Source organism: Rhea americana, unplaced genomic scaffold, assembly GCF_003343005.1.
Source record: "Rhea americana isolate MKP2758 unplaced genomic scaffold, rheAme1 scaffold_325, whole genome shotgun sequence".
NCBI classification, from domain to species: Eukaryota; Metazoa; Chordata; class Aves; order Rheiformes; family Rheidae; genus Rhea; species Rhea americana.
The window spans coordinates 249840-321928 of record NW_028186452.1 but is presented as its reverse complement, the minus strand read 5'-3'; the positions used below and the strand labels follow the sequence as shown (position 1 = coordinate 321928).

General features: G+C 41.3%; 2 protein-coding genes across 11 annotated transcripts in view; one reads left to right on the top strand and one right to left on the bottom strand.

The window, feature by feature from the left end:
• The window catches only part of NOS2 (nitric oxide synthase 2), a 41354-nt gene extending 32243 nt beyond the window's left edge, over positions 1–9111 (top strand). For all 10 annotated transcript variants that reach the window (XM_085310732.1, XM_085310731.1, XM_085310730.1 and 7 more), the window contains 10 exons: positions 622–754; positions 1191–1269; positions 2249–2427; positions 3136–3299; positions 4123–4333; positions 4676–4763; positions 5845–5966; positions 6568–6716; positions 7469–7663; positions 8283–9111. In XM_085310732.1, coding sequence (XP_085166858.1) covers positions 622–754; positions 1191–1269; positions 2249–2427; positions 3136–3299; positions 4123–4333; positions 4676–4763; positions 5845–5966; positions 6568–6716; positions 7469–7663; positions 8283–8399 — 1437 coding nt within the window. In that variant the 3' untranslated portion in view covers positions 8400–9111. The remainder of the gene's footprint in view (positions 1–621; positions 755–1190; positions 1270–2248; positions 2428–3135; positions 3300–4122; positions 4334–4675; positions 4764–5844; positions 5967–6567; positions 6717–7468; positions 7664–8282) is intronic.
• Positions 9112–22024: 12913 nt separating this feature from the next.
• Positions 22025–59723, bottom strand: KSR1 (kinase suppressor of ras 1). Its single transcript, XM_085310768.1, has 20 exons — positions 59679–59723; positions 58195–58335; positions 45741–45888; positions 43065–43536; positions 41632–41636; positions 39498–39558; positions 38326–38409; positions 37698–37759; positions 37488–37594; positions 37006–37174; positions 35845–35886; positions 34685–34739; positions 33899–33944; positions 32488–32867; positions 30375–30471; positions 29437–29570; positions 28894–29025; positions 28460–28595; positions 27974–28107; positions 22025–22444 (listed from the first exon to the last, which is right to left on the bottom strand). The coding sequence occupies exons 1-20, from the start codon at positions 59721–59723 to the stop codon at positions 22366–22368; spliced, it is 2529 nt and encodes an 842-aa protein (XP_085166894.1). The 3' UTR covers positions 22025–22365.
• Between the last annotated feature and the right edge of the window lie 12366 nt (positions 59724–72089).

The window sequence follows — 72089 nt, the reverse complement described above, 5'->3', positions numbered from 1 at the left end:
CATATATTCATTCATTCATTCATTCATTTAAATCTTAACTAGCATCCCATAAAAATGGAAAAAAATAGTTTTAAACACCTCACAAAACTGGACATACTAATTTTATTTCAGAGAAGAAAAACATTGGCAAAATTAACATATGGAATCAGATATGAATTTTGAATGCCTCTCTCTTCTATTGCTTCCCTAAGTTCAAGAGTGAACTGGGCCGCTTTTCTATTCATAAAGGTCCATGGAACCTCTTAGATAGTAAGAGCAAGGACAACAATATCAGACATCAGAATTTTTCTAAGTAGTTCAGTTTTCTAGATAAACTGGGTATAAAAGTAGAACTTTACTGAACCCCTCTAGCATCACTGATCTCAACTGAATCAGCAAATAATAGCAATTATTGAAATTGAAATCTCTCCATTAATATTAAATGAGAGCATAATTAGCTCTAACCAGGTGTCATTACTATTTTTATTGAAATAAGCATAGCATTAATAAATATCAGCAAAGTGACAAAAGACAATACTGGGAATATATATATRTATATATATATRYAYAYAYAYACACACACACACACATATATACATATATATTTTACCATTAATAGCCTGAAATGTTGTTTCTTTCTAGACTGCCTGTGATATTTTCAACATCCGTGGGAAAAACAGTATTCAGTTGCCTGGGATATATACTTCAGATGAAAGCTGGGATCCTACGAATTACAGAGTAGTACATGACTCTCAAACCATGGACTTGACTAAAGGTATTACCACCCACCTCCCTCTTCCTCTATCTGTTTACTTCAGATAGGTCCAAATTGTAAAGGTTGTCCAAGAGTGATACAGGCCCTGCTACAGTACTGTATGATAGAATTCATATAATAATGTAATACGGTGGTAGAAGAAAAAAACGACATAGATTTACATGGAATAACTTATTATCTCTTCCAGTGCGGTAACATCAAAGCACCAGAACTGGCAGATATTTTGGCAGCCTCAGAAGAAAAGCCATGACTGGAATGAACTATATTTAGTCAGGGAAAGTGTGCAAATCATTAAAACATATTTATTTTCTATCTAGGACRCATAACTATTGTATATTCTAGGGCAAACATAGTTCAACTGTTTTCTGTGTATACATGAAGATATTTTAAACACAATCACAAAATTGCCATGAGTCTTGTCCTCATTTCTCAACAGCACTTACAGACATTCATGCAAAGGATGTAATTCCCATGAGGCTGAAATTCCGGCAGAATCTGCAGAGTTTAAAATCCAGGTATTGTATCTCATTCTTCTGAATATTACAATACTACATTTTACTAGAATCTTAAAATAACTGAAATACCTGGATATAAACATCTCTCTGTAGTTATTGAGAAATATATTTGAATTTGGTACCATCATTAGAAGTAAATCATTATCACAAGCAGACAAGAATAAATAGAATCCTAGCTCCTAGGTAGATGCTATACTTCACAGTGGAGTTTCTGGGACTATAGGGAGCTAACTACCTTTGTGATTATTGTCCTTTAATAGCAACCAAGTGTGGAAGGTCAGTGTATGGTCCCTCTCTCTTGCTTGGTTCGCTACATGCTAAGCAAATGTTTGCTTCATTTTGAAATCAAAAAGAAAGGAAGAGAGAGTGCAAGAAGCTGCTGTATTGCTTGCAGTCATACTGCAAAGCAAACTGAGACAAGACAGTACGCAATAGGATAATCAGTTACAACATTCACCTTAGAAATAGCATTTATGAATGGCTCTCTAACATTCTCCAGTAAGTCTCTTCATCCCTGTTCTAAATACTATATAAAAGTGTGTGTGTGTGTGTGTGTGTATTTATATATAAACACACACACATACTTCTATATACTATATATATACTTCTATATAAATACAAGGAGACTTCCTTACAGGAAGTCCTGTGAACTTGTTTACAGTATGAGCTATTTTGTCTTCAGCAGAGCTACACTTCCTTTCACTGGCTGATTACAGGCAGATTTATTCTATACTGGAAAGATCAAGCAGCACTTCAGCATCTTGTTTTGATGCAAGTATTTCACATATTTAGACTATTATTCAATTAAATTTCCATGAATTACTAAGCTGGTCTGATAATTTGGTAATGAACACAAATAAACCCTTGCCAATTGTCATTTCAGATTTATTCCTGTTCTGCACAGTTTAAGGGAAATCTTGTTGATGTAACCAAGACCRGTCTTATTTTTTTATTATTATTATATTTTTTTTCAATCTAGTCGTGTTACCATCCTGGTTAAGCTTTCCTGTGAGACTAATCAGGAAGTGCGCTACCTGCCTGGAGAACATATTGGGATTTTCCCAGGCAACCAGCCAGAATTAGTCTGTGGCCTCATTGCACATGTCAAGGATGCCCCACCAGCTGATCAGACTATCAGACTTGAAACGTGCACTGATGGTGAGTTGGCTTTCTTCAGAGAAAATAACAGACAGATAATTGACAGATTTTTTCCAAAACTCCAAATTCTTCTGGACAGAAGTTGATCCTATTATCCTCCCTTTCTGTTTTAATAGGATTTTTATTGATGCTTTTAGTTGCTCTTCTAATTCTGCATTCTGATTTTACACATTCTGGCGGTCCCTGGTAACTTCCTCAGTGCTGGTGRAGTTATCCTGGATTGACAATGTCTGTAATGCAATTGCTAGCTTGGCTATTGACTGCAATTAAATTAATTAGTAGAATTTACTTATTGAAAACAATCAAATTCCTAAAATAGWTTTCCAGGTTATGACCTTCTAACTCATTTTAGTAACAGCAATCTGCTAAATCATAGTCTCCTGTCATACAGAAAGGATGATTTCCAACATTCTTTTTGTTTAAAAGTGTTATTTTGTTGTTATGTAATTCTCTGCATCAGATACTCCACTTAAAAAAAAAAAATTGAAATCTCACATTAATCATTTTAACAGTCAAATTCCTCTTTCAGGTTTAAGGAGAATGCACAGTCTGATCACCAAGGTTTTAGATTAATTTTCTTAGCAGATATTTTTTTCAGTAGGGCCCCATGGTCTACATCTGCATGCATATACTCTGAAGTTGTATTTTATAGCTCTACAGCTGTCAGTTGCCTTGGGAATTGCTATGTGTTATTTTCYTCATTTCCAGGTGGCTACTGGGCAAGTGACAAAAGACTTCCAGCCTGCACRCTCCCCCAGGCTTTGACATACTTGCTTGATATCACTACTCCACCCTCTCAACAACTGCTAAGAAAACTCTCCCAGCTGGTAACAGAGGAAGGAGACAAAGAGAGACTGGAAGTCTTATGTCGTGTAAGTGTTAGGGATAGATTTGTGCTAAGACATCTATGCTCTGGAAAAATCAAAGGCCATCTGATGCCCTTTTACTGTGTAGCAGAAGCTCTAAAAATTTTTGTAATGATGGTGCTTGATTCTTGTCCTTCTATTGCTTGTTCTGTGCCCTTTAAAACCAACCTCAGTGAGAGAAAGGGTAATGGTGTAGTTCAATTCAGGTGTGGGAATCAAGAGATTCTTATGAACTGCTATTTCCTATGTGGTTTTGGGTGGGTCAGTCTGCCCTGCCTGTTTCTCTTGCATGTCTCATGGTGGTTTCTGATGATAAACCACTAAAAGACCTTACTGTTTGCAAGTGGAGAGGTTGAAGGGAAGGTAGTAGATACATGTGGTAAATAATTTGGTACTACAAGAGTATGAGGGATGTAGGTTTAAGTAACCAAAGACTCATAGGTGTGGTAAGTGTTTGCTTCTCCTGCTGGGTTCAGTAAGTGCTCAGTTGTTATCAGGACCGGGGTCCATATGATTTTGTGGGTATCCCATAGCAGGGTGCTGAGAAACAGATTCTTCTTCAGTTTTAATATCCTTCCTGTAGCAATTACTGTCTGAGAGAAATTATAGAGGCTGTTCATACAGTTCTGTTTCCAAAAATTAAACGATTTCTGAGGAAATCCCAGTAGTGGTCTAGGCAATGTTTTGAGAATTCTATGTTGATCTGCAGTTTACTGCATGTTTAAATGTAAAGCAGGAGTCTTATTTTTTAAGAGACATTTCAAACATCCCTGCTCTCATGAACTCAGCGTGTCCTGATAACTTTTTAATGGTGGCCTTTGGCTTTTAGAACACAGAAGAATACAATAAATGGAAGTTTTACAACAGCCCTAACATCCTGGAGGTCCTGGAGGAGTTTCCTTCTGCAGAGATCTCAACATCTTTCTTACTGACTCAGCTGCCGCTTCTGAAACCCAGGTACTATTCTGTCAGTTCCTCCTGTGACATGACACCCAGAGAGATTCATCTGACAGTTGCAGTGGTCAACTACAAGACAAGAGGTAATGCATTGTTGCTTTCATGTATCTCCTGATTAAATGGTGTTTAGGCTGCATTGTAGTTCAGAAAAACTTCATCTGCCATATGCCATAAAGGATATCTGTAACGAAAAGTTTGTATTGTGATATTACTCTACATGCAGAATAGCATACAGCAGTGTAGCTGTTCATTCTGTATCAGGATTTTTTAAAATCCTGCAGCTTTATCAGTGTTGTTTTAGAAATCATTAGTACGTATCAACTAACTTAAACACTTCAATTTTAAGAATAAACTGTACTTTTTTTAAAAAGAAAGGAGAGCCAGCTTATCTATACTTATGAATGTGTCTCTTTTCCTCTAATTAGGTGGGCAAGGGCCTTTACACCATGGAGTTTGCAGTACATGGCTGAATACAGTACCTATCAATGAAGTAGTCCCATGCTTTGTACGCAGGTGAGTGTGTGCTAGCAAAAAAAAAAAAAAAAAAAGGCCAGCAGTTCTTAGTTCACTTTCTTCAGCATTTTTTGGTTGTTTGCATATGATTGCCAAGTGACTGATGATTGCAATTTGGAATATCTCAGCTTGAGAGGAGTAGGAATTCCCTGTCTTCCAGAGAGAAGATGCTTTACCATGTCTTATACTGAGTAAAATCATAAATCATTAGAAAATTCTGAAAGAATTTTGTCCATATGACAGTATCCTTACTCTTGACATATCTACTATAGAGCAACTAAAGCTAAGGGAGCAATTAAAAAAGTCRCCACATTAAGCCCTTTTACTATTTTCAAACTGATAACATAGGCTGCACTGTTCAAAATCATTCAGGCTGAAATGCTCAAAATCATTCAGGTAACTGGCACCAACAAGTCAGTCATAAACTCTTTGCTGTGATTATCTCTGAGTACTTTGGGCTTGCAGCTCTGCAGCGCAGCATATTATTTCTCTTCTCCTCCCATATAATTTCAAAGAAGCATGTGGTAAACTGAATAAAAATCTTTTTGCAAATACGTACTCTCTGTATAGCTTAATGGATTTTTTTTTACCCAACTGCTCCTGAAATTAATTCCTGTGAATATTTTCAGGGAAATAATTGAAATTTTATTGAATTCTAATGAAGGAATTTGTTCAGTACTCCTAAATCTGCTCAGAAATGTTTGCTCGTTTTTCTGTAAGCATTGCACCTATATCTACTGCAGTGCAACATGGTTTTCTAGATAGACTGGGAAAAAGGCAGGCAAAGGAAGGAGGCCATCATGTGCTTTTTTTCTGTCTTGTGACTTTGAGTAAGGGCTTGACATTACCAGTGTTTCTGCAAAATTATGGTGATAGATACTCTCCTGCATCATTGTGTAATTATCAGTGTTAGTCCTTAGTGTATACTTTAAAAATATCACGAGTCTGATTCTCCATTCCTTCAAACCAAATTTACCCTAATGTATTTTAGCATAACAGGAGAAGATTCAGSGCAGTAGAGACAATTGTCAGCTTTGTAGGAATAGATTTATTCTGAGTTTTATGTATTTTTGCATGTTAGTGCTACTGGGTTCCAGCTCCCAAGGGAGTCAACCAAGCCGTGTATTCTAGTTGGTCCAGGAACAGGAATTGCGCCATTCAGAAGTTTCTGGCAGCAGCGTCTCTATGACTTGGAAAAGAGAGGTACTATGGGGACTGGCACAGGGGGAATGCTGTATCTAACCGGGCAGCAGAAAACAAGATCTCTACAGAAAATGACACCCGGACATGTTAGCCAAGTAAACAGTGTAGAGATTTGTCATCCCAAGACTGATTAAGCACTGCACTCAAACAGCTAATACTTCCACCCCGCTTGAGACCATTCTGGTGGTCCTGAACCATTCTGTCACTTGGAAGAAGGTTGTGTGTGTCCTTTTAAATATTATACATTCACTGACTGCCAGAGTCTCAYACAAGGGCCACAGTATAGAGGTAGTGCTTTGGTCTCTTGGTGTCGGTTTGTTTGGGGATGTGCTCCAGCAGGAGAATTCCACATGGTTCTCTGAGGTTTCAGGCAAGTTCAGTCCTACTGCACGCCCTTAAATTGGAAGTTTTCAAACCACACTCAAACACATGCATGCACACACACACACTACTAAGGTGTTCAATGGGGAATACTAATTAGAAAACAACAGTTTTATTGCCCGAATAGTTGCTGAGACAATGGGGCCATGTAATGGGATAGAAATAAGGGATAATAGTCCTTATTAGGAAAGAACAAGCAACTTTTCAATGTTGGTTTCAGGAGTCAAAAGTGGTGACATGACATTGTTGTTTGGCTGCCGGCAGCCAGACATGGATCACATCTACAAAGAAGAAATGCAGGAAATGAAGAGGAAAGGAATCCTGAAAGAGGTCTATACAGCTTACTCCAGGCAACCTGGCCAAGCTAAAGTAAGGCTGGTTCCTCTGTTCTTCAGGAGTATGCTCCTTTGGGAATGGTCCTTCAAGTTAAGATTTGGATACTGTTTAAAATTTTTCTTAAAAAATTGTTAGMGTTTTGCTTCAGTGTTTTGTGAACAAGTGGCAGAAGACCCCATTCCTTCAAAGCAAAGGATAATCTCAGTGTGCACTTCAGTATGAGCAAGCTATATGTATAAAAAAAACCCTTACTGCTATATAGAGACGCATAATAGACATATAATTAAACCTTTAAGTGCAAACAGCCTTTGAAAGTAGGTTTAACATTTTCAGAAACCTTAAATTTCATGGGTTATGATTAGACTAGGAATTAGAAATGAGTTAACTGTGGCCATTTGTCACCATTTCAATGACACGCTGACTCTGGAAATTTTTTCTGCTAGGAGAAACCTTGATTGGAGAAAACAACAGTACTTAAGCTATCCTCTTTTTAGCTGTCCTCCTATCCTGACAAGACAGGAGTTTTTTTCAGTGGCAACTAATTCTAAAGAAGAATAGTCTTAGTTCTGTTCTGGTTTAACCAAGATACTGGCCCAGCCTGAAAATGGCAATGCTTCTAAATGTAGCATGAAAACATTTCTCCCCTTCTTTGCTGTGGTGCAAAGCACAGCTGGAATAGTTAGGGCATTTAGAGCCTATGTAGACTCCCATCATAGTTAGACTATCCGTAAGTCAAGGTAGCATTAAAGAGACCTTGTCTAATGATGCTTTTTTCTATTTCTAAGGTCTATGTTCAAGACATTCTTCAAAGCAAGTTGGAAGCTGAAGTATGCAGCCTCTTGCATAAGGAAGAAGGGCATCTGTATGTCTGTGGAGACGTACGCATGGCCAGGGATGTTGCTCGGACTTTAAAGGGGATGCTTGCGAATAAAMTGAACCTTACTGAGCAGCAGGCAGATGAATATATTTTCCAGCTAAAGGTATGCTGTGATGTGCAAGGTATTCTTTCCATTCAGACAGTGTTCCAGCCTGGGTTAGAGAAGACTTAAAAGTCATAATCAAGATCTTGTGGGCTATAATGAGCTTCTTTCCAGCAGCATGCTGAAGAAAAAAGCTTAAGTGACGAGCTTTGTCCACCCACCACGATTATTAAAATGCATAGTTTCTGTTTGATTAGGGTGTGTGAGTGACATGTCACGTTCCTCCCTCATACACCTACCATTTTACCCAGTGTCTCCTCTTGGATCCTGGGCATTAGCTTTGCAACATGAATGGAATATCAAGAATTTGAGACTTTTTAGAACCGAAGAAGGAGGAAAGTGAGTTTGAGAAATGAATGGTTACGTGACTGAAAACACAGCACTGGATTGGCTGGTGTTTTAGGACCTGAATTTATCAGAACTTGTCCTGGATCGTGTGAATCTGGGATTTTGATAGGTTTTGTTACTGACAGTAACAAAAGTCCACTCCTTTTGTATAGTAACAAAAGATCACTGTCACCAAATCAGTCATGCGAATATGAAAGACCTTTAGTTGCTTACTGTTATAAAAGGAGCAGCTGACAGGTTTTATTTCATCTCTTGGGTTTCTTTTCTGCAGAGCCAAAAGCGATACCATGAAGATATATTTGGGGCTGTTTTTCCACCTGAAGTCAAAAGAGATGTAAGAGCTTTGCAATCCACCAGTCCTCAAGCAGATCAACAAACGATGTTTTAGACAGTTCTTGCACATTTGTTATTATTTTCAAAAAGGAAGGGGCCAAATCCTCCTTCTGATTCATGGCAAGTCATACACATGTATCTAATGGTAGGATTTGGCCTTAATTAAGAAAAATAATAAATCTAACTTTTGTTGCTATTTATTTTTAGACTTCTTTTAATGGATTTTTATTATTATCTTTATAGTGAAGATGCAAATTATTTTTTTAATTCCATCTAGACTGGTATAAATTTGCAATTTTCTGTAAATACAAAATAAAACCTSCTCATAAGGAAAATTTAGAGTTTTTTACTATGTAATAGAATGCATATATTTTTGTGAAATGGACTGTTTATCTGTGTGGATTTATTTATATTGGATTGATTTAGTGTGCATATTATCTTCACTTTAAAGCAAGTGGTTACATTTCTTGGAAATGTGTAGTCACACCAGTTATTGAATTTGAAGTAATGTTTGTAAATGAGATAATAATACAATGGTTCCAAAGCAGAAATACCTGCTGCATGTACTTCAAATGCATACATATGAGGAGGTAGCAGTTATGAGTTCTGCTTTATGTGATTCAGCACTTGGACCTGAATTGTTGCTGTTACAAAGCCCATGGCAATGARGTTCAGAAAAATCATAAGCACTTTGTATGTTTGTATTCTGTTCTCTGACTTACATGATTTGTTTGTAATAAATGATGCCTTTATATTGAGACAAACAAGTCTGTATGGATTAAATGTATCTCTTTGGGTTATTGGCTTCATCCTACAGAAAGTGGGGGTAGGTAAGTTCTCAGGTTTCAGTACAGTGAGTTTGGGCTCTAGTGAACACTCCTTCCGTAAGCAAACACACCTTCCATCTCCAGGAGTTACACAGTCCACCTAAGATTAGTTATGCATAATTGTTATTGGCAGGGAAGTATGAGTCTGGGGAATGGCTTACAAACTACTTGAATATAAAATGGTAATAATAGCAATACATTTTGCCCTAGTGCCTTTTGTCTTTGGCTCTTTTTATACCTTCCAGTTATGTCACAACTTCTAATTCTTTCTGTAAAACTGTCAGGATTATATACTCAAATTAAAAAAGCTAAATGTGAGATTTTCATGTCACTTCTTGTCTCCAGGAGCTGGAATCTTGTGAAGAAAGAGTTGAGACTCAAAAGTCAACAATATGTATATACAGTGTGTTTCATGTTACCTCAGGACAACCTTCAGCATAAGACCAAAAATACAGCATAGTTAAAAGAATTTGAATGGTGATGTCAGAGAACAGGAAGTTTCAGACAACAGACACAAAGATAGTAATGGAAAGAGGAGGTCCTTAGCACATATGGAGTCCTGATGGTCATCTAATATACACTGTGAGTGTTATTTTATACCATGTTCCACTGGTGTTCTCTGACACTAGTTTTTGGGTTGGGATGRAAATAGAACAAAGCAATTTCACTTTCCATTAAGAAGGCTCTCCTTTGGGAGCCAAGCTCTGTTTTCATTGAACTCTGAACTTCAAATAAGTCCTAAGAGTGCAGGAAACAGAAGTAATAAGTTCCAGACTTCAAAGTGCTAGTATGCTCCTTGCCCATTGAAAGAGTGCATCACAGCACATCCCACTTTCCATGCACATGACTTAGGTGATTTTCCAAGGTGGGATTCTTTCTTTGTATCTCAGGTAACTCTTCTCCAAAGTAACCATTTACTTTGAAGTATTACCATAATTCTTTATAAATGCTCACTTGTACTTTTATTAAGGAATCTCCTGATAGTGCCATATCCTGAAGACATGAGACACTGCTGAGAGCTACCAGCTAGGGAAGCAAAAATGTTGTTCATTCATAAGCSTTTGACAGGTTGGAGCAAGAGGCAAATGTATTTATGTATCAGCTCAGAAGCTACATGACTTTACACTGGATGCATTCTACGTTGATGAGGCAAGTTTTACTGGAACAACAAAATTCCACCATTGCAGGAATTTCTCCCGATGGAGAGGTAAAGAAGGCAGTTAAAGGATTAAAAAAGTAAAGATCTGTTCTAATTCATTGTGAATTTATTTAAACTGGTCCCAATCTTAAGTTAATTTCAAATGCAGCACTGAGCTGAAGCTATATATAATTGCTTTTTCTATAGAGATAAATAGGGAAGAAAGTACAGATGATAGTCAGTAGATAATTACTCTATTCCAAGATAAAAACTGAAACTTCATTTAGGAAACCGCATGCAGAATATCTCTTTTGAAACTGTAAAGATGATCAAACAGCCTACTGCACAGTTATTGAAGTGTTTGTTACAGCTCTGACTCAGTAAAGTGTTTTAAGCACTTAAGGAATTTCCTTAGAGACAGAGGAAAATACGTGCTAAAATTTGCAGAGATGATTATGCACCTTGTTGATTTGGAGACCTAATTCTAAATTACGGACAACACTTTCTGATGCAATTAATGAGTTGTTTCATTAATGTCCAACTTACATGGCTGACAGAATTCAGCATTCAGAAAAGGCTCCATATCAAGCCACTGAAAAGCAGGCCTTTTGCTTATTCCAGTTCTCTAGTCACTTTTGATCATTGATAGGATTCCCTGACCTCTCAGATGCACAGAGTAAATTGGTCCAGCTGAGTTACAAGTTGTCACAGAGAGTTAGCAGTCCCCATACTAGCTTGGTATGTCGCTGGATTTGCYGTATAGATATACTGATTGCTTCCCTATATCCCATAAAACTGTAGTGATCAGACATATGGATGTGTTTCTGAGATTTAACAAGTGGTCTAGCATTGATTGAGCACAGTAACAGAGTCTGTATGTACTTTTAATCTGTTGTTAGGTAATATCCATTAACTTAAGCCTCTTTCCTTGAGCTTTAAGTTAGTACATAACAAAGCTGGTTTGTTTTGGGTTAAGAGCATGGTTACATTACTATGGCCTATCAAATAGCTCATTCATGCACCTCAACTCTTGTTACTTGAGTTACAAGGTCTTTATGTCAGGGAATACTGCATTTGTGCAGTGTGTTCTGTACATTATGATAATACCAATAAAAAGTAATAGCAAGCAAATAGGCAGACAGGAAGCAGTATATATCCTGGCTGTAATCAGGACTTTGTAGAGATTTGTAGCTCCTCTGTAATGAATTAGCATTTAATCTTACAAACCTGATCAGAAAAGGGAGTGTGTAGATAAAACATGATAATTTTCATTGCAGTTTTTGTCAGTCTTTCTTTACTTTTGTATCAGTAGCAATATTCATATATTCTGTAAGTGCCACAAAATTTTATTGGGAGGAATTAAGCCATTGCTAGCTAGCAAAGGCAGTGATATATGGATATGCCACATTAGCTCTCAGCTATGCAGTAACATACTAACAACAGTTCAAGCTTTGCATGTGGTAACATCTAAGGTAACCTTAAGTGCCTTCAGCTGCAGTAGCTGCCCAGGCTGGCTGTGTTTCTCCCTTSCTGGCTGTGCAGCCTGCCTGGGAGGGAGGCCCAGCTTAGGGCAACTTTATCAGCCAGGTGTGCCTGATCAGCCACCGCCAGGCAGGGTGATGGGAAACAGCTGGGTGACAAAGAGGCCAGACTGTAGGGTGCAGTGGGGTTGCAAGACTAGTAGATGGAGGACCTCTGGGACAAGGATGGTGGTGTGCATGCAGGTAGGGGAGAGGCTTTTTTTTTTCTTTTTTTATTGTTGGTATGTTGTATTATAGCTGTGTAGACAATGTTTCCTTTCTGAATGTGTGCTCTGAAATGCAGAGAGGTCTGGGTTGGGCAGGCAGGTGTCCTGCCATGGTGATGGTGCTGGGTAGCCAGGGTTAGGCCTGGAGGCATGGGCCTGAACTGCTGCCTTTTGTGGGCAGGAGCAGGATGTGCTCTGGGAGGGTGGAAATGGGATGTGTTGTGTCGAGTGCTTCGCGGATCTCAGCTGAGCTGGCTGTTTGTGTTCTGATCTGTACATTGTGGGTTGCTGTCTGGTGCCTTCTTTAGGGATTTGGTCAATCTAGCTCCATGGTTGGACTGAAATGTTATGTCTGCACTGTGAGGAGTGTTGAACAGTTGGGATTGTCCAGCAAAGCTGGTAAGAATTGCCCCCTCGGGTTTTAAGGTTTCAAATGCAATTTAGTGTTACACTGCAGTTGTCTGGAGCTATGAACAATCTGTTTTTGTGCTTGGATTTGCCTCCGCTGAGATGAAAGTATTGGCTGTTTTGAAAAAGCTTTTTGTTCTTCTTCAGAAAAAGCAGAGTCTAGACTGTTCATTGTTGAAATATTGTAAAAGCTCTTAAAAATAGAAAGAATGTATGAAKGAAGATGTACACTGTATTGTACAAATCATAGGTTAAAAAGTATTTTAGGCTTTCAGTAAAGACAGGTATTTGATTTAAGTTTTCATAACAATATGGTTTGCCGAACTTCCTGGAGAGCCACCAACATTAAGTAATGTCTTACTGTGATATGTAATGAACTTGTTAAGCTGTGCACAGTATCTTATCTCTGAACTTGAACCTGGGTCAGAGTAAAATTTCTGCAAACCTCAAATGTATCAATCTACTGCAAATTAGGAATCTGATGCTTGTAATCAAATTGGTATTGTCCATTTATGGTCACCTTGAAGCACCAGGTATCACAGTAGATCTAGATTTAAAAAGAAAAAAAAAGGAAAACAAAAGGGGAGGGGGAGGTGCAGGGAGGAACAGTGGGAAATGCCACGGTAAGTCTTTCGGATGGGGGGACTGAGCTTTTAATAGACATCAGGAGATGGGCAGGAAACTCAAACCTTTGTATTAGTCAAGTATCTAAAGCTGCTCTTGTAAATCTACTGGTTGTTTTGCTAGGTTGTTTGTGTTGGAAGGCTACAGCTTTTGCAAGTAGCTCTCGCTGTTCCGTTGTGTAGCAGCAGTCCCCGAGCCTTTGCTTTCCAGCTCTATAAGATAAGTGATTTAGTATAGCTCATCTAATCTAGTGGGCCTGAGAAAGGCTTTAGCAGAGTGTGAGCCGCAGTGGTTAGCATGGCAATTACCAGCTGTTACTAGAGCAGTTGTAACTTCTGTTTGCTTTGCTGGCCTTGCCTCCTGCAGGGTTTGACATGAAAGAGCAAAACATTAATGTTTGCAAAGTGTTGGAGTCTCTTACCTCATCTCAGAGGCCCACCAGAGCTGCCTAGCTCTCTAAAGCTGACCTCCAGGTCCTTAGTAAAGTAGATGTCTTCTTAAAGCCTCAAAACAAGCTAGAATAGCTCTTTCCTAATGGATCTTCATGACAGACTATGCCAGGAACTTGCCTGGGTCAGCYGGTACAAAAAGCAATAATGGCTTTGCTTACTGTGAAGTTCTACCCTTGAGAGAGCGGCATTTTGCTGGGGGGGGGGGCTCCTCCTTCCCCTACAAGCAGATCAGAAAGGTGTTGCAGGCCATGACTTGCTCTGTAAACCTTGAGTATACATGAAGCATAATGTCTTCACCTCCTTCATGTTGATATGAAATCTAAACCCAGAAAGACACACAATCCTCATATCAAAGTGAGTTAGACCAGTGTGTGCTGTAATACCTTGATATGAATAATAGTAATAAGAGGATGCGAAAAGTGAAAGGARTTATACAGCTGTTTTGGTGAGAATGAGAACTTATTTCTGATAAAGGGGAACCCATAAGGCTGCTGTTGTGCAGTACTACCATGTGCTGCATGTCTCTCTGCAGATTGACTCGAACCACTCTGCAAATTGCCTAGTATAAAAATGCCCTTTGATCTGAGAAATGAACTTGCAAARAGAACTTCTTTTCTACGGAGACCAGGGGAAAACAAGAAGCATTATCTGCTAGCTGGCTTAGTGCCAGCTTAGTTATGCTTCTTCATGAGAAGATGCATCTTGCTTCAGGTAGACAAGCTGTTGGTGCTTCAGACAAACAGATTACAATTACTTGGATGTAATGACAACCTGGCAAATACCAGGCTGTTCTGGTGAACAGCTGATAGAATGTAATGTTCATGCTTTAGGCTTGTGGTTTTCAACTTTAAAAAAAAAAAAAACAAAAAACCTTGCCCTTCAAGTTTAATTGAGAGTTAAATTCATTATTTCTTATTCTGTATAGAAAAACAACAAAGCTTAACTTATCTAAAGCTTTTCATTGTTCACACATAAAAGATAAAATTGATGAAATATATAATTGTGCTCTTTAAAATTCTCTGGCCTTCTCCCTGACAGATAGCACAATGCTGCTGTTATTTTAAGTATAAAGCTGTTTCCCAGAGGTATATAATATTCTGGGATTAATTAACACAGTATAGTGTCACTTCTACTAACAGCACCAAAGCAGCCTGTGTTTGCACTGGCAGGACTTCTCCCACCCAAACCATAGGTGAAAATGTTGCAGCTGGATCTGCTGTCAGGGAGACTCTAGATGCTCTCAGCAGCTCCAGCCAGGAGCCTTGGCAGATGCCCAGCTCCATGCAGATAGCTGTACTGAAGTTCACGGTGCAGGATGAGCGTACTGGGGTGCCTCCTGCACAGCTTGGAAGTGACCCAACTTGCCAAAGTGTAACGCAAGGTGCTGATATTGGAAGGGAGGCTATGGAGCTGCTGCATCCTTATGAAGTTAATGGAACAGTTTCCCTTGAAATAGGAGGAAGCTACCTCAGACCTGCCCACAGGCTGAGCTGATCCACATGCACTGGCCTAACTGCAGGAGTTAGTTGAGGGGAGAAGCAACAATGCGGGGAAGGTCTTTAAGTTCTAAGGAACATCAGGGCAAGTGAGCAGGAGGGGGTATGGAGGGAATGCAGAAATTAACCTTCATCAGCTTCTGCTTTTATGGTGGCGTGTTGATGGAAAAGGAGACTTTTGACAGCAATTTATTTCTTTTGCTAATCACTGGGGAGTCTGAATCCGATGGCAGTGTAGATGCAAAGGGTATTTYTGCTCCTTACTGCTCAGCACTGGGTGGAATTGTTCCTGGTACGATGTTTTTGTTGGATAAATTCCTCCAGAAACTGAAACAGAGTATGCTATAGTCTACAAAGAAGGAAAATGGGCTTTATATGTTATGAGCATGTTAACCGTTTATTTTCCCAAACAAAAGTCTAAGGTATTTAGTTAAATTCAAGTCAATTAAATGTTTAATACCACAAATGAGTTCAGACCTTTTAAAATATCTTGGACTCAGAAAAAATCTTGTAGTAACTTTTTTTTTTCCCCTCCTCATAATCCAGGAACAAAAGGAATTGTGTGATGTTTTGCCTGTGCTTCACAGAAAATGTTACATATGCTCTACAAAAAATGTTGTTACATRTAACATCCATATGCAGATTTAGATGTTAAGTATAAATGACAGCACTATACAGAGAATGGCGCTTCAGACACTTGCAGTTGAGATCTTTGTCTAGAAATAAGATAAACAATGAGGAGAGCTGACTTGAGACACCTGTTTTTCACTTCTTTATGCTTTTGGGAAATGCCAGGTAAATCGCAGTTCACACTGTAGTTTTGTATCTTAAAAAAACCTACTAAACRTATTTAGATACAATTGCTTCTAAAAGGGAAAGAAAAACATGCAGTCAGACTGTATTTATATAAGCAAAAATCTCTGCTTGCCTTTGACTATAGGGGAATCTGCTACCCAGGGAAGTCTACTGGTTCTCTGGAATCTGTGTGCTCTGATGTTCCTATTGAGCTGATCTTTCAGTGCTTCAGAGAGGTTTCCCTCCCAAAATAAATTGAGAAAGACTTGCATAATTGTGTGGAGACTGGAATGGTCCAGAGGTAAGATTTGGCTAGGAAGATAAGAAAAGTGATCTGACAACTAAAAAGGCAGCTGGGAGAAGCAGGAATAGCTTCAATAGAAATATATCTAAAAATTCTCTAAGTCATAGTTCATGTGCTTAAATGCAGTTCTAATAGCCTGTCTGAATGTTACTGTTTKGCTTCTTGATTTCTCTTTTTCTTTTTGAGGGGGGAGGAGGGGGCATGTAATGACTTGTGAACTGAGAAAGGGAAGAACCTCCAATAATGTAATTTTGAGATAATCTTTTTTGAAGTTTGTTAAAACTAAATGACCTTAAAAACTAAATGACAAATTCTGTTTTAGACATTCTCACRGAACACTCTTTTCAGAGGTTAGAGACTGGGTAATTTGAAAAACTTCCATCTTCTGGTTAAGTTTTCTGGATCAGTGTTTAAAAGAGCACTTGTCTATTTACTTAATTTTGCTACTTTCTATTTTCAACTTGAGCAGAAGATGCTGTGTTCTCGTGCTTGACCTGGAACTGTCACTTGTACCTACCCATAGGTGAAACCTGACCTTTCGGCCTTACTCTTATGCGATTAACTAAGTTGTTACTGTGTTTCAACTTTTTTTTTAAAGCAATCCTAAAATACTGAGCTAGACTGAACTTGCTCTCAACAAACTCTAATGCTTCAAGAAAACCAAATGCGGTTTTTAAATCACCAAATAACATGGCCCATCGTATTCAAGAGGGAGAACTTTCTTTGACAACTTCAGATAGATTCAACATCTCTTAAACTTATACATTGGCACAGGAGGAGGCTTGTAAGGACCTAGAAGGGAAAAAATATCTGTAGTTAACAAAAGTAACCACAAGGAGGCAAGAAAACGACAGGAAAGAAATTGTGCATGAGGCATCATAAACTTCTAGCAACTTGTGAAAATAAGGGAAGAAATGTGTTACTTAAATGAGCTTGCATGGATGAGCGTTACTGCTGGTATCTGATGACAAAAGTGCATCTGAGGTGCATTTTGAGGAACCTGCAGTGAGGACAGGCTGTTTGCAGGGACTAGTGAGTTGCCGTTGTCAATGGACACAGCACTGGCTCCTGTGGCTCCAGGCAGGACCAGGGTGCCTGTCCTCAGCTCCATCTGGTCTGCCTTCCTGGGGCAAGTCTCTCCARCAACCACATGCAAGAGGTGGCAGCAGGCTTCAGGTCATAGGATAACGTGGGTTGGGAGAGACCCCGGGAGCTTGGCCGGACCCACCTCCTGCTCAAAGCAGGGCCAGCCATGAGGTCAGACTGGGCAACCCGGGGCTTGGTCCAGCCCGGTCCTGAACCCTTGTGGGAGGAGGCTGCCGACCTCTCGATGCTGCTGCCCCTGCAACCTCCCTCATGGGGAAAGTGGCTCCTGCCCCCTGTCTGAGCAGGAGGCTGCCACTGGCTCCCCGGGCCCACCCAGCCTGGCCCCGCAGTGCTCGCGGACCCCAGGTAGTGCATCTCCACGGCGCACTGGGGAAGCCGGCTTGGGTCGGCGGGGTCCAGCTGCGCCCACAGATGGGSTGAGCCTGAGCCCGGTGGGAGCTGCCCTGGTTATTCACACCTCAAACACCAGCCCTTTGCCACCTTCATTGGGCTCTTGAATGTGGCAGGGGATAATCTCATGGGAAACTCGCTTCTGCTTCCCTGTCCAAGAAAAGGGAAGGGTAGGAAGGAAGGGATGAAGAACGATAGCAAAATGATGACAGAGGTAACAAGCTGTGCATCAGCTGACGCGCCATGATAGGACTGTGATTTCTGTCCATCTGCTTCTCCTTCATATGCTCTTCCTACATCCTCCAGTCTTTCAAATACACTGCCTTTAATTCCTAACTAAACCACAGTGACCATTTCTTCCTGCTTGGAGAAAGGATGTTTAACTGGGAGTCAGGTCATGCTTTTTTCTTTCCTTCGAGAGTTGAACACCAACTAGGTGACAGATGGTGTAGAAAACGCCTTTTTCTTCTTTGATTCTTGCTTGTAAGCTTTCTAGGACTGAACACTACAGTTAAGTCTTGTAGGGGGGAGTGGAGGGGGAAGACTTCCAAGCTTTACTTCAAATATAAGCTACTATATGAGGTATAACCCTTTGGGGAGCTGCAAATCCTTCAGGACAATGTTCTATAATGTGTGGAAATATTAGTGGGTCACTATGGAAATCTGCTTGTATTTTAATTTGGCTACAAGTAAGGGCTGGTAGGAGGATGTCAAACCACAATTCTGTAACATTTGCTTTATCCAGAGCAAAGATTTATTCACTGAAAAGATTCCTATACATCCAGAACTTCATTAGCATAGAGTGCACTTTTTTTTTTCCTTTTTTTTTATGTGCCAGTTGCATAAACTAATACAGAAACCTTTGTTAATACTAACAATTTTTAATTTAATAGCAATTCTGGAAGACAGTTGATAGAAAATATAAAAAAATTTACTGTACAAAGTTTACATCACATTTGAAAAGAAAACATGTCCATTTTCACCATATTACAGACTCCATTTACATTCACTACTGACATGTGRCTATTGTAGCAGCATTGTACAGCCAGCTTCACATTTACAAGTCTAAAAGGATACAGGCTTACCATGCTATTCCCTCCTTCACACCTCTGCAAGAGGAGATAGTGCAAGTGATCATAAAACAACGCAGTGTAATGACCCCTGCTGGGTTTGCAATGCCTTCAGGAGTAAGAGAGCTCGACTCTCTTCGCAGAAGTACAACTCCACCGGTTTCAGGCAATTTCTGTGTGTCTTACAGCAGCTGATTTGCACCAGAGAATGATCATGCCCAGAAACAGGCGTCAGTCCCTACTTTAAAATACTGGATCCAGGTGGTTGATTTTGCTTTTAAAAGAGCAGTTTTACAGAAATTAAACACAGGACCAAGATAAAGWTGAATTACAATCTCAAATCTCATGATTAAAGGCAGGTTTTGAACCCTTCCTGCAACCTGGACCAGAGCCGGGCGCTCCAGGCGCCGTGGCGTGCTCGGGGCAGCACAGCTGGGGCGCAGCGATCAGGGACTCCTGCTGCAGTTCAAYGCACTTTAAAGTGCCGCACGTAGGACATCAGGTTTTAAGCAAAAGGCCTTGCTGAAGCGGGTGGGSAAGCCCTGCCCAAAAGCAGAGGTGCCAGTACAGCCCAGTGCCTGGGGACAGGCAGTGTCCGAATCCCTCCTGAGGGGTGCTGGGAAGGACAAATGGGGCAGGACTCCCTAGCTCCCCCTTAGCTGGCCGTCCTCTAGCGCCAGCGCCCCTTCTCCTAGCCAGTCGTCTGACAGGAAAAGATTAAGAATATATTGCTTTCTCAGCGTCACTCTTGTCACAGTGATGTTAATGCTGAGGAAGAGGCAAGGAGAGGCTCTGTATTCACAAACTGGGGTGCCGGTTTCCACCCTGAGTGGTTCTGGGTGTCCCAGCTTTAGAGAACACAGATGGCAGACACAAACAGCGAGGAGCACACCAAGGCTGCTGCCGCCCTCGTGCGCTGCAAGGGCACAGGGCCCTTCAGAGCTGAAGGCTACAAAGCAACAATTTGCTTTCAGTAGCAGCCCTCCCCTGGCGCCCCCAAGCAAAGGGCATGGTGAGGCCAGTGGGGGTTCTGTCTACCGGGTTCATAACRTCACCATTGCTAGGAAGCATGTTTCTCCCCCCTTCAGGCTTCTGTTGTGCTATTGCTATTTAAGCAGCACTTGTGAGGAAAACAAGTTCTGCTTAAAACTGCTGACGCAACTTGAATCTTACTGTGAGAGAGCAAACGGTAGTAAGAAAGAGACAGATGGTGCTGGTTAAACACACAGTACAMTTAGAGGGGTCTTATTTGCTTAATAAAATAAAGTGGTGGGAGACAAAGATATCAAAAGAGTATTGCAATGCCACACTGGGCCACCACCAAACCGATTTTTTGTTTTACATTTGAGATGCATTTAAAATTTTATTCCAGCACAATACTTGTAAAAGAAGTAACTGTTGGCTTATATGTATAGTAGGAGTTAAGTTCTCTGCCCAACAGAACTTARGAATTTTTTTGTCACTTAAAGTTTTTCTCTGAAAGTTGGCCACTGCAAGCAGCCAAACTGAGTGCTTGTTGCTCTGCCTGCCTTAGAGGAGAACTTCAGAGCTCCTTTTTTTCTATGATCCTTGTTGCAAAGCCTTGTAAACCACACACTGTACAATTAGGGTCCCTCTGGTGCCCTGGCTTGCTGGGCCTGGGAGAGGAATGGGAAGCATGCAGGAGCCTTCGCCGTGCTGCGGTAAGCAGATGTAGCCCTTTAACCTGCAGATCAGGCTGACATGTGTTTGGTCTTAAAATTAACCTTTGAAACAAGTCTGAGTTGTTGGGGTAAGTCAAGTCACCACGATGCTACTTTCCTAGTTGCACGGTTTTGGTCATTCTTTGCTTTAAAAAAAAATAAGGCTGAAGCAGGGTTTGTTTTTTTTGGGGGGGGGGAAGGGGAGAACTAGCAGCTTGCAAAATTACTATAGGAGCTGGTAAGTGTGTGTGTGTGTGGAGGTGGCAGAAATGACTGAATCTCTTAACAAGCTCTGCAGGAGGACCCTATTTAATAGCAAACAGATTTGTTACGGGTGCCCCCCCCAACTTGTCTCTCCTCTCTCCCTGCAGCTCTGAAAAGATGTTTTCTCCATAAGTGAAACAGTGGTTGGGGCAGCAACAGTCTAGTTTTGTTGGTCTGTTTTTGTTTCTAGAAATGCTGCTAATCTAGGGGACTGGGATTTGATGTGCCCGAAACATCAAAAGAATTTGGCACCTGGGATCTAGTGTTCCTTCCTATGCACAGAACTGTAATGCAGGACACGTACAACAGCAGAGGCACGTACAACACGTACAACAGGCTCTCTTGCAAAAGCACAAACAGCAGACTGTCCCCTCTCTTGCTTCCTAGCCRGCTGCCTTGGGCTTCTGCTAAATCCAGCACCATTCCCAAACCAGCACAGAGTGCGCTGCCGTCCCTCCGTGGCTGAAGGGTCCCTTTGGCTTTCCGCCTCCCTAGTCGTTCTCACGCAAGGTGACTTCTTTCAGTTCCACCAGCTCCTATCTGGCAGATTTCCTCCCTAAACCTTCTTTATGCTCAAATCTGCCTGGAGTTGAGAAGAGTTTAAGGGGAGGCTGCTGTAGAAATGTAGGGACAGGGAGCTCATTACTTTCTGGCTTGACCTGGCATGGGGAACAAGTAATCCTCTGAGCCACCTGTACTGTTGGGTGTTACTCCCTCACTTGTGTGCTGAGGATTTAAGGAAACACCTAAGCTCTTCAGCAATCCTGTTTGGCCTAGCCAGAGCTGTCAGCAGGGCACAGAGCAGCATACACGAGCTCCCTAAGGAAGCAAAATGCATTTCTTCATCCAGAAGCATAAGAAGTCGTTGGCATGATTTGTCAGACTTAGCTGCAGCAAAGCCAACAGGAGCAGAAGGTGCCTTCAACTTACAAAGTAAAGCTGTAAGGCATAGCTACGGAGGTCCCACTCCCTCTTGAGGCCAGAAGAGAATTTAAGGTAATTCCTCATTCAAAAGCCTGTCATTATAGTCTTAATCCTGTTACTGGACTACAGGAGACAACATCTACAACAGCTTTTATTGTGATTTCTGTGCAGAAAAGGCCTTGACTCTGTCTTTTAACTGAAATCTAGCCTATGTGATAACAAACTCTCTTATCAGCAAATTTGCACTAGAGGAACTTAAACTGAGGCAAGCCAGAGCTTAGACCAACCCTTCTGAAGCAAACTACAGAGCTCAATGTTTGGTTTGGGCACAATGCAACAGATCACTTTTACCTTACTAAAAGAAAAATGCAGTTGGTAACTCCACCCCCTTACACTAGCACAGAGCCATTCGGAAACAAACTCGCTCTACTTATCTTACAGAAAACAAATGCTTTGGAGGCAGAAGATAGCTCCTATTTATACCATAGATACAACAAGAAATTAGAAAGTTCTTTTTTCAGTGCTGTTTGAATGGCTGCAGTTAAACTTGATTTGCCTTTTATTATGCTTAAAAAAATAGAGTTCACACAAGCATAATGTAAACATTTTTAAGTAGCTGCTGGTGCTCAGGCAGAATTCAGAGTTTGCAAACAACACAGGACTGAATTGATGGTTGTGTGGCTTTCAGGTGTGGCTGCACCAGTTTCATAGCTTGGAAGATTCTGTGAAGACTTCTGATGCTTTGTGGTCGTAGTAGGTAGACAACATTATCACAAGACATTTACACACCATGCTATATCTTTTGATTACTTGGTTCCAGGATTCCCAAGCCAAATCTTTCAAAACGCAGGACAACTTTGCTACTGTTAATGCTGAAACGAGTGAGGAGGGAGAGGAGAAGGGAGGGGGAAAGAATTATTTTTAATTCCTTTTACAAAGCTAGAGTCCTATAAAAGGAAATAAAATGGGTTAGATTCTGATCTTGAACAACTTCTGGTCATCTGGCAAAGAGGTTTAAGTAATCATACAGCAAACAACAAACTTATTCATGCTAACCTTTCATCACTGGAAATGCAGCACAAATCTGTTTTGCTTCAAATTGGAAAAGTACAGCCTGGAAAACCGGAGATTTCATTGCCTGTCAGATGCCTGACAACTATTTTCAATGGGCACTGGATTCCCTTGAGGTAGAAGGGAAGGGAAAAAACTTTACAGAATTTCTTTAAGGGAAAGGAACATTTTGACAAGATGCATTAATTGTTTAAAAAACAAAAAAGCTCCTCTTCAGACTGTAGCAAATGCATAGAGATGTCATTTTTCATCTTAAAAAAAAAAAAAAAATGCAGGGCTAGAGACATTTTCACTTGCGAACTGCCTTTCTACTACATGAACTCAGGTGCCAGCAAGGCAGACGGCCTGAGTACGAGCTCTTGCAGGAGACTCTTCTCATTGTTGCATGCAGGCACCTGATTTTCTGAGGGAGTGAGTACGGGTGTATTTGTCCTTGCTAAAGTCAGTTAAACCAAACCAAACTGCTTCTTGTTGCACTCTCCTCTGTCCCCATCCTTTTGCCTCTGAAAAAGTTTTTTTCAAAGTCATGAATCAATAAAAATGAAAAAAGGTCTTTCATAAAGGCACATGTTTGCTGTGCTAGGTACAATTCTGCAAAGCCCCTAGTGCTAAGTCAGACGTTTTGCTGAACAGAAGATGCAAACAAAAGCAAATCATAAAATACAAACAGCTGGATTTGCAAGGAAGGGAGAAAGAGTAACAGAAAGGAGCTCTTGCTTTATTCCTCCTTTAAACAGCAGCGTAGCTGGTCCTAAATGACCCTCATGGGGCAGAACGACTCTCCTGACTGTTGTCGCTCCGACTTTGGAGTGGCACTGGCAGCCTGGCCCCAACTAGGCTAAGGGACTACAGGCTGCCCCCAGCAGAGCAAAGACCACCCTCCTCTTCATGCATGAGTCACTGATGCTTCATCCAGCCCCTCACAAAATTGCCACTGGCTCCAGTGTAGTGCTGGCCCTGCTCCCAAGGGAGATGTGGCATCATCCAGCCCTTAACTCCTGTTGGTTTGCAGTTCRAGGTGCGCTCAGTTATCAGCTGTGCCCAGGGAAATGCACCTCTTATCTTCTGTCACAAGTGACAGTCTAGCTCTAAGGGTGACGGGCATAACCTCAGACAGCAACTAGAAACCGTACCCTCTGCTACACGAGACTTGCAGGACATCATAAACAGTCATAACAATTTCAACCAAACCCCCGAACTGCTGGGCAGGACACGTGCAGCACTGTCACTTACACCTTACTAGTTAGAGAGCAGGTTACTAGAACATTTTCAGGAAGAAGTTACAGCCCGCTGAAATGCTTCAGAAGTTAAAGATGGCCACGTCGTTAGACAGTAACTTCTTGCAGACAGTTGGTTATTCAAGCTAACAGCCCACACCAAGCAGAAAAAGGCAGAAAGGAGAATTCAGATAAAGTGTTGATTATGTCCATGGGTTAATTTGGTTTGTTTTTGGTGAGTTTTTTGTTTGTTTTAAATGGAAGGTGATTGTCCAAAGTTGCCGATTAGGATACAACACATGGAAGCATGCAAGGTGGAGCCCATTATTGCACCAGTAGCTACAACCTACAAAGAAACATGGGAGGGAAGGGAAAAAGACACGGTGAGAGTTAGTTTTCAGTTATTTAAAGCAAGCCTTTGAATACTACATATTATAAAGATTACAGCAAAATAAAATGCAGGGTTAGTGCAATGTTTCTTGAAGGATTTGTCAGAGGGGATGTGAATGTATGTCTCTAGCTTTGTTCTCTAGGTCTCTGGCTAACACAGCTATCGAAAACCTCTCATGTGTGACTTGACTAAAATACAATTTGTGGGGGATGAACTGCCTGCCCTTTCATTTCAATGGCTGCTAATTCAGCTGTCAATGTTGATAATGAATACTGACATTTAAAATTTCTCTGCTCAAAGCATACAAGGGGGGGGGGAAGTATTAATATATGCAGATTTACATGACCCACTGGCAGGGAAAGAGTATCTGTCTACCTAGGAAAAATAATCAGGGTAGCTGCTATGTTGGACATGATCCCATAGTTCCACAAGCTGTTCAAGAATAATTCCCTATAGAAACACTAATCCGAAATAATCACTTGGCAAATTACTCTGGAACTGAGCATTCTCGTGAATGGATGGCCCAAATGGGAAGCATTACTTCAAGTTGATTTCCAATGTGATGTTAGAGGACGACGCAAGAGTATGACTGCCTACAGGGGAAAGTGTTGGCAGTCTGGGCTCTGTCTGCTCCGTAGTGTCTGGTTAGGTAGGTGAAAAGGTGCCAAACCAGTTGTCAGAGTTAATGACCCAACACAAGTGGCTCTTATTGCGTAGGGAAATGAGGGTGTGAAAGTGTTGGCACACAGAGCACTGGTCTTGCAGCACAGTGTGTTTCTGTTGCAAGGAAAAAAGGCTTCCAAAAGGACTCTAACATACTACATAAATCTCCTAGCAAAAGAATTGTTGTGTAATGTTTTGATGAAAACTTAAATACAATTATCCTCCTTTGAAAGAATGGAGGATTATTTAAAAAAAAAAAAAGCACAGGTGAGGCTGAATGACTTATGTGTCTCGATAGTGGAGCTGAAAAGCACGTACCGAAGATAGCTGGTACAGATATGGTCAGTGCAAGTTGTGTTCAGAAATATGGTTTAAGTGCACGGGCTGTGTGGAATAAGCATGCCTAGGGAAAAGCCAGGACATGTCTTCTGCTTCTTCAAATCCCTCTCAGCTGGCAGACCCTGCCACCTTTTCACAGCCAGGCTGCACCCGCCTGAGGATGCAGGACCAGGCAGGGCCCCCCATTCCTGCAGCTGCCTCCGGCCATGCAGCACAGCCCTGTCTAACCTCCCGCTGCAGAGCCACGCGTCGCTCCTCGGGCTTGCTCCTAAACCTGCCGCTTGCATCTCTGCTTGCCAGCAGTTGCCATTAAGGGCTTTTGTCTGTTCCTAAGCTAAAGGATGCAGGCAGGACTCGATTACTCTTCACAGATGAAAATGAAAAAAAAAACTTGCTGATCATCACATTTTGCAGCCTATAGGTTGATGTCAAAAGGTCACAGTAATTCATGTTTTATTCTTATATTTAATCTTGTTTAGCCTCATTGGCATACTGGACCAGATTTTGTGACTGCTCTGGGTACTTCTTTCCTTCTAAGTGCTCTGAGTGTAGCATCACTTGCTCTTTAACCCCACTAACTGCCTGAAAGACTTATGTTCAAAATGCTTTAGGCCAGAAGAAGAAGAAAAAAAAAAGAAATGTTTCTTTTAAATTACAGCTGAAAAAGAGATGAGAAGGAGCAATTGCAAACAGCTACAGTTTTAGCTCAGGCTTTGCTGGTTTCTCTTCAGGTTTTATTTATTTTTCATCCTGACAACTGAAATCACAAGGGCTGACATTGTAGATACAGTTTTGCTGAAGCAGTAAGTATTCAGGGTACAGAGAAACACCTTGCTTCTCAATTATATGCTACAACATAGAAGCAATAATTGATGAGGTAAATAACTACTGTCAAATGTAAGAATATTTTACATCTCTACCTTTTTGATACATCTTTTTAAAAGGAGTGTTATGATTTGCATATGCACTTGTCCAGGGCAAGGAAAATATCTAGTTCTATTTATGAGTGACTGGATAGTAAATGTTGAAGCTTTTGCCRACAGTAGTGCCCTTCTGTATAAGGATGATCCCATGGTCTTAGAAGCATTCCCCATCTTAAAATTATTAGACATCACAATGTAATAAGGATTTAGTAATAGTGTTAGGGAAACTGCACAGGAGACAGAAGGTGAAATTTTCAACCAAGGCTCTGAACAATCCACATCTGCTAAAGCACAAAATGCCATGATAGTTGCCATACAAGTAAACAAAAGTATTTGGGTAGTTATGGTAAGCTATGCAGGAAGATCATGAAGTGTTATGGGAATGAAAGGGGTAGATTAAACATCAAAGGAGAGAAAAGAGAAAATAAGCATTAGAGGTTATGCTTATATAAACACTGAGAAAACTATTCAGTAAACGTGCACTGGCTGCAAACATTTCTAGTTTCCTACAGATCTTACTTTTTAAGGAAAAAATCCACTGAGGTCACCAAAATGTAACATTGTGCCTAAAGGAAATGCTAAGGTGTTCCTGAAACTGGACAGGCTTTCCTATGCTGGGGCTTGAAGGCCCAAATCCAAAACCTCCTTGCAGTAGCGTAGGATGTCGGCAGCAGAGACTAGAAAACTGACACAAAACTGGTCTGGAGTGGGGTGTGGGTTTCAGTCTCCTGGCTCCAGGACTATATCTGCTCTGCTTCTACTTTAGTCAATAGACAGACTTCTGCTGATGTGAGTAGAAATAAAAGTGGGAATCAACTTTGACTGGGAGACTGGCAGGCTATCCGTAAGATAGAGGCTGAAAGTTATAGGCCCTGGGACTTCATGTTAATGCAATCTCAACTAGAATGCATTTTATATCCTGATCTGATCTATCATCACACATGTTATAGGATGCATCAGCCAGGTGTTTTTGAGGGGTCTCTTCCAGTTTTGACAGTTTACAAATGCTTGATCTTATGAAACCTTTCTTCCCCAATTGCAGCAAAGAACCTGACTTTGAAAATATAGTGAGCTGACATGAATTTATGCTGATGTTTCAGTATTTATCTTTATTTAGTCCAAATCTTGATATGACTCCAACTTACATTCAGTCCAAACACTGCAGCTTACTACTAACTGTCAATTTACTATGTGTGTCAAGCAATTTAGAGATTCTGAAGATAATTACCACTTAATTCGGTTTTCTCCAAAGCCAATTATTCTGCATCAGCAATAATGCTGCATTTATTTATCTGCCTGTGCAAACTAGGCATTCTTCTATCTTCCATAAAAAGGAGGAGTTTTTTTTTTTTTTTTTTGCCTACATGCACCTTGAAGAAGGTTGCAAACTTAAGATTCTTCTGCAATTTGGTAGCTCAGGTTCAAAGGCAAACAGTGGCGTGCTCTCTAGCCCTTTCTTTTTCTCTGTCTCCACTAACAAGGGAAATTCTAACTACTTTGGGGTCAATGCAGGTCATTTCCAGTACTGCTGGTAAATATTCTTTTGGAAACCAAACATGCAGCTGAGCAAATAATTTACTGAAAGAGGGAGGTGAATATACTGAAGTAGAAATTTAACTGCGTGAACTGCGTGCATGTTTTATTGCATAATCTCGTAGTATCTAAAAAAGCAGGACAGTACACTATTACCTCCCACCAGAGGTTTAGTAACTCCCAGGAAGGCAAAATAAAGGACAGACATGATTATTTAGCAAATTCTGAGCAACCGGAGCATTCTAAGTAGTAGTGGATACTCACTCTGCAGATTTCCAGAAGTGCCCTGGGTGGGAGAGCCGGCGATTCAATTTTGGCAGTTTTTCAAGCATATCCATAAGGACAGTGAAGCTTGGTCTCTCACTGAGATCAAATGACCAACACGCTGAGAGAATTTCCTGCAAAGGATATTTGTGACCCATTTATCTTCAGTCATTTCACAGGTTAACTAGCCAGACCAAGCAACTGCTTGAGCACTGTGATTTGTGGCAGCCCAGCTAGGGATACCTTTTTTAAAAAAAGGTCTTAGACATTCTTATTGACAAATATCCTGGGTACTTGTGGATGTTCACTTCTGTATGACAGCTCTGGGCAGAGGCTCGGTGCCAAATCTYGTATCTAGCTCTAATACACTCTCTTGCCCTTTTCTTTGAGAGTTGTAGTAAGATAAACCTCTTTAAGCAGCTCCCTTTTTCCCAGCATCCCTGGTAAATAGCTATCTGTAAGGATTCCTGCAACTGAGGTACTTACATTGACTTCTTTCCCCAAACTAACTGTTGAAAGGACTTGTTTCACTCCTTCACCACTCCCGATTTGCCAGATAAGTGCCTCTGCAGGCTGGTTTTTGAAAGGCCATTCTCTTGCTTGGAGCTCATACCACACAGTCCTGAAACATCAACAGACATATCAAGGCTTGGTCTGCTGCTAACAGGAAGATAGGAAACCCTGGAACAGCTGCAATTGCTTCAGATGAGCTCTGGAAGGTGCATAAAGCTGTGCAGCAAGTCTCTTCTACCACACTCCCTCCAACAGACTGTCATGGCTGTGTTTTCTGCAGTAGGTAAGGAAAAGGCATCCTAGCTAGAATACCGAGTCTGTGAGAAGACCACCAGTCACCTGCACAGCTCAGGCCTGTAACAAATCTAATTTAGCAAGCTACCATGATACTCTTGGCTGTTTCTTACCCAAAAGCATAGACGTCTGCAGCTTTGGAGAAAGGCAGCTTGTCTTCATCTTTCCCAGGGGCCATCTCACGAACGATTTCAGGGGCCAGGTAGCATAACCAGTCATGAGGCAGCTTCAATTCATTCTCTCTCCTGAGTTTGAGAAAAAGAAGTGGTACTGGAAAACTACTTCAAGTTCAAAACCCATAGCTGTGCCTCACCTAATACCTTGACTTTATTTACTCAAATGTTTTGCCTGAAATTTCTTTCCAAGTTTCTTGCCATATTAAACAACACACACAACTTGGCCTGACTCTCCAGCTCGTTCTTGGGCTTATAGTCATCTTTGTTCTGTGTTTTGAGCCTTAGTCCATCTCTAACTTTCTAGCCCTGTCCTACTGGAAGTGTAAGGAGGATTGTTTTAAAGTGMGTATTCCAAAATGTATGTATATACCAAACTAACTGACATTCCTTACTTATAGCGTGCAATGCATCCAAGTAAGACCCCGTTTGTTCACTACTTATCATTCTAGAAGTGCACCAGTCATTGAAGTCTCTGCTTACCTCCCTTCCTGAACCACACCCGAAATTCCAAATAATCCAAAGTCAGTGATCACAACTTTCCCGTTGTCATAGAAAACATTCTTGGATTTCAGATCCTTATGTACAATCCCCTTTGCATGAAGATACCCCATGCCCTGGAAAAAAGTTTATATTTAAAGACGTAAATTTTTACTCCCAGCCCAACTCTGAGTGTGCCTTGCCTTCAGATTGCTTTTACAAGTTTACCCTCATTACTTGTGCATAAGTGATTACTTGCAAGTGGGAATGCAGCAGCTGTTTGGTTTATGCAGGGTGCAAGGGAAGTCTGCAAGGAAGCAGATCTTAGTTCAGTGCTTAACCTCTGACTTGTTTTTCATCCCCTGCATAGTAGGGCTGCTGGAAGGCTGAGGAGGGACCCTTAAAGGAAGCATTAAGTGGCTGCAGACCTCCTAATTCCTAGGAAGTCTGTATGTATAAGAACAATGAACTGACACAAGCTTGTTCAGTACTGGACTAAATTCACATGGTGTTTCTGCCAGAAGAGGAAACAGCAGTTTTGAAGATGCTATTTTAATTGAGCAATATTCAAAGTGAGCACAGAAAGCACTGTGCAAACATAGGAGAAAATGGCCTCTAACTCAGAATGCGTTAACTTAGTGGCAAGTAGTTATAAACAGCAGAAACTGGAAAAGTAACCTGTCCTGCATGCATTTATTCATGGTTCCCTTTATCTAAATTCTTCATCCCCAGCCCCTTACTGACGAGCAAGAGGCCTATTTCTGATCCCGACAGCCCCTTAGCTTATTGCCCACTAAATTAGCACTTTTCTTTCAGCCAACTTCAAATTTCTCCTGCTGCAACACCCTGTTGGGCTGTTGAGACTTACAGACCCCCTTCCCCCCAGCTGAGGCAATGCCCAGAAAGCAGATGCCTCCTCTGTTAGCATAACCTACTCTTACCTTAATGATCTCCTGTGCTATCTGCCTGGTTTTGTTAATATCCAAGGATATCTTGGGATCCCTTACAAATGAATGGAGGGTCCTTCCTTTGCAGAAGCTATAGGAAAGAGAAAAAGAGGAAAATAAAAAATTAACAGAAGGTTCAGTTGGTTTTCTTGTCATGCTGATGGAATCTCATCCCTCTTCCACTGCTAAGAAATGCCCCTTTTAAGAACTTTAAGGACCTAATCGATTTACAGCTGGTGGGGGGGAAGGTATCTGTGTGTGTACACATGTACAGGACACCTGTCAGAAAAAAAGCATTCAGGGATATGTAACATGCTCAAGTATTTCTTCAGGGGTCTGCTTCTCATGCCATTCTGACTACTGAAGTCCAGTCTGAGCACCAGACCCTGCCTTTGGTGCTAGTAGTGGCTTGAGCAGGAAACCAGTTTTGGAATTGGGACCTAGAAATGACTAAGTACTTCCTTCCCAGATCGCAAGATAGTTGCCTCCAGCCTTAGTTCAGTTCAGCCTGCACATGAACATCTCAAAGCTGTTACTTGGAGGCCAAATGATGCTAATACTGAAAATGGAAGTTAGGAAGAAAAATGTAACACTTTTGCCTGATCAACAGGTGTCCCCCAAGAGGAACAGAAAGGAAATGCAGGCAGATATTCTCAGCCCTTGGAGCTGATGCTAGCAGTGTTCTGCTTTTGAGCATCTACTTCCCCAGAAGAAGAATGGCTTTCTGAATGCAACAGGATGCAAGAGATTAATGACTTTACTCTGGCTTAAATTTTGTACACTGGTTTTAAAACCTACGAGACGATCCACAGTTGGTGTGGGGACCTCAGCTCAGTTGCAAAAGAAGGCCCAAAACTAAAGTGTTTAGTGCTACATTTGCAACAGAAACCTCCTGCAGCCCTAAGGGCTGTAATAGGATGAGAATTTATTGGTTTGTTTTGTGTTAGTTATTCTAGAGGCTCCCTCAGTCCCCTGCCCCTCTCAAAATACCATCATACATAGAGTTGTTTTAGCGTTCGACATAACTGAAGGGCAAAAAGCCCCTATGGGAAACCTCCTAGAACAAACTGGCAACAGATGAACAGAAACCTGTTAGCAACAGAACTGCTGTGTATATAACCTGCTGAGGCAGTGACCTCAAGCAGGGGAAGGCTTCATGGTGATAATTTGCATTATCAACCTCATGCGTATTGCTTTATTGCTACCGGGCTGAACTGAATGACAGAAATGCAGCCTACTCCAGCTTTTTCTCTTCCTATTAGGATTGCTTTTCTTTCTTTCTTTTTTTCCTTAAAAATTCATAAATAGAGGGAAATTCTAAAAAATATTAGGTACTCCCTAAAAGGAGGAAAAAGATCTTACAGAACAGTAGTGCAAAAATAACATGGTTACAACAGGGTTATCCCCTATGATGGCTGTGTCTATTCCACTTCTAGTATCTGACCTTCTGACCAGCTTCCAAGTGTGTATGTGTGGTTTTTTAGGGTTTTTTTTTTTTTTTTTTGTTTCGTCAATTTACGTCATGTGGCTTTTTCACTAAGCATGAAACAGTTCCCTGCAGTTCATGGTCCGAGACCTAGAAAGCCTAAATTAAATGAGGCAACAGCCCTGCAAGTGCAAAGAGCATCTGCTCTGCCAYGGTTACAGCCAGGTGCACAAGGCTCTCTTAGGAGAGCCAGCCTTCCTTTGGGGAAGGGCTGTCAGGCCTCCACTGGGGGTGTTCTCAGAAATGCTCTGAGTAAATCATTTCTGTAAGGGCCAGGGTAGTTTTGTTTTTCAGTATCTCAACACCTCAGTCTAACACAGGAAATACGGAAAGGGGCTCAGGAACGCAACTAGCACCACACAGCTTTTCATTTCTCTAATTCAGACCAGGATCCAAACTGAGGCATGTAGCCTGTACAAATGCTTGAACCTATGCTTTCTCCACTCTTTTTGGTGAGGGAAACACACTTCGGTAGGGATTCGTTGGTAAGCCTGTCCTTTCTATAGTCTTCAGTAGAATCAGCTGGCTTCTGTTTCAGCCCAGAGTGCATTCCTGTCTGCCACCTCCTGACTACAGTGAGACGTTTATATACAGTAATAGTGAGATAAATTATGTCTTTACCTGGTAATGATTGCTAAATGAGGAGGGTTCATGCATGCTCCCATGAAAAGTACCACGTTCTCATGTCGAGTCTGTCTGTAGTTCATCACTTCCTTTTTAAAGAGCTTGAGATGATCCTGATTGTTCCCGTCTATCTCCAACAGCCTGATTGCCACTTCCCCATGCCATTTTCCTTTGTAAACCTTCCCCCATCGTCCTTGGCCAATAGGATCCCCCAGCTCAATCTGCTCAAAGGGAATGTCCCACTCTTGCAGGTAGACACTGGTCTGGCTGGGTTTGCGATAGATCATCCCTTGCAAGTGTGGCCGTCTGTTTGGCAAGTCTTCCACCTCATCCTCATCATCTTCAGGTTCTGATTTATTTGTCTCTGGTTCTTCCACCTGCTTGCAAATAATAGGAAGGAAAAATATGTCAGAACCCTATCGAAGGGGCAGGATCAGCCTACAAGCCAATAGCAAAGGCTGTTTTGAGAGAAGGACTTTAATGGGTTGGTTGTAATGGCTTGGATGCTGCAGGAATATGCCTCATATGATAAGGTTATCTCAGAAGGCTGCAAGATGTACATCATGCATGTCATTCCATGCAGCTGAAGACAAGAAAGGCTTTATTCCCCATAGAGCTAAACTTGTAGAACAAGCACTGACATCTAGGAGCCCAGCATCTCTCAGGATTTGGCCTTAAATGTGTGTGAGGGGGAATCCTATAGATCACTTCAGAAGGAAGAGTCAAGAGCAACTGAATTTCTTTTGAGGTTATTAAAATTCTTCCTTTGGGCTTGATTCAAAATGTAGTAATTTCTGCTGAAATCATGGAATCTACCTTTCTTGGTTCATCCATCCTAACAGAAATCCATTTCAGTGTTTGATTCCAGTAGTGCCTAAGCATATGTTCAAGTTGCAGCATGAACAGTCTTGTGGAAAGCTACAAAAAGCTTTTCTTATGCAAAACGTAAGCATATATTTGCAGGTGTTGCTTTGTAGGATCCACCATGAGCCAGTCTGACCACTAGTAGCACCTACACATGCATTACTTGCGGACTTTGAAGTCTGCAAAACACTTAGACTTCATAACTACAATAACAGGCCTACACCTCTTGTAATATTAAAGATGGCTGTGCCAAACTGAATGAGCTAGAAGTTTAAAAAATATCATCCTGGCCCAATCAGAAAAAGTTAATTGTTAAAAGCACTTCTTTGTTTCAGCCTACCTTCTGAAATCAGAAATTTTCAGTTTATCTTTGCAGTAYTAAGAGTCTGGTGGGACTGAGGTAAGGCACAGCTAATCTGCACTCACCRTGAACTCCGGATGTGTGAATCCACAAGTAATTTCAGGGCCACGACTTTTTTATTGCACTTTTAGCATGGCATTTGTGATTGTACAAAAGAGTAAACCAGAAAACCTACAAACCTACCTCTGCTTCACAATGAACTCCATCTGTGTGTGGCTGATCATCAGCACTAAGAAGAGAAGACAGGTTTACAATAAAAACAATACTTGCATATACAGCTGAGTTAGRAAAGTGGGCTGCTGCATACACCACTAGTGGATTAGAAAGAAGTAAACAGAGAACAGATAGTGACAGCAACACACTAAGTCAGAGAAAAATACAATGACTGCTCTGCTTAACAGATAAGGACTTTTTAAGCATTCTTTGCTAAATGAAGGACAAAGACTTTGAAGTGATTTTCAACAGTTAAGTGATATGAATTGATTTGGCAGCAGTATGGCCACAATATTAGTCTGTTCCAGTAATGGATACTCCTATTTCTACTGCTGAAACACCTACRATGGGTCAAGCAATTGTGAGTGCTAGCAATGTAGGCTAAAAACTTTTGCGTGTGCTACAATTCAGACTCCTTAAAAAGATGTCTGCTTGCAGCTGATTACACTATGCTCTTTAAATTTTAAGAAACTTGTAASTTCTATTTCCTTGGATGGTTCTGATCTGGGGAACTTGCACACCAGCATAACAAGGCATTAAAGGTACAGACTTCTCTCTCATTTGAGGCAAATATCACATTCAGCTTTATAAAACTGGCAATAGCAGTATCATCTCTGCTGACTAAAATATAACCCCTAAGTCTTCAGAGGATAAGTTCAGCAGGCTACTTGATTTTTGGTCAAAACATACTGTTTTCATGAAATGATCTGAAAATTATCAGTTAAATGCTATGCAAATAAAATAATTAATACTTACTTAGCGTTTTCAGCTGCTTCGGGATGCTGTGCTACTTGTGCAGGACTGGGAATTTCTAAGAAAATAAAAAAAAAAATCTGTGAGAAAGATTTTATACTTTACTCCCTTATAGATCTGAAGTTTTAACACTTAAAATAATGATTATTTGCTTATTATTCAGGAATTACAAAGTAAACTGAACTACAGACTATAGGATTTTATACCTTTATTCATTTAAAACTGTGCTTTATCTTTCACAGTACTTACATGTCTGTATGTTGACCAAGCCTAATCTTCTTCCCATTCACTGACTTATCTGTAACATCTTGCAAGATCAGTCCTTGTCTATAATCTGCTTGTACCCCTTTAAATTGCCTTTGACAATCAGAAATATTTAAATCCTCACAGAACTGGGACATCATCTATGCTGCAAGTTATGTATTCCAACTTTATCTGGCGTGAGTGGTGTCATCAGTGTACAGGAAGTTCAGCTTGGGTTGCAAATCCACCCAAAATTCCRAGCAAGTGTTCTGTACCTTAAATCACAATTCTCAAGTGGGAAACAAATGGTTTCCAAAGATTCCTGAGCAGTGACTGAGAAAAGAGTTTGTACTTGCCGATCCACCTATGTGATGCTTCTAAAAAGATCACACTTCTACTGGCAGTTTTTTTAGGCGTTCACATTGAAAATCATGAACATTGCTGCTTTAAATGCATTTTCATATGGCTTCTAACTGTCTATATGAATAGATTTGCATCATTCTTAAATCCCATAGGCAAAAATTTCAGTTTATATAGGTTAGCTCAGAATTCCTGAAATTTCCTGAATTAAAGAGTGGCCATTTGTACTAGCTAAGTAACATGAACCTCTAGAGGCAGGAAAATTAGTTTTTTAAAGGAAGAACATGGTCGTATATAGAATCCCATAGCAGAAATCTGCTGTTGCACAACTGAATGTTATTAAGAGTTTCATCCTAGTACATAAATCACACTACATTAGGAAAGAGAGGTCTGAATGGTTATAATTTATATGCTGAGATCAGGGAATGCTTGCTTTTAAATATATTTTTGTTTGAAAGCAGCACACAGAAGTTAAAAATAGGTTTAGCAAATAAGCACAAGTTATACAAGTTACAAAAAAGCAGCCTAAGCTGTTAGTAGAATTAAAACAATCAACTCACCTGGGAATATAAATTGTTGTCTATGCTGAATGTAGTAGGCAGCTTTTCCAGAAAAAAAAAAAAAAAATGTTGGGGGGAAGGCAGGGAAAAAAAAATTCCGGAGGGAAGAAAAACAAGTTAGAGGGATCATCAGCAAGTGCCCACACGCATTTAATGAATTAGTCCCAACTCTGTGTTGGGAAACTGATTAGTAGATTATCAGCTTGCTTGAGGGGTGAATTTCAGCACATGCATTTTTGGAAGACTTAAGATGATACGCAACCATCAAATGAAAGTTATATTACTGATAAAAAGACTGGTGGGAAAAACAATGCATTCAGACTTCAGTACGTAGAGAACCCAGGGATGCTAAAAGGCAGATCCTCATTAAAGCATTTCTGATTCTTCAGTGTTCTCCCTTGCCTCTGGTTTCAGCTTTTCCAAAATAAGAGACTGAAGCTCATGAGCCATCTGCAAGCATTTTTTATTAGGCTTCACTGYTAAAATTCAGTGAAATAAAGTGATTTCAGTACAATTCTTATACTAAACTCAGGCACTAATTCTGCTTCATTTGAGGGAGATAAAATAGTGACTTTCACTCACAGATCAAAGGCTTGATGCAAACTACAGCTACATCAAAGGCTGGATGTGGCAGCTGTGGAGCAGCATGTGATTTAATTTCCAGATAGAAAGAATTAAATTATTCTCACTATGTAAGTCTTTGCCCTTGTCAGGGATCTTTGCCTCCAACAGCTTGGGGCTGGTGATGTACCTTATCCCAGTTCTTTTCACATTTTGCTCTAGCAGCCAACTTGCTCATGATTTAAAGCCACTAGTGACCAAACACAGCAAGCAGCATGCACTTTGCACTACAATGAGAAAATGGAAGTGTATATAATTACAAAGGAGAAATTTGGAAGATCAGATCATTTAAGAAAGGTGCCAGCACTCCTAAGTTGTCTCCTGGACAGGTATCTTCTATCATTGATACCACTTACAACTTTAAAATTTGTAAGAATAGACTCTCTTCTTTTACCAGATAACTGAATCACCTTCATATACATTGCATAAACTGCAACCAACTTTTCAGAAACCTACAACTACCTAGGAGGTCTTGATCAGCCTCTTCTTGTACAGAGGCCTTTCTGATGTTGGCAGTTCTCCTGAAAAGGATGGGTTTACCTGGGAAGTTAAACCGTCCATCCCTCTGGCCCATGGGAGATGGGTTTGGGGGAGGTGTTGCACTTGGAGGGTTGGAAGACTGAAAAGGTGCTGGGGAAGATGGTGTGGAAGAGGTTGTAGAAGAAGGGTTACTGCTGGAGTCCAGATGATTTATTGCTGGTGGATGCTCCTGCAAAGCAATTAAAGTCACTGATGAGTAAAGTTCTCCTGAACATTTATTGAGCAGAGAAAAGAAGGCTGTTGCTAGCCTGTTATAGCATACTTTTTCTAAGTGAGCAGGGGCTAGAACTGTGCATGACCTATTTTTTTACATGCAGAAAACGTCACATGTCAAAGTCTCTTTGCGAAGTGAAGGCTCGCAAGCCAGCGTGTTAGTAACAGTGGGGTTCTTGCTCCAACCAGCAGGATACTGCTGGCCACCTGTCCTTATGGGAGCTCCTTAGTCACTTACAGACACAAGACTTGCTTCAGTCACCAAGTACCTTTTTAGTTAGTGCTTTGGGAAGAGTTCCAAACTGCGGCTCTGTTGGTCTGTCTACTGGGTTATTGATATCAGAAGGGACTGACTCTGTCCTCCTTATTTTTGTTACTGAAAAACAGGTTAAGAGATGGAAAAAAAGTTTTAATCAGGCTTATTATTCTTATGGTACCATCAATTATACTGAAATACTAAGACTTTGTAGAAAGCTTACTGGGAAGGAAGGATATTCTACAAGCAGGTGCCTCTTTAGTGCATTTGTTATGACATTTTAACCTGAAAGAGAAAGATTACATGTTAAAGAGCCAGTTGTAGGCTTCCCCAAAGGAAGAAGCCTAGCCTTCATTTGTTGTGCTTATGCTAATCTCAAAGAGAGTTCTGGAAAGCTCTGGGGCTCCACTGCAGGCCTGTGCATTCATGACAAGAATGCTCCTGCGTATGTCACTAGGCTAAATAAAGACAGGTATGTATCTTAGCATCTGATATATTTTTAATACAGTTTCCTTTACTGATTCCTGTCATGAGACGGAAGATTGACAAAAATCTTAGTGCTATGGACAGACAATCCAGTTAGAGAATCAAAAATTAAAATCCTCACAGCTAGTTAGGTGTCAAACTCCCACTAAAAGAGTTGCCCATGACCAGGTAGAAGGCTTGTGGCAGGGAACTAAATTGGTTCCTCTGTATGTCAGGCTCCATTCTAAGTACAGGTCATGCCAACRCATCCCACTGCCAGTTCAGAAGCTGACTGAAAAAATGATGGCACTGTTAAGAATGCATCACATCAAGAAATACATTTGGTACTGGGAAACTTTAATGAATCAATTGTAAAGTGTGCTCACCTGCAGTATTTACACTTCACCCCGAACATCATGCTTTTCTGACAGACTTGGCAAATCTGAGATAACCAAGACTTTGTAGAGAACCTAAGCAGAAGGCGGGGGGGGGGGGGGAAATGATGTTAAATAGTATGTACAGAAAATGCAAAGTTTGTAGATAGCTACGAACACGCTACCATTTTCTAAGGAGCGTAAGCAGTATTGTGGAAAGGGCTTCTCGCTTTTCTAATTAAGAGCGATTTGAAGAAGGCTGGCACCTACTCTGGCCTCCTGTTAGCTCCTCAGCTCTTGCAAGAGACCTGAAAGGTGCTCAGAGGTGATTCTGGCTATGGAGACTGGATATGCATGAATAAACATCTCTAGAAGGTCCTCAACACTGTAGATTAGCAAGATGCAGCAGATTACAGATCTGAAGCTTTATGCAGTCAAAGACACCTGAGTGATAGAGGATCTCTACACAAAACAAACTYAACCTGGAAGTGACCTTCACCTCGTGCAATAAGCAAGTGCTCTGAAAGGGAGCAGCCAGGACATACTCCAAGTGCAGATCCAGCCTGCACATGTGCTGCTGCTAATCAGTCATTGGTGTCCCTCTTCAGGGCAGAGGGACAAGTCATATTGTGCATGTTAAATGCACCTGAATGTTTCTGTATAACTGAAACACAATTTATGGGGTGTGCGCGTGTGTGTGTGTGCGCGTGTGTGTGTGTGCGCGTGTGTGTGTGTGCGCGTGTTGGGGAGGAATGGGGATTTAGCCAGTTGCAAGGACAAAAAAGGGAAATATATGCCCTTTCCCCACAGGGAGGAGTAGCTTCCCTTTTATCGGTATCAGTCAAAGTGTTTCAGGAAAGGCAGTGTTACACATCTGGTAGACTTAGTCCTATCACCCTGGACGTGACCCCCATACAAAACACTACTACTGCTGACAAACTAGTCATCACAGAATCCCAGTCAAATGGCTTTGTAAAAAAAGGACTACAGGTGCTGGACTCATCAGTGGCAGGTTAAAAACAAATGAAGCTGAAATATGAAATTAAAGCTGAACTTCACAAATGAGGTACCCAGCCTAGCATCAAGCCCTTCCTGAGTCACCACTACTCCAAACAGCACAACAGGGTGCAGTCCTGGTCCGACCTGTTTGTTTCTTTTTGTGGCTCACAGCACATGCTGCTTACCTGTGTGTTACAGCTAAGCCAAAGTCTCTCCGTACCATTTGAGGGGATCCGTGGGAGAGTTCTGATGGAGAACAAAAGGATGTTTTAGGGAAGCTTTAGTAACAAGTGTGCTTACCAATCTAGACAGAAACAAAATGATCACTATTACAGCTCAGGACTAGCAGCTATTACACTGTTAGTAGCACAGCTGAGATTAGTTTGCCTTCCGCTGTAAAGCTACCAGATATTGCTCTTTTATTTGTTACAGAAGCCAAGTAAGATAAGATTTGGTGGTGGAACCAGAATCCACCCTTCTTTTTGTTAAATGATGTTCTTTTTGCTTTATGTTTATGGGTGACAGAAGGTCTACCCCTCTCAGAGATGTAGTCATTCCAAAAACAAAAAGCCTAACCAAACTTTAAACTGATCCTGCCCAATAGGTACTTGTATTTCTCAATCTGTTACTCTTCAAGGAAACTAAATGCAGTACTGAGACTTACTTTTAGAAAAAGAGTTAAATTTTGATAAATGAGATTTGCAAGTCAGAATAGCTCTAGCCATATATCTATGCAATAGTTTTAAAATCAGACTGAATGTGTGGCTGAGGAATCAGGAAAGAAGACTGCAGAAAAGAAGGTAAACTCTGTTGCTTCTCATCAAATATGATCAGATGCCCATTTAAGAGAGCAGATTTTAAAAGCTGGAAGTCAGACAATTGTTTACTCCAAGTTGGTTTATCACCAATACTATCACTCMGTTTTCAGGCAATGTCAATAGATTTCAAAGTATTTTTAAGATGAGAACTGTATTATCTCTATTTTATAGACAGAGCCAGTGTGACCCAGAAGAATACAGACACTTGTGTGGGACCACTTAGCAAGCCAATAAAAGCAGAAAAGGAGATCTAGACTCCAAATCTGTTCAGTGCCCCAGTAGTTCCTAAAAACCTCACATACTAAGATTCCGTTTCTGTATTAAATTTACAGCCATACTGCAAATCTGGAAAACACCCAATCTGTAGGCACTAACACAGCTTGCAGGCTGGACAGTGTCACTATTTACAAAAGGCCTGTCCCTCTCTTTGACCATAGATGGCACCATTTCTTTTTTATCKTTATTCCAGTGAACTTTGTATGGCATCTGTGGTCTTTAGCATCTTCAAGTAGGCTGTAATATTGTTTTTCAAAGGAATATATTTGCATGAAATTGATCTAGTTTGACCATCCAAACCTACACTGATTTAATCATATTAACATCAGTTAAGACTGCTAAACCCTTACTGAAGAATTCTAATGAATTTAAGAGAAAAAATAGAATTGAATGGGACTTCATTTTCGTTTGAATTCTTTATGCCTTTTTCATTTATTACATAAATTATATCACTCTCCATAGAGAAATGTTCAGGTTTCTCCTTCCATTTTCATTTTACTTTTTTTCCTTATACATTTTCATTTTTCCAAGTAATTCCCGAGATTTTTGTTATAAAGGGCATTAAATATACATGTAGTGTATAATGTCCTCACAGTTTTTTATACTTAAGAGGAAGGTGAGAAGCTTTCAGTAAGCCCACAGCTCTTCACGTTAGCTTCAGAGTTACACGTTCTGTGTCTGAGGTGGACACACATGATCATATTAGGAGAGCTAAAATACTAATACTAATACGAGTCTATTACCTTGATAAAAGCACAAGTCTTAGTCCTGCAAGCCCTTAAATATATGAATAGTCTCATTTAAGCACATTCTGAACTGTTTCTCAAAAGAGTGCATGCAACCATCTGACTTCATCATGCCAAGAAACTTAGCATCGCATATCCAAAGAACTGAAGTTACAGTATTTCTAGTACTAAGAGATACAAACAGCTGTCTGACATCATAGACAATCAATTACAACCAAAACCAAAACCTTGCTCTAATCCTTAAAATATCTGTATTCCTTTTTGTTGCTTTAGTCATCTGAAGTACCACCAGGTCAAACAAGGACCCTGTAAGGATCCTGCAGCTTTCCAACAGGCCAAGCTCCTGTTAAAGTAAACAGGAGCCCTGTTGAGGACCTCCCAAAGTTGCAGAGAAGATGATCATACTGCAGATGATTGACAAGGATGGGTTCCTCCCTCTCAGGCAATGAAATGAAGACAGCCCTGTAAAAATCTCTTACCGAACCTAGAGGACAGAAAAAAAAATTTTTTTAGACATTCATATTCATGTGACAGGATACAGACTTTGTTAGAACAGAAACTCTTTCCTGCAGCTTTTGATGTCAGATTTACAAACATCTCTGTTTTTGCACAGGCTCCTGAAGTCACTATAGAGCCAGTATTTCCCTACCTACAAACACTAGACTTTGCTGGGTAGCGCTCCAGCCTGTGAGTGGAGCATACAAGATAACACAAGAATTCTGGCTTGCAGACTAGAACTGTTAATGGAGCTGAGAACCCCAGTCTGCTGGAAGGCTCCACAAAAGCATCTGAATCAAGGAAGTGCTATATTTTGCCCTTTCTAACAAACTCATTCAGTAGGAGCTGGATCACAGCAGGACCAGGTCTTTACCACTGAATTTCAGAACAAAGATTTGTTGGCCACAGGTCTTTTCAGTTCAAGGTCACCCTTTTTACTCATTCCTAAATGGAAACTGCTTACTTGCTGCATTTAGAGGTCTAGCAATTTGCAGGGTTTAGTACATACTTCATATGCATTCACAGTGTGAAACAATAACGTACCGCTCACAGGGCGCCACATTTATAATGAACTCTTTCACGTTCATCAGCAAGCAGTGCAGTACTGCAGCATCAAAATTACAGCCCTTTGTTGTTAACGTTCACACCCAAAATCTCAACTCCATTCTGACCTGCGCTAGTTTCCTTTATGTATAACAACGTAATTTTTGCAAAGAGGTCCTAATCAACATGCTCTTTGAACACTTCTAGGAGGTCAGAGTGTTAGTTAAGATACAATGGTCTTGTGCCAGCTACAGAATTTGGATGCTGATCTAAGTTTCTGCATTGTTTATGGAAAGCCAGGATCTGCGGAAGGCAGATCTCTCCCAGTTCCACCTGTTACTTAAATGTTAGATTAATACCTTTCAGCCCATCTACCCCCAAAAAGCGTATCTCAAAACCTGCATCAGTCCAAACAAAGATAAAGCCTGAGACTATTTGTCTTCTTATGGAGGTGAAGTTGTCTATACCATAATAAATGATGGCCGTTTTAAAGCTCATGCTAGCAGCTAAAGAAAAAAAAAGTAACAGCCACTTGAACAGTGATAAACACGAAAGGATAGAAGAGAACTGTTGTAGGTGAAACTGATTATTAACCACTCAAGGAAAAGTTGGTCAGAGCCCTTTACTAACAGCAACTATCCCAGCCTCCCCAGCAGGTGCAATCTTTAATAAAGTAGACACTCTTAACAAGGAGGCTTTGTGGCTATTCTAGAACGTTGTGCTGATATAGGTTCTTAGACTACAGTGAAACCATGACCAGGCAACTAGACACTGGCTCTTTTACATGGCAACAAAACTGGAGCATTGAATACTCTTTCATACGAACACAGCCCACCAGTCCCCATAGGGAAGGAGAAAGTGTCATGCTTACTTTATTGGAGGAATTTCATCTATCCTGTTTCCCAGCTGTGATTCATGGGACTTGCTCCTTGTGAGGGTTGGAAAATTAGGTAGCAGCTGAAAAACCTTCCGGCAAGGGGGAGGAGGAGTCCGTGGTGGCTTCAACTTATGTCGTCTCTTGGCTTGAGGAGTGGTTGGTGGAGTGATGGTGATGCTATGAGGAGTCCTTGGTGTTAACCTTCCACTGTGTGCAGGGAAGGCAAAAGGGTCCAGGAGGTTATCTGCATAGACAGAGGGTCCGTGATTCGAAGTAAGAGAATCTGAAGATGGGACTGTGGATACTGATGCAGAACGTGCCTGCTGGCTGGTACCCTTGGGAAGGTGCAATGCAGTGGGAGTCCACGTGGGTGCAGAGGAGCAGGGGGGTTCTGTCGGGTTTGTAGAGCTGCTCTCTCGGCTTGCCTCAGGTAGATTCATCAGCACATCGTCTTTTAACTCCCCCCCTGTTCACAACCATAGCAGTGTTAGTGAAAAAGGCCACCATATACAAACACGCCCCATGATGCAGTTTTAGGCCGTGAAGTGGGTTTTTTCTCTCCTTTGCGCCAAGCAAAGCAATTGTTTCTCCTCCTCTAGAACCCTTTTAAACCATTAGTGAAAGTTACCTTTAAAATGAGCGCAGTAACTACTCTTCTTCCCGATCTGTAGCCATGTATTTTAAAAGCTAAAATCAGGTCTTACATTCTATAATGGTTTGAGTTTTACCAGATTGGGCTCTATTGACAAATATGGAATATACTTAAGTGCACAAAACAGGCACCTACATCCTACTGCAAGCCTATGTGGTTTTGCTGCCAACTGGTTTAGACAAATCTGTCACTCTATTTTTAGATTGGTCCTTGGTCAGGAGGGGGAATTTTATTTTATTAGCCAACTGAACTCCTAAATACTACCTTATGGAACTAAGAAAGGTCATGGAATGGGGTGGGGTGGGGGGAGGGGAGAGAAGAAGGGTGTCTAGAAGTTCTCAGGCACTGATTTGTGCACTTCTCTCTCTGACATGTAACTGCTGCCTAGAACTTACCCGATGCTTGAGTACTGGGGCACTGCTGTTCAATTAGAGACAGCAGCAGTGCTCAGCACAAAATCGCTATGTTTGTTCAGACAGTTTTAATTGGAGCTTTACCAGGGAGAGGCAGCTGGACAAAAAGATCACTAGATCACTGTGGGAGCCCAGCATTGCTCTCTACAATGCTTATCACTGTAGTTCAGAATGGTCCTGTAGAGCTGGCACAACAATTCTGGGTTTAAAAGGGGAAAACAAGTACAGATGCCTGCAGACAGTAGAGTAGGAATGCACAGATTATTGGAATAATCTCAGAGGCATAACTCAGCAGAATAACTTTTTGGCTTAATTTTAAGTATATACTTAATCACTTAAAAAAACCAAGGTGACACGTCAAGGCTTCAGGCCCTGAAGTCATATTGACGGTCAGTAGTTGAACGTACACCTAGTTTTAAAAATAGTGATCAGACCTCTAAAAACACAAAACATTTTTTTTAAAGGAAGGGAGACAAACAATAATATATTTACTTAAATTTGAGTCAGATGCAGTTTCCTTGTAATAAGTGAATGGCATGCCTCCTGAACAATGGCTGGTTTTGCCACAGTACSCCTGGAAAATATTTGACAGGCCAAAACAGAAAGATTACAAAAAGGAAATATGAAATTGAGCTGTTTTGCTGGCTTTTCCATTAACTAGTCTTTATGATTTGATGATGATATGAACTGTTATAATACCAACAGGAAACATCACCTTTCAGTAACAGATTGCTAACTTCTACAAAGAAAGATCCAGTGCACATTAATGCCAGCATGTTGTGAGAAACACTCTCATACAAGCAGAATTTACAGTACATTTGAAAACAGCCTGGGAAGGAGGATAGGGATGGTGGTGAAACAGCATTCTGAGAGTCTAGAGTTTATCTTCTGAAATAACCTGTTCAGATCCACATGCATGCTGAACATGCACGTTTCTAATTACACAATCCTCTTCTTTCTACAGTTTCAAGGTAAATCAGTGTAATTTCTAGCTCTTATATCTCCTATTAGTATTTGTCTAATGATGCTATTGATTCTAGCAGCTGGTAGAAAAAATAGCAGGTGGCAAATTGTTTTAAACAGGAGTGAATCAACTGGCATGCTACAAGCTATGCAGTGCTAAAGGGTTGTCAGTGGAATGTTTTGTCCTTCCAAGGCATAAAGATGAACAATACTCAGACTTCTGAGTCAGGGAAAACAGAATTACACCTTCTCTCTGAGTTGGCAATATTTGGGGAAGAGATTATGAGAAATCAAGTTCCATTAATTAGGGCAAGGGTGTACTGAATGCAGAGTAGTAACTGGAGCATCAGACCCAATTCTGAACATGGAATAAAGAGTAACTCTTTTGAGCTGGAGGGAATATTTCTGTATATAGTTATTACCAGAGCTAAACGTGTTGTCAAAACCAGATCCCATCCACAGCTCTAGGTGTGTCTGATCACTGCAACTTCATGTATATCTAGGAGTCATAACCTAATATGGGTTACAGAATGTATCTAATGATAATTTTCAGAGGTTTTTGCAGATTCTGTCATATGAAAGGAAACAGGATAGGTGCTGAGTTACTGAAAAGTGAATCCCATAGAACAAGGCAAYTGGTACCTGATTCAGTCACCTTCCTTAAGCAGCTCAGTGCCCCATTGAGTCTGGAGCACTCATCATCTCTGGCACCACATCTCTTCATGGTTTCCTTTACCTTTGACTCATTCATTTCTAGTAAGGCATCTAAGGTTAGCTCCTCTGGTATTCTCTGCAGAAAAGAAAAGAAAAGATGATGCATAGTTATATATACACACACACAYACATATCTATAAATATATATATACATACACATATATACACATACATACTATATATATGTATATATAAAACCACTGCCATTTATTGTTCTGATGTATTTTAAGTAGTGCCACTGTCTTACTGCCTAGTCTGACTCATGATTTACTCATTTTGATAGTGCCTCTCTCTTAAGGGTCACTAGGTTAGTCGTGACCGTGCAGCAGACGACAGCAGGGCTTAACAGCTGCTCTCGCCTCTCTACACCATGGGAGAGCAGGTGTACACTGGAATGTGCTCTGTACCACAAGCATGTTATGGTCGCTCCCCACCACTAAGTTAGGATTAGTCGTGATTGAAGTGGAAAGCTTTACATACAGTATTTTTTGAAAAGTTACTAATGCAAGTTTAACTTTTTCATTAAAAATAACAATCGCAAAACAAAACTGGTAAGAAAACAGAAGTCAGATAAAGAGTTAGATTTTCAGTAAAGAAATGAAAAGTAAAAACAGTGAGGGAAATGGCTTCTTTCATTGAAAAAATTAAATATTTTGACACAGAGCTTCCTCCTTGAGCAATTTTTTCTCCGCTAGAGAACCAGCCTTACCCATATCTTGCTTGAAAAGATGTTTGTGCAGAACTCTATGTACTACTTCATATGCCAGAGTCCCAAAAATAAGGTTTAAGTCAGGCAGACACAAAGGATAGAGGAGACGAAAAAGCATGAAATGATCTGGTATTTCTAGATACAGAGTTGAGCTGTGCTGCCTCCCTCCTCCCCCATTCAAATGTTTCCAGTACAAGTGTGCAGCAATTGTGGTTCATAAACAAAACCAGGATACCCAGGAATTTCCCTGAAAGTTTTGCCTAAACAAACCTCACTGCTGCCTACTCTTGCAATGAGATCACAAATTTCACAATATTTGGCCTCTTTCCTGAAGTTCCAACTCCCGGAATCGTGCTATGTAATACAAGTTTTTAGGCTTTTAATTAAAAGGGGAAATATTGTCTCACTGGCAATAAGAAGTTTGAAATCCTACAGATACTTAGAACTCCCTTCAAACCCTAAAAGGCTATACATCAAATTTGAATGAGTGCCGCTGAATGTCCTTTAAAGATTACATCTTTCTTAATACAACTGATGCCTTTGAGACCTGGCTCGTAACTTTTAATTTCAGCTGTGACTGTGCTACAGACAGACACCCAACCTTTGGAGTTTTGCATGAGGTAATACAGAGTAACCACGCAGTTTCCATTTTAAGTGACTGTTATCATGGAGCAAAGAAAAATAATAAAGCAAGAAAGGCCCAGAATAAAGTCTAAGAAATGCATCCTGTATCTTCGGTCACATGTCTTGTCTGGATGAAACACAAAATGCAGCTGACTCAGGAGGGCAAGAATTTACAGGCTCAGTAAACATAAAGTAGTTCCGTAGAGCCAGAGTTCAGAAGTTGTCAAAAATTTTTCTTTTTCTTTTATAATTGATATTAGTGGAATAATAATGGTACAGACAACTTTCCTGTACATCTGCACCTCCAAGATGCAAGAATAACCAAATCCCCCCAAGAAACCTTGTACTTGAATAACTTCCACTTGGATAAAAAGCAGGAAGCACTAAGCTTCCAGTGAGAAAACAGTGTGAATTCTGCTTTCCTGAGATTCCTAACCTGGTATTACATACTCCAAAAGGCCAAAGAGAAATCCAGGAGTTCAGAATATCTGAACTGGAACTAGAATAATTTTATTCAAATAGAAATATTCTCTGAGGATAGAAGTAAGTCTGGTTCCTAAAATGAAGAGATGAATCAAAACTGATTTGGTTGCTTTCATACAGGTAACTTGATCTCAAACATTCTGAAATGCTCAATAGTTACATTGAGTACACATAACTAAATTGTATTGTAATTTAGTAGTGGCCTACCAAAGTGATTGAGGGCTAGAAATAACATACCCTAATTCAGGCATCTCAGTGTTAAACACCTTAAGTTTGAGCTAATCATCCTAAAATCCATAGCTGAAATTTTCCAGCATGAAGACAGCTCACAAAAAGCCTCAATCAAAACTGGGCTGATAACAGTCAAGTTAAGCCAAATCTATCTTAGAGGTAGTTCTTTCCTCGCCACGCTCTGAATTCCTCTCCAGTGCACACAGACTAGCAGTTCACAGAGGCATCTTTGTTCAGCAGCATCACAAGGGCAGCGCTAAGATGCAAGTCTGCTTCAGAAGTCAACAGTCAAAACAGCTGTGGGACGAGCAAAGTGACACCACAGCGCAGAAGTGTACACTGGGTTAGCCAGTGTTCACAGGGGTACGGAGTCAGCCACTGACATCCTTCTACTGCCTGCCCCGACCCACCTCCCAAAACGGTTGTTATAGCACAAAACAGAAGAGGGCCTGCTAAACCACTGCTGGTGCCCTTGTGCTCTGAAGCATGGACATTTATGCTTCCTTTAAGCATATGGGAGAGCCAATGTTTTTTACAAAAACATTTTCAAATGTTTTTTGAAACATTTACAGAATGTTTCAAAACAAAAAAAAAATCTCATTTCATGTAGGTGTTGCTTTTATAGTTTTATAACAACCCGGATTGCAGCTATGTCACTCTTGAATTATCTTGAAACATTTCCCCACCACCACTCCACTCCAAGAAAACAACCCGGATTACTGAGCCACTGCTCTAGGTAACACTGTCATTCCAGATCCCAGTATTGCAACAACTTCCTTATCCTTTGCACAACACAAGTGTAACTGGTAACCTATTAGAGCTATTAGAAAGTGAGTCAGTCAAGTGAAAGATACTGCGGTCCCCTTGGCAAGTAACGCACCTCAGCCCCAGCCAGTGCCATCCACCCAGGCTTAAATGGTGAGCACCAGCAGCTGGACTGCAGGGGCACCTGGGATGGGCTGCTACAGCACAGCTGGGGATTTGGTTTCTTTACTGCCTTCTCTGTGGCAGGGTCCAGAACAGCCAGGTCCCACTGATCTACAGCATTAATGCTTCAGGTCAAGATTGATACAGGGGATATCCCGACTTGGCATCAACCAGTATTTGGGCTGGCAGAAAAGTCAGCCACAATGCTTTGCAGAGGCAGGTGTGGTATCAGATACTGAAAAAGGTTCTGTCAGTGCAGCTTAGAAATCACAGGATAGTCAGTAAACCAAATCCTAATAAAATATTTTTTTCTTGAAAATGCAGAGATCAGGAAAAAAAAAAGAAAWCAGTTTGCTCTGCAAGTGTGTCTACTAAAGTAGCTAAGATACAGTTAGGTTCTATCTGCTCACCTTTTTWCAAGAAAGGCAAAGTACAGCAGTTACCTAGTAGAATAAAATATTAGGCCTTCATACTGGAAAAAAAAGACGATATACTGAGCGTGTGCTTCAAGCTGCATCAATTTTATGGACTATTTTAACTTGCCCTAAGTTAGCTCTCCAGGTTTGGATAGTAYAGACAAGGCTTAACCAGGGAATTCTCACTCCCTACTGGAAGGGATATATGGAGCGGCATACAGACTTAACTCCAGACTGTAACAGCAGACAGATCAGCACACCCACGGGACAATTCACAAGCACAAGATTCTTGCACTCATAACCAGTGCAGATGCCTGGGAATGACCAGGGGGCAATAGTCACGGAGCAGGGCTGGGGCTTGCACAGGAGTGTTCAGAGCTTCACAGGCCTTTCTCGCATTCCCAGAGGTGAGCACAGGCTTGCATTTTCCTGAGAGAATTTAGCTCTCATCCTCATCCCACGGCAACCTGACGGTTAAATGGTTAAACTCCAGAATTATCTGTTCTTGTAAGTCTGAAAGTATTAAGTGCTTTTCTGAGTTTTCTTTTCTTTTCTTTCTTTTTTCTTTTTTTTTTTTAAGTTCAAACTCATGTAACCATGAATCCCTGACTTTCATTTTAATTCAAGCCTTCCTTATTGCAGAGAAAGACATTGAAAACAGTTTTAAAAAAAAAAAATCCAAACTGGTGAGCTTTCTAGAAGTGTCAGGACATTTTTTTCCTTAAGTCTCATTAATTTGCCAGACAATTCTATGGGTTTCACTTCCTTTAAGCAGGTCTGTTTGTTACCGAACCCAGTGTGTGGCCTGCTATGAAAGGCTTTAATGGCTCGCACCAGCCATAGCTGAATAGCGAAGGGCAGCCCCGGTTCTTGAGTGCTAACTTTGCTCTGCATCGCTTGCACACAGACACGCACCCTGACGAAGGGTCCAACCTGCTGCTGGCTTGCCTCCCTCCTGGACCTGCACAGAACATCCAATCCCAATCTACTCTTTCACTCAATAGTTTAATTTTAGAAAGATGGAATAGCAAGTTGTAGAGAAGTATAAGTACAGAAAAGGAGATTATATTTAAACAATCCCAGTGACCTTGAGCTGGAAGAGCTCAGACTTTCTGAACTTGCTGCCAGCCCCTATGACACGCGACAAAAGAAATAAGCTGCTGAAGGAGGGGAAGTAAGAGGCTTTCTTTAAACAGCCACTCAAGTGCAGCACATATGTGGTGGCTTAATATAAAATTGCTCAACCTGATCTCTGCAAGCCTGGCTTGATACAATTTATCTCTGTATTAGCCCCTGGCCAATGTGATAATGATGAGGGTCACTAGTTTAAGACAGCTCTTTAAACTGTCTTGGTTGTGGCTGGTGCTCTCACTCAGCTGCTGCCCTGAGGAGAAGAACATTCCCTGCAAACTTCCCTGCCTGTGGCCATCTCAGAGGACCATGTGGAGGGCTCCAACCTGCTCAGTGGGCTGCAGTTCTGGGCTCTTGCAAGGCAGTTACTCCCAATCTTCAGCACTGATGGTGAGAAATATGGGTCCAACAGACCTCTCTCTACCTGCTTCTCCTTGAGTGCTGTGGCTTTAAAATAACGCAGCTTACAGACTTGCAACATGGCCAAGCTAAGTACCATCTCCCTGGGTACACCTTGCCTTAACTACAGAATCCTGTGGTAGGGACCAAGATATTCAGATACTACAGCATCAACAAGGACTTGGGGGTGGGGGGAAGTAGGAGACAAACTTTCAGTATTTCAGCAGCTGCCAACAAAACCTAAAGCCTTGCTCACCACATGTTGCTCAGTAGAAATGATGCTAAAAAAAAACCCACACCAGGGAATCATTCCTTTTTAGAACAGGTGAAAGGACTTTTCTACAAAACCCATCTGCTCATCACACATAGAGACTGTGCACTTCACAGCATGCATGTTTAGAAGAAAAGCAAACCACAGAGTATCCAAGAAGCCATTGAGAGGGTACTCTGAATTAGCCATGAAGAAGGGTTCATAGTAGTGTAAGGGCTTTAATCTTGTCTGGTATCCAACTTAAATCCTCAAAACAAGGCAAAAATGCTGCTATCTATCTAGCACACCAGATGGGATATTTTTGGTAAAGATTCATTCCTGCAGATAAGCCTACAGAGCTAACACTACTGCTAGCACTCAGTAAAATCAGTCTGACCTGTCCCTCATCTTAGTAGACATGGCTGTTCCTGTAAAGCCAGACAGTTGCCAGGGCCTACATGCCTCCTTTTAAATCAATATCCTCACCAGTCATCCTCCCATAAAGAAGCAGATGCTAGAAGAGAAAGCCCATTACATAAGGTGCTTAATTTCCTGCTGATAGCTCTAAGCAAAGCACGTAAGGATGTGTTCAAGAACATCTTGTGCCTGCTAGTTTTTATTCTGCTCTGGCTTTCTAGAACCTAGTGAAGAAGGTACTGAAAAATGCTAACATTATTAAATTTCTGGAGAGTTTGAGCATTATGGAAAGCCTCTCACATGAAATTTATAGCTTGCACTAAGCCTTGAGTGTACACAGAGTTTTGCATAGCATCTCCTCTTCACTGCTTTACCTCTCAGAATACATGCAGATATTCCTTATGTATGGAGCTAAAAATCCCTTATCTGAGTTGCAAACGACAGTGCAGTAAGAAATGACCTGATGGATTGTGGCCTGTATTTTTCAGGACCAAGGTACTCACAAAACAGCGTAACAGTGCCTTTTAGATCATGGAATTACGCAATTTTATTTAATAGCGTGAGAAATCACGTATAGGGAAGTAGCGTATTGTATGCAGAAAAAGGGTTCCAGGCAGTTTCTTATCCATGCATTTTAGTGTCACGGCATCCCCATAACTAATGCTGAAACATCAGACATTTTTCAATAATGGCATATTCTTTCGAAGATGGTAGCAACAGGTAGAAGCAAACTGAATCCCTGCCTGGAATGAGTTCTGAATTCTCTGAGGGATCAATTCAATTTGTTCTTACTCATACTAAAATAAGCCACGCTGTCAGAGGGGGAAAAAAGGAAGCAACTATTAGAGCCTGGCCATTCTTCTTAGATCTGTACTCTGGACGGATACAGCAAGCAGTCCTTCCTAGGGGCAATCTGTAGCTCAAAAGGTTGTGTCTTATCTCCCAGCCTGGCTTCAAGGAAGTGGTGGGTGTGCACTCTGGGAGACCAGAGATACTCCCTCCTGCTCTTAACAGCAACTCTACACAGCAGGTGGGCTGGAGAGGAGCTGACAGTCCTCAGGGGAAGCCCATTCAGACTGCTCTTGGTGGACAGGGGAGCTCCTGTTTTGTGGGGAGGCAGATGCCACATTTTAAGTGTTTCACTGCAGATCTTGAGGGGTGGCATAAGCATCATGCTGAACTCATGGCACAAACACCTCACAGCGAGCAAGGCTGCAAAGGGCACCTGGCCCCTATGGCAAGGGGAGTGAACCCAGGCAGTAAGAGAGACATTAATATTTTCCAACAGCTGTTTACCCTTAGGAGGGGCCCTCACCTGGAACATAGAGAGAAAGATCCAGGTGCAGGAAGCCTGCAGGACAGAGTTTATTTGCATATACACAATCAGCACATTCAGGATTTCTGCTATTTAGCAGTTCAGTCAGAGCTGCTGCTGCCAGACCCACAGAAACCCCCCACAAATGCCCTAAGTCCTCATAGTCTGTTCATGTAGCTATCCTGACAGAAGAAGATGAGAGGATACATCTGTGGAAATGCGATAGGCTTAGGCAGATCTGTCCCTTCCATCCCCCCCAACGAAAGTAAGGAGGAAAGCACAGAAATGCTCCAAAAACTGATAGCACAATCTGCTACAAGCTAGATCACAGACCAAGCAAGTCAAACCACGTGGCATGGTTTAATATTGCCACCATGCCAATGCCATGTCTCCACAGACTTCCATAAGAGTAGTGGGAGACTCTTAACAGAGGATTCCTACTCAGGCACCCACCTTACTGCTCTGCTCCACAGTGTGTCAAGCGCCGTCCCCAGCTTCTCAGTGAACTACTCCTGACTATTTGCAACAAAAGGCACAGAAGCCCCAACCTCACACTCCCATCTCTGGCATAAATGCTAAATGGGGAACAAGGTCCATTTCACAAGCAAGCAGGAGTTACTGAGGGAAACTCCCCCTATACCCTGGGAGTCGCATACATTCTCCAGGCAGAACTGCCATAAGCCAGACCTGACACTGGTGAACTGTTTCACCTGCTCCCAAACATGCCCAGTGGTGGCAAAGATCTGCTTACAGCCAGCAGTTGCTAGGATAGGATTTGCCCCTCCCTGTACATGACAGTTAACTACACTAAAAACAGCTTTTCCAAACTTGATTGACTGGAACCCCTGCTTTGCAAAGAGTGAGACTAGTTCAAACATGTTTCAGAAGATAAGGAGATGACTATGTTCTTAAATTACTTTTTAAGATGGTGACAAACTATATGCGAGAACAAACAGAATACTGAAGTTTCTGGAAAGCACAAGGGTAAAGGCAGAGAAGAATTCTTTAATGCACCAGAGAAAATAAACCAATGGAATATTTTTATTCCTCTCTTGTTTTTGATAGAGAAGTCCCAAGCCCAGAACCAACTAACCTAGAGGTACAAGCGACCCCTTCAATCAGCCTTAGGTGGGGATAATGCTCTGTTTACATACTCTTTCTCTCCCACTCCTCCCCTCAAGTCTTGACCCCAGCTGTTGGAGGGAGAATGGCAATCCTGAGCAGTGTATTTTCCTAGGTACATTTTCAGAGCAACTTTCATCCTTTGGAGACCACTACATAGCTTAAATGCATCTCATCTCCCTGTCTGCATGGTTCCTCGTCCTACTTTTTATAGTTCTCAGTTCAAATATCTCCTTTCCCAGTTTCACTCCACCATATTTAAGTATTTGTGCATCATTTTCTGTGATGAGCTACACACATACAATGCTAATTCATCTCCAGAACTCCTAGTCAAAAACAAGGACTCCATCATTTCCCAGAAAATACTTTATAAGAAAATTACCGATAGTATTAGTCCACCTCCAAAGCAGAACCAGCTCCATGTTAGCCCCTATGCAGTATGATTAAAATCTGTGTGGTAGCTGATTAGAGGAATAGTAACAAAGGAAAAGAAACAGTAAAAGGTGGGGGGATTCAAAGTTTCCTTACCCCTCAGAAGGTGTATTCACAGAGAGCAAACAGGAGCACAAACCAGAAGCTTGTACGCACCACCTACCTCCAGGTCTGCTAGGTCCACACAGAACAACTCTTTCTCTCTTCGCAGCATGACTGGCTGACTGTTATCCATGTTCACAGGAGTTTTAGCTGTTGCCCAACGCCATAAACAGTGCATTGTTATTACTACAATCTCTTCTAGACTAAAGGATTTTACAAGCAATCATTATTCCTGTTTAATATATAGATTTTTCACAGAAAGACAGGAGCCCGCAATAATAACAGCGAGAGCTTTCAAGCTTCACAGTGTCCGCAGCAAGTCACTGAGTGAAAAAATAGGCTTCACTCTGGACTAAAGGAGTCAGCAGATATTCTAAATTAGAGTCGGTGCTCTATTTCTGACGGGAAAGCCTGGGAGCTTCTGTGCTTCCCCGCATGGCAGCTTTATTTGGGAGCAGGCTGGGGGGAAAGGGGAGGGAGGAGGAGGAGGGAGGGAGAGAGGGAGAGAAAGAGAGCATTGTTTCTCTAAGTGGTGAACTAAAGAACTCCTTGCAATTAGGCTGTTTTTCAAAGGTGTTATATCACAGATTAGCACAATCTTGAAATGCTCCTTCCAGCAACTCTAGAAATGCAAAGGAAATCAGAATCATTTAAAAAAGGAACAAAACATGAACTCAGGCCTTTCACCTGACCTTGGACAGGCAGCAGTCTCCTACACAGGCTGCAGGAGAGCCTTTCAGCTGCACTTGCCTCCTGTTTTGTACCTGCTATTTCTATCTAGCCCCCAGAGCTGGCCAGAGCAGGGCTCGGCTCTGTTGCAGTTGGACACTTTTGACGATCATGTAGGAGGAAAGTTTTCAAAGACTCTACAAGTATTTAACAACTTCTCCAATTAGTCTGAGAGCCTAAAAGTCTCACAGACAAGAGGGGTCTAACATCAAAATGTTATTACAATATTTGTGGGGTATTCCCTCTCCCTGTAGCACTCTTTGAAAGTGTTAGAAAAGAAACCCAGTGTGATTGTTTCAGTTTCATAGATGAACTAACAGCACCTCGGAGAGATGAAGTCATTCCCCAAGATTATCTTGCATGCCAGCAGCAGAACCAGGTATGGGACTCGGGTGTCCCAATTTTCACTGTCCACCTACAAAGCCATCTCTCTGAAAGCTCCCTAATCACCTCTCCCCCCAGTCACGTCACAGGCAGCATTCATAAAGTTAAGAGCAACCATTATATATTTCACAATAGTTAACCTATTAAAGCTCCTTCTGTCAGTAATTTCCATTTTCAAAGCATTCAGCTGAAATGCAGCTCACATGCTGTATGAAATCTGAGCTACAGCAGGAATGATCCCATGATACGTTTAACATTTCTTGCAGACAGCTCATCACAGACAAACATCTCCTGTGCACTGTCTGCAACTCATATACCCTGCTGCCATCTATGCCACAAAAAACCCAATAGTGGCTGCATTGCTATTTTCTAAGTAGAGAAACAATAGGACAAAGAATCAATGCAATAASTACAAATTCAATTGCTCTTCACAGCAATTGTTTTATTAGACCAGCTATTTCCATTCTCACAAATTAGAGCCTGTTCTGGGATGCCTAGTCAAAAGCCATTTTGACAGCCCAGTACATGTTGCAATTCTCCTGTACAACTAATCTGAATGCTACGCAAGCTGACTGCAGCTGCATGAAATGGATGCAGAACTTAAAAATATAACCATATATTTGGGATCACAGAGAAATTTAAATAAATGCTTTTTACACCTGTAATACTCCAGCCCTGGGAACAGAAGGAACACAGTTTATTACACTAGTCATTGGTTTGGAGAGGGTGGTAAGAGTGCATGAATAAAAGTAATAAACAGTTGGAAAATGTACTCTTCCTGACTTAGACCGAACATGAATTTGTTCACCCTTTTTAGCGACCACACAAATGGAAGGATGGACCGGACAGTGTTTGCTCTCTGAGTTAGCAGGATGTAGTTTGAACTGTTCTTCCCCGTCCTCCAATCCTCTCCACCTCTTCCCTTCCTCCAGTTCTGCAGGCATCACAAAGGATTTCAGAAAGAGCTACAAAGACATTCTTTTAAGCTCAGGCAATTCTAGTAACCCTAGAAACCAACAATAGCTGGGAGCCTGGCAGTCTGGCCACAGCAACAGGCTGCTATTCTGTTCTCTCCTTGTCATCCCTACACCTCTAGCTGTATTACCCAAACCCTAGCTAGGCTGCAAGGCAATCTCCATTTAAAGGCATCACATCCAATATAAATGTTAGTAAATGAAAGGAAAAAATTAGTCTTGAACTCATCCTATTTCACCAAAATCTACTTAATTAACATCAGCATCAATATGGAGTAACTTCCATGGAAATGTGCTGAATTCAGTCATTCAGTCTTCTTACAAGTAGGTTCCTGCTGAAGTCCAGGAAAATCTTTGCTTGTGTAAAGATCAAAGGAAACTGAAAGAGAACACTGGGACCTGGTCAGCAAAGCCAAAAATGTGAGAAAGAATGCAAAAAGCCTTTTCTTTGTGTAGCCATCAGTGGACTAAGCTCTACTTCCACTGTCATTAATGCTACACTGAACTGAATAGTCCCCAGTGCAGAACAGCATGGACCCAGACCCCAGGGAACAATCTGGTAATAGTGCCCTGCAGTGCTTGAGTTTCTAGTAATCACCTAAACATGGACATGATTTCAGGTTCTTCTTTAAGTGCACCAGAGAGAGGAGCTGGAGGTCTTGGTCTATTTGGTTACTTTTTATTTCAGTAGAAGTGTAAGATTATTTTGTGCAGTGAAGAGATTTGCAGTGGTCAGGAGTTATTTGCATGTTAAGAATTAAACCATAAAGAATTTGTAAAGATCAGAAGGAGCCATGGTCTATGAGCACGAACATSAGATGCCTGACACCAAACAGAACACCAAAGGAGAGTTATTCATTCCATTTTTTTTACACTGATGCAATGCTCTTTGATACCAGTCTGAACCAGAGACTTTACTCACAAGGCAGGGGGGATGTAATGAAAAAAATCATGTTTCTGAGCAAAGACTCCCCCCCACTCCAAATTCAGACCACAGCTTCCCACCTGTGCATTACTGGGGATACTGGGTACAATCCATTTGTTTTTGTAGTCTGAGTGCTGTGTGAGCTGTACGAGTTTCTGAACCATCAGTCTGGACCAAACTTGTAAACTCTGACCACTCTTAAGTTGGTTTAAGTTTAGAGGGAGATAATGCTACTGGCTGTCCTTGGATCTTCACTGATTTGTAATTAAACATACATCTTTCCGAAATGAGAAAACTTTTAAGCTTTAACAACTCTTTAACATTTTTGTCCATTTGTTGAGTGTGTCAGCACACAAAATTCTAACTCTAGATCCCTTTTTTTGGCCAGTATTGCACAGAGAAAATAGTACTATACAGTACTATTGTTATCTAAAACCTAGCAAGTGAATGAGTTATGGTGGCATTTCTGGACCTATCAGGCAGAAGATGAGGTTGTCCTGGTAATGCTGGATCTCTGTCTCATACTTATACCGAAAATAGGTATGAAGCTCTGCTTCAAATGCTATTATAAGACCACCTCTACCAACTCTTGGAGGAGAACAAAGCAAAGAGAGTATTTCACCACTCCCTTTGTGTGATTGTTGCTTCTGGGAGAGAAGCACCCTTTCCACCAAAGGTCCACATTCATACTCCCACGTTTCTACTTTCCCTGAAAATAAGTTGAGGAAATTAACTCACACCCAGCAGGCAGCTGGAAAGGTCAGACTTGACATGGTAGGAAGGCTCTGTGATGAGGGCTGTCTTCTCCTTACCTGTACAACTTCTTTCCTCACATTGACAATGTCTAACCAGTCGTTGAATCTTGGGTAGCTGTTGAGCTCTGCTGTCCTGTCATTCAGGGGCACACTCAGCTTACACTGCCGTTGTCTGTGAATGTAGTCAATAAGTTTCACCTGTTGGGATCCAGAAAGCAAGCAGTTAAATTCTCTGGGATAGGTCGTCTTTCTCTGCAATGTTTGTATGTACAACACTTAGCAAAATGGGATGCTGGTTGGTGAGTGGGGCTCTTTCATGCTATAACAATGACAGATTCTTACAAGCACTCACAGAAATTCATACAGTGAAGCATTTCGTACCGAGTATCTTTAGTCTGCAAAATTTCAGCAGAAGGCAGGACCCTGCAGGGTCTAACCCTGCAGGCCCCTTCTTTAAACTCATATCAACAAAAGTTCTCTGGTGTTTGAGTTTGATGCCAAAATATGAAATGGCAACCAAACCAATCAGTTACATTCTGTTTTTAGAAGTGATGCACACGTATATGCAACTTCATTCTAGATACTGTGGTATTGCTAGTCTAACCTGCAGGACTTCCTGTCCTCTCATCCATTTCTGCCATATGTTTGTTATACCCTTTTACATCTGGTCTTCATTTAGACAACAAGTTCAGTAAGACAGGAGTAGCCAATGGAATTCAAAGACTCTGAGACATATTATCTGACAGGCATTTCTGTCACAAAGCCAACAATAAAAACAATGATCTTAAAAGAACAAAAACTAAATCTTTTATTACCTGACCATCTCATGCCAAAAGCACTACATAGAAATTGTCACTTCAGGCATAGAAAAACAAAACCACAAAAGGAATATTATTTGTGCCTTATGTTTGCTTATCAAAAAAGAAAAAACCCTCAAAAGATTTCTCACTATGTCACAYATTCCCACTGGGCAGATTTAAGCTTCAAAAGCTTCTTAACAAAACAATGCCTCAAAGCAAGTTAGCTGATCCGTGTTTTATAAACCAAAACATGTCCTTAGTCAACTAAGAATTTCAGCATTTGGGATAAGATCAGACTACAAAATGAAAAAGGAAAAAACAAACATGAATTCTTTGTTCACGATAGTATCTCTCCTCTCATGTTTCTGCTCCAATATTTTTCGTCAGTGCATCTGAATGACGTTATATTGACTTGTACACACAAATTCAAAGTTACACGCAGGAAAGAAAATTTGATCATCTCCTCCTTCCCCAGATAAAGAATGTGTCAGATATTAAAAAGGAAATGTATATTGCATTTGATCTCAACTGAATGACCGCCACACTGAGCATAACGCTTTTGAGCTGCAGACCAGTTTGGAAGAGTTACTGCCTCCTAAAAACCATCTTAGAAAAACTGCAAATGCTAACTTGACAGTACATTGGAAGCACAGTAGTTAATGCTATTTGATGCACAGTTTGATGACAGTCAGGCAAGAAGTAGTGCAACTACTGATCAGCAATCAGAAGACCTATACTCACCCCTGAAATCCTGAGGCCAAAATTCCAGGCAATGGAATTAACCATCTCTGGAAGGGACTTAAAACCTCAAGGACCGAACCCCACTCACTCTCTCCATTTATCTGCCTTTTACTGAAAAGAGGAAATTCTTTCTCCTTCTCAACTTGTGTATTGTAACCCAATCTCACAAATGTCTAACTTTTGCATGCTTTTGCATGGCCACAACCTAGTAGTGAAGAGTGCTCTCCTGTGAAGTTAGCTAAGTGTTTCGTTTTATGAGCAATCTATCTACTCGCAACCAGCAGTACAACAGCAAGGTTCGTCTCTGCCCCCACACTTCTGAATTCAGGAAGCAGTGCTATGAAGTTTGAGATTTATCAAAACATGGATTGATGCAATCAAAACAGAGGAATTCAGACACTTCATACAATGCAGAGAGAAATGCAAAGCAGTATCACTCTTAAGAGAGGCAACTGTGCATTAAAAGGACTGCTGTATCCTAGAATACTCAGCCACTGCTTTGCATTTACAGTCTGACCACCCAGCTGAAACCAGAGGAACCTTCTAAGCATAACTTCCTAACGTGACTTTGGAGCATAAGACCTAACAGAAACTATCTTGGAAATCCCACTCAATCTTTCTCAGTCTCAGTACCTCTTTTTATAAAAAGAGATGGTGGTGCTTCCTTTTTTCCCCACCCTTTGCCTACTTTCTCTAGTCAGACCCAATGATCCAGAAAAGTGTGGGGCAGGTCCCTGCAGGCAACCACGGTTTTGCCGAGGCCAGCTGAGTTCCAAACAGGCTGGAGACCAGCTCAGCAGAAGCCTGGGCAGCCACGGTCCTCTGCCTTCACTTTATGCCAATTAGAGACAAGTCATCTCACTCTCTCATAGCACCATATGCTAGTGTGACTACATAACTTTTGATAAATGATGCAACTTGTTCTGCCTGTACCCATACTCTTAAGCTTGATTTCAGCTGTACTCTAGTGCATGGTTGTACCTTCAGTTGTACACACCCCTAAATTAATCTGTCTCTGGTCTAGGCATGCTCTGTTCCTTCAGAGTTGGCTCAGTGCGGACAACGGACATACACAATGTGGTTGGCTGGTTAACTTAGTCATGACCTTCTGCTTTCTCATTGTCATATGCATCTGCTCCTAACAGCCTATCCAAGGAGCTCTCTCATTCATTAAAATCACACTCAGGAGAGAAATGAACTTGAAATGCTTTTCAAAACATCTCCCTACTAACCGCTTGGTTTCAATTTTCTCTTCTGCTCACTGGAGTACTTTTCCCCTAGCTCATGCCTTGGCTTTGCATTTATGCATTCTGACACAGTACAGCCAGCTGGACTGCACTAGATGCATACCTACTATACAGATCTCCCCAGCAATTAAAAATAAGCCAGTGCACAYCCTGGGGGCAACTTAACTCGCATTTATTAAGGAGAAGAGCCAAAAATACTGTCTCACACAGTTAAAGAAATTGTTTTACAGTTTAGACTGAATGCCGTCATGGATTTCAACTGTGATTTTGCCCATCTGTTATATAAAACCTTTTTAACAAGACCCACATTCTCATCATCAGAGATTCATTCCACTCAAGGTACTTGATTCTGTTCTTACTGCACACAAATGTAGCATGTTTGCATCCTGACTTCTTCCTTCAATAGATGTTAGGGAGAAAGAGAATAGAATGAGAAAGGGAGACCTTGGCATGGGTGAAGACAGAAACAGGATAGTCAAAGTCCTGATAGGAAAAATGAAGGCAGTACATCTTTCCTTCTCAAAGACATGGGGATCTTGGCAACCCACAGGCTGAAAGTGAGGTTAGCAAGGAGCACAGAGCGAAAAACAGGGCAACAGGAAGGGAGAAGAACTGGTATGAATAGAGAGGGAAAGTCCCCTAATAAGGGACACAAAGAGGAATCTGCTGGAATTTTGACGACTAGGTAGAGCTCCCAATATGCCAAAAGCTCAGCCTATGTAAGTTAAAAGTACTACAGCCTCCTGGCTGTGCAATAGATACGTTGTGGAGATGGGAGGGAAGGCAGAAATCATCCAAGCCTTCCCTTTTCTGGAGGCCATTCCAAGTAATACTCAATAGCTATATGCACTTTGCTTTGATATACAGACTGCAACTACAAAACCCAGCCAAGGGCAAACAACACAGCTGCACATTTTGAAGCCAAAGTATGTTGAATTCCCAGGGTGCTGCAGTATGTTACTGCTTCTTCCCCCAGGTCACCTTACCCCTTCCCCATTCCTGGGCATACCTCAAGGTTGCTGAGCACCTAGAAAAAGAAGAAAGGTTGTTTGCACAGTAATTTTGAAACTGGTACAGCTAGCTGTGACAGGCCTATGTGTAAAAGTAACAGTTTGGTTCCCCTACCTGATTGTAATCTGCTATTTTAGTGCAGGACCTCCTATCAAGCAAGCTTTATTTTCCTGGAAGAAGGACAAGATGTCAGCACATTCTCTAAAGCTAGAGCTCCAAGCTTAGTTATATGTAGCACTAATGATATGCAAATCCCTTAAAAGTAGCATATGACCCAGTACAAAGTAGACAACTTCACACATTGACAGTGGCAAGAAAAGGTTAGGGAATCTCTGTTCCAATACAATGGTGGAAGGCAGAATGGACTTAACATCTATTTACCAACAGAAATCACAATATAAATAAAAGAAACTATCCATAAAAATGTATGACCCCACATAATCCTATTACAATCTCCACAATGTCAGTAGGAGGACTGCATTCTGCTTTGAGGTAGGGTATTCTGGAGGTACTAAGAGCCACTATTGTTACACTCCCCACAAAAGTTCTCCTCACCAGTTTCAGTGCAACACTGGGGAAGCATCCCATTTAACGGGTAAGGCAATGGAGCTGGACTCCACATTCACCTCTGTTGCTGGTCTGCTGCATGACCTTGAACAAGTTAAATAATCCATTTCGTCTCCCATGCTGCATGTGTCTTGGCCTGTTTGGACTGAATAAGCTCCCTGGAGTAGGTGCTGTTTCAACTATTTTTGTTCTGCTTAAAATAATAGGGCTGCAAATATTTGCACTTAATGAGGCTCATCCATAGCACAAACTCCTAAAAGGACACTTCAAGAAAGTACTCAATGCAACACAGATTTCAGTTTCAAACTTTTCTCCTTCACTGGGCTATAGCAAAGATACAATGCTTGAAAATGGAAAAAGTAGCCTGACAGCACAGATCTAAGTATCTTAGATTGCCAAGTCCAGTTTTCCCATGCTAACTCCCTTCCATTTACTCTTCATGTCTAAAGTTATTTTCCTCTATTCCTATAAATAGTATATCTACATTCTCTTCCCACCCTAGATACACCACGCTTCTCCCCTAGGATGAATCTCACTTTGTTATTTCCTGCCCAGGCTTTTAACTAAACTACATGGCTTGGCTTTAATAGCTTAGCTGTTACAAAACCCTTTTCTGAGAATATAATAAAACTTCTGGGTTCAGTGACGCACATAAAAAACCCACAAGCAGCATACAGGTCTCCAACCACACACTAGACAGAGAGATAAAGCCAGTAGTAACCTTCTCACTGCCTGGTTCCAAACAGCATATCTTACACATACAAAATAGCAAACCCCACAGCAGAAGAAGTGATACTCCAACTACCTTAAATCCACAGAAATGGGAAAGAACAAAAGCAGAGAGAGGATATGGAGCAGCTGGAGCATATTACTACTTACAGGGGTGCTCCATTASAGCCCTCCTTCTCTCAGTCTGGTGCAGCTGATGGCCAGGACCTGGTTCTCATTTGCTGTAAGAATTACACATGTTGGAAGGTATGGTCTTGGATGCACATTCACCTCCTTCTTACAGCACTGTTACATTAACATCCCTTTACAGCATATGTGAGAAACAGACCCAGAATCTTTCTGAAAAACAGCCAAACTTTTTTTTTTTWWWAAAAAATACAAAATAACCAGCCAGGCCTCCTGAGTTGTAAGTTTGCCTGTACCCATGACCTCCAACTAACAGCTGGAAGTTCTGATGACTACAAACTACAAACAAAATATCACTCTCTCTCTCCTCCCCCAATACACCCCCACAGTCCCCGCACACGCACATACACCCTAGTTTTTCAGCTGGACATCTGCAGATATGACACAAGAAAGCAACGGCATCTGTAAAACTGATTCAGTGGCATGGTACCATAGTACTACCTGATACCCTTCAGAATATCAACAGTCTGAGAATGAGTTTTATTCAGACTTGACAACCAGATATCATATTTTCACATTTTCTCCCTCAGAGCTATAGTGTTCTGCTCACCAATGCCTAGGACTTTTCTTGACGACTTGAAACCTATCAGATACCAAGTTTAGAAGAGTTTTTTTGCCACCTCCAAATCAGACAGTTGTTATTGCTTAATCAGTGAATCAAGCACATGTTCAAAAGCAGAATATGTGTCCCTATCCCAGCAGATGAAATCTGACAGAGTCTCAGAGCACTTCAGAAGATAATAAATATGAGCTTACACTACTGCTTCCAAGCCTACAACCACTTAGTGCCTTGCAGTTTAACAAACTGGTCCCTGAAGTTTTAAAAGGACGAGATCAATGTATGACCCTGCTGTTACATGTGGCTAAGAGAAATGCAAATCATCTATCTTCCTTCAGACAGGAATTAATCAGGAAGGAACTGCTCTATTAACCTCCTGCCAAGAACAGGGCCCAGAGGGCAAGGGTGCACGCTTTGAAGCATCAGACAATAGCTACTGCTGGTAGCAGGACACTGGACTTGCTGGATCAGTATCTGATACAGCAAAGGAGGTTCTGCATTTCTACCTTCTGAGACAGAAGACAAAAGTCCTGATTGCAGGGTTTATGCACAGGGACACTGGGGGAAGTAAGATGAGTCATCTTAAGGCATCCAGTGAAAGTGGATACACTTCACACCTTTAGCTGACTTGCATCTATTTTCCCCAGTGCCATTATATAGGCAAGCCCTAAGTTAGACCAAAAAAAAGAGCAACTTGAGCAATGAAGAAAACACAGAAAGTTCAGAATCTGACTTGCCAAAATTAAGTATCTCTAGTCATGCTCAAAAAGCATGTGAGCAACTGATAAAGATCTCCACAACCACTCAGAGATCAACAGCAACGTGAGTGCATTTCAGGACACTTTTTTCAAAGTCATCTGATCTGAAAAAGAAAAAAGGTGCAATTGAGTTGGTCCATGCAAAGGAAACAGCTAGTATTTCATTTTTACAGAGCAAGCTATGCTCTATGCTAGGCTGCTTCCTTTGAAGTATGAAGGCAGAGAACTGGGGGGAGAACCTGTGATCTGAACAAGAGCTCAGGACACCCTCGTGCAGATGGCTGGCACAACAAATTAATGAACTAACACCTTCCTCACTTAATTGGTGCAAAGCACTGACAATGGTTTACTCTGCAAGTACAGCCTAGCTAGGAGGGTAATTACTTGGCACTTCTGAGACACAGTTGTCACCATCTGCTCTGCCTCAGGTTCTCATCTTTGAAATAACTGTAAGAACAGACTTTCACAGGCTTTTGGAAAGGTGATTACAATAGAGCTGATAAGGCACCTGGATACCAAAGTAACGGACCAAATACCAAAGCGGCAAACACCAAAGTGGTGTAAATGCTGGTTGGTTTCTCCAGTTTCTCCTTAATTAGCAGAATATAATTAAGGCAGATCTGTACAGCTTGTAATCAGAGTGCTGTTGAGCCTAAAAGCTGATCTAAAGCCAGAAGAGACTCAATGAAAAAGACAAGGACAAAGCACCCAACCAGAAGAGATAAGAGTAAGGCCAAAGAATCACTACGCAGAAATAGCTTTGTGGTCTGCCTGGTCCACCCCAAGGACTGTGCACAGAAGTAAGGAGCAGAGGCATGGAGGATCACAAAACGTGGGTTCAACTCTCAGCTCTGTCAGGGATCTGCGGACACGAGGCAATCCACTTCTCATGTGAGCCTGTGAGTCAACCATCCTAAACAGTTCTGCTTCAAGAACTTATGCTTTGCAGTACCTTCCAATTAACAACAAGTTAACTATATTTGCAAATTTTTACTTCACATAACTGAACTGTTCCTTCKGTACACTTGTTCTAAGCAGCTGATTCATTTGAACAGCTCCCAGCTATCTAAATGGTTATCATCATCAAGTAGCAACTGAAGTCTTAGAAACTCTGATTTCTCCTCTATGTTCAGAGGTCTAGCTTGTTGTGATGGTCTAAATGAACTGTCCTTTCCAAACAGCAGCAAAACCCAAGTGTACCTACAGGTTTGTGACTCAGCTGATCCTACATCACTCCGAACTGGTACACAGCCATCACAAAAACCTCTGAAAGGAAGCCGCCTCCATCTTCTTCTGAGCACTTAATGCTCCTTGAGGCCTGACATCAGTTTTAGTAACAGTGTAACTAATGTTCTTGAAGAGATGATGTGTCCCTCTAGCTGAAGCCCAAAGTGTGAATTAATTATTTAGGTATAAGGATATCTTAAAACAATGTAGAGTATTCTCTTTCCAGTACTGGAAGACCTAAACCAATGAAAGTTTTCAAGTAGTTTAACAATATATGGCTGGTGGAGAGTGGGTCTATACCATTTTAACATTACATATGCTCATTTTGCAATGACAACTGCTCCAAACTTGTTCATAGCACATTTCCTTCAAACAAACAGAAAGCCATCCTTCTCATCTGTGCTTTCATTAGGAGTGCTCCGTTTCTCTAGTGAATCCTGATGACACAGGAGTCAACTGGAGAGTCTTATAATCTCATGTACTGCAGAGCTACCTCAAATCCAGCATGAATTTCAAACAGTCCTTTTCAAGGCTGGCACAAGGGCTGCATAGGGCAGAGCACAGAACCCAATCTAAGAAAAAAAGATGCAAAAACAGGCAAGGACCGTTTCAAGGTACGATCTAAATCCTGCAAAATGAGGTCACTAAATCTCTCACCCATATAGTTTTACCCTCCAAAACAACATAACTGAATCCACTAAAGGATGATATTTTGATATGTATGTTCATCAGACAGGGAGAAGGTGAAGACAGCAGATAAAACAGTACAGAGAAATATTTAGTAGCAGGTATTTATTGGAAATGGTGCCTAAGAAAAGGAGCTTGTACGCATGGCCGACACTGACTTGCAGCATGTGCAATTTGCAGTCACATATTTGTACCAGACTGACTTATTCAGCAAGGAAGCATAGTCGAGCAAGCAGGACTCTTGTCCAGCATACGAGACCTGGGTTCTAGTTCTGGTTCTGCTGCCGCCTCAACAGACCACCTGTTTCCTCGCACCTGTTTCACATTCACCTCTCTACAGATTATATAAGTTCAGTCAAAGGCACAGGTAATGGAGACTCCTACTATCCAAAACCACAGGCACAGACCCCTTGCAAAAAGGAGAGCAAAACAGTGCTGCTGTTTTGAATGCCAAATATAACTTCTGAATGTTAACATACTCACAAGACCCCATGCAGTAACATCTTATTAAAAATAAGAAAGTAAGAGAAAGAAGGATTATAAGAGATTTGCACAAAATGAAGGAGCAGTTCTAAACACAAGTCATGAAAGATCTAGTTTTTAGTTGTCTGATCTAACCAATAGATCACAGCAGCATTAACTGCTATAGAGCTTCTAAAAAGCAGATGAAATCAGGACTATTACAAGGATGGGAATAGGAGCTCTTAGCAACGTCAACATTTTGCGTGCACAGCTCCACAGGTTGTACCATGCTACAGTGAGCATGAAGCTGTGCTAATTTACCTCAGCTGAGTATCTGTGCCTGGAGTGTCCATCCCAGCTTATTTGCAGCAGCTACAAAACAGAAACATCTGACAGCCTCCTTGTTCTGCTTTGGTGTCTGAGTTGGCTTACAGACTTTTGGTTTTGCTCATTAACGAAAAGGAAATAGTTTCTCAATGCATTGCTAAACAGGACCCAGCACAAAGCAGCAGTAAAGTGTACAACCAAGGTAGACTCAGTAAAACAAACAAAAAAAAGTTTTAAGAAAAAATAGTAAGTATAAGCGCAGAGAGAGGTGGAGAGATAGGGAGAGATGGAGGACCAGATGGATGGATTTTCCTTTGAACCTTCTGACTGAAGGCTGTCACAAGAACAGCCACTGCCTAAACAGTACAGTATGTTATTTCTGTTTTGTCAGATCATGTAGACAGCATCCTTTCTGGGTCACTTGGAGGCCATGTACCATCCCTTTTCTCCCTACTTTTTTTTTTTCTTTTTTTTTTTCTTTTTATTTTTTTCCTCCACAATCCCAGAATCTGAGAGCTGTAAACACTCAGCTGGGGCCTTTGCAGCTAAGGGTGCGAGTGGGAGGGACTCACTCAAGTGGTTCCCTGTATCCAGTAACACGACATTCTTCAGAGATTTCATCCTAGGGAGGCACACGAGCCTCATGCAGTTGCAGGCATAGTCCTCCACTTCAGTATCAGAGGTTTCACACCCAGTGCACACTAAAACTGAAAGTTCTCCCCCTTCCTTTATAACCTGAGGACGTGCAACTGCAACAGAACAGTTACAAGAGCTCTGCAACACTAAGAACTGCACCTACACTCTTATCATTTGTTAAGCACAACCATGCTGCTGCCACATCTGTCCTGCAGCTCACCTTCCTCTCAACTCAGATTTCTCTGCAGCACCCATCTAGCTCAGCCTTTGCCTCTTTAGCTCAGCCATGTTTCATTAAGCTTAACTGTATTTCGGTATGGAGCACAGAAAGACTAATTCCTCTCCCTGCACAAAGATACTGAAGGATATCTTTAGTCGAAATTGACCTAAAGACCCATTAAGGTTTCGCATCCAATCATGAAATTAATGCATGAGTCACTCAGCAGGCTCATGGCTTCACCCTGCTATGCAGAATGTTTCTGGCCAAACACAGAACATCTCCTGTTCTCACTTGTTTGGTTCCATCAGCAAAGTCCCCAAATTCTGTCTCTGTTCACATGCAGCCTAATCACAACCAGCTCCAACAAATTTGTTGGCAATCAGGGAGAATTTCAGTGTCAGTCAGCAACTTGGGCCTCAGCAAAGGCTTCACAATGCCTAGTTCAACAGAAACTTGGCCCCCAACCAAGGTCTTTAACAAAATGATAAACAAACATCTGTCAGAAATGGACCAGGCAGAGCTAATCCTGCCTTTGGCAAGAGAGCAAAAAGAGGATCCCCTGAGATCCATTCCAGGGCCTTTATGCCTTAAAAGGTAGAGTGGTCCAGTGCCTGTGACACTGACCTTCATCACGCCACTGAAAGAGAAGAAATCTGGAAAACCTTAAGAAATCTAAGATTTCAATCTCCCTGCCCCAAGAGAAAATAAGCCCCCCCAAATTATTCTTGACAGCTGGGGAAACCTAGACTCAGATCTTTGCTCTCCTTTATTTTTCCTGCATGTCTCTGAGTAAAACACTGAATGCCAGATCCACTGCAAATTTCAATAACGAGTTAGGAACCTGTGTACTTTGATGGTACTGCATCATATGGTCTTCAAGTCTCAGTTCTTGGTTTGTTAGAACGCATCATGGTGCTACACTACTTCACYAAGCTGGGGAAGAGAGGGAAGTCTGTGAGTGCTCAGATCCTAATGTAACAACAGCTTCTCAAGGTAAATCAGATAAAGAATCACTTGTTCATGTTATCTGCTGTAGCTCATGAAGTTATACAAAGGTAAATGCAGCCTAAATATAATACTAATACTATGCTTCTCCCTATAATTGTTCATTCTCTCAGCAAATCCATTGCATCTCCTCTCCCAGAGAGGAAACTACCACTCTGTTCCCCCTGCCAGCTTTAAAATAACTGCAGCTACAAAGCAGCAAGTGACAGGGAGAAAATTATAAATGGTTTATAATTTGGAGAGTAAACACAGGTTCATTTTTTATGAGAAAGTGTGTGTGTGTGGGGGGGGGGTTACAATCCACGGAAGTCTTTGTAAAATTCCAAACTTATGTTCTCTATCATTTTTATGATGACACTACTCCTTCTCACACATCTGCAAATAACTCTTAAGTATAATCAATCTTACAGGGAGGGAGATGAGAATTAAAATAAATAAATAAATAAATCTTGTGCATTGTAAACTTCCAGTGCAAATAAAAGAGTAGAATTTACAACGAAAAATATAAAGCCTGACATTTCCTTCAGCAAGGTCAGGAAGGGAATGACTAACCCTAAGTCTCCTTCATAGTCTTGCACTTTCCTTTCCTCCTCATTGCAAGCCTCATCCTGCATGGTACTGAACACCCACAGGTCTCATCTTGTGTCCCCAAGACAGCTATGCTACTATAATTATACTGATACTTAACAATAAAAATGTAGTTTACTATTGCTGTAGCGTTTGAAATTTTGATTTGGAATAAGAGAGCCTTTGACAAAGAGAATCAGACTTCACATCATTAGAGGGGCAGGTAAAGAAGCCTTAAAGCAATGGAAAGATGTTGTTGGATAAAATCTGAATCAAGCCCACAGTACTTTTTCGTAAAAGCATTTGCAGTTTTTACATCTTTCATGCTCCATATTCTCCTTAGGAAACATTCTTCCTACTTCTCCTCTGTCTCCTCCTCTGCAATATGTATACTTAATTATTACTTTCATCTTAAAGTAATACTTCTGATTATCCAGTGATGAGTAAGTTTAGCAGTCTCTAGGGTTCAGAATTTCTGCTTGATCTCTTGCTTAGATGACTGCATCAGAGCAAGGACACTGCTGAGTGAGAGTGATCAGAAAAGAGAAAAAAACAGGCATGCTTGGGAGAAAATAAAAAGCCATTGTTACAAGTCTGCACGCTATTTTGTAATGGAAATACCCCCCTCCTAAGGGAGGGGGGAGGAAAGACAAAGGGATTCTATGTTGTATTTCTCTGCCTGTGAACTGACGATTCTCAGCACTGGATACAAATTCATTCCTTAAGCCTTGAGATTTTTCACTGCAGCCAACAAACACTTCATATTTCTGCAAAGATCACTCATGGTGTTTTTAGACTCTCTTGATTTACAGTACAGTATTTCATCCTGAGCTTTTCAAAAGAAACCTCCCTAAGTTAGGCATTACTGAAAATACTAACTTCCCTAGGATGTTTTTGAAAATGCAGATCCCACACCTGTACAATCAAAGATGCTAAATGCTATTGGTATTCTGCTACACCTCCTGCTACGTGTGATACAAAACACTGATGGGGGTAATTCTCCCTATAGTACTCTTCCAGAGTATTAAGGCCAGAAATACTGCGAAGGCCTATAAATGTTTGAGAAATTCAGCAGTGCAGCAGATAGCTTAGTATCTATCTCCTAGACACCAGGTTTGTGCCCACATAGGGCTTTCCTAAGGTTTGGCTCAGATAGTGGTTTGAAAGCTAGACTACATCAGATTTCCTTCCAAAGCTCAGCTGTTCCCAAGATCTCCACAGAGGTGAACTTCTACCCTGCTCAGCCATCACATGATGAGTGAACAAAACAGCAGGATCCCCTAAGTATCTGCAGTCTTTCTTTAGTATCCAGACTCTGAATCCCAAACATCTTGGGTAGGAAAAACTCTCTACCTCTACCTTCTTTATCCATTGCTTTGTTTCTCTTGTGTTTTGGCAAAGCAAATTCACAAATTCAACTAGATTGTTTACAGTATACTCTTGAAAGCACAAATAATAAACAGCAGACTATTATTAGCTTTCCAGCTGTGACCTGATCCAAAGAATACTGAAATTATTGGAAGTTTTCACTGATTTCCAAGAATGTGGATTAGATCCTGTTWGTGTTGTCTGTTACCTAAACAATGCCCTTGCCTGGGCTGGCATTAGAGCCCTGCCCTTGGTTAGGTTAGAAACACAGGCAGCTGTGAGCTCAATGCAAAGAGTTTGGCTAGCCAAGCTGGTCAGCTGGTTAGTATGTCATGTTCTGGAGTCTATTTTCACAGACTACCTGCAAAAATCTTGCATGATGAATATTGCCACTGCCTATCATTGCAAAATTGGAACACAAAACCAAATTAAAAATTCACCCCAGGAAAAAAGTAAGACTTTTGATCCTTATAGCACAATGGGTCCCAATTTCAACCTCTTTTCAAACCACAAGGCTAGAAACATTTTTAATGAAAGCCGAAGTTCTCACATAAGCCAATGACTACACATCATGAGACTTGCAACAGGCTCTGGCAGCTGATGACAGGGTGATTCCTCTGTTTTTGTACATCCTTTTCCCACAGCCACAAGCCCGTTGTCCACAGCCTCCGTCACAGAGACATGCCTCTTCAAATCTAGGTATCACCAAGCACTCTGAAGAAAAACTGCACAGAGAGAGAGATGCTGGTCACAATTAAGAGCGAAGGGAGAAAAGAGAAACATCAGTAACAGGGCTTCTTCAGGCTAGACTGGGCAAAACACATGGAAAAATACCAAACAGACAACACAGAAAGA

Coding starts and splice junctions, on each gene's coding strand:
- KSR1 (XM_085310768.1), bottom strand. CDS start 59,723: ATGGTTAATTCCATTGCCTGGAATTTTGGCCTCAGGATTTCAGGG. Junction 37,175..37,487: donor CCAAAGCACTAACTAAAAAG/GTACTTGGTGAC, acceptor ATTGCTTTGCAG/GAGCATCCACCAGCAATAAA. Junction 35,887..37,005: donor TGGACGGTTTAACTTCCCAG/GTAAACCCATCC, acceptor TTTCTGGAAAAG/CTGCCTACTACATTCAGCAT.